This window comes from Apaloderma vittatum, unplaced genomic scaffold (genome assembly GCF_000703405.1).
Source record: "Apaloderma vittatum isolate BGI_N311 unplaced genomic scaffold, ASM70340v1 scaffold8167, whole genome shotgun sequence".
Classification (NCBI taxonomy): domain Eukaryota; kingdom Metazoa; phylum Chordata; class Aves; order Trogoniformes; family Trogonidae; genus Apaloderma; species Apaloderma vittatum.
In genome coordinates, this window is record NW_009727764.1 from 1 (window position 1) to 54,873 (window position 54,873).

At 37.5% G+C, this 54,873-nt stretch overlaps 1 protein-coding gene across 1 annotated transcript; it reads left to right on the forward strand.

The window, feature by feature from the left end:
- Window positions 1-9,064: 9,064 nt before the first annotated feature.
- GPR125 (G protein-coupled receptor 125) lies at window positions 9,065-53,170 on the forward strand (the record flags this gene model as incomplete). Its single annotated transcript, XM_009873800.1, has 18 exons — window positions 9,065-9,136; window positions 16,700-16,771; window positions 18,086-18,157; window positions 18,988-19,059; window positions 20,373-20,533; window positions 22,652-22,865; window positions 23,793-23,957; window positions 30,754-30,955; window positions 33,999-34,148; window positions 36,849-37,010; window positions 37,283-37,486; window positions 38,423-38,636; window positions 38,781-38,989; window positions 43,712-43,836; window positions 44,353-44,476; window positions 47,961-48,106; window positions 51,302-51,397; window positions 51,591-53,170. Coding segments are annotated over 18 exons (3,703 nt in total), but the record flags the coding sequence as incomplete, so codon positions are not given.
- Window positions 53,171-54,873: the final 1,703 nt, after the last annotated feature.

Sequence of the window (54,873 nt, forward strand, 5' to 3'; positions counted from 1 at the left end):
TGGGTGGAGCAGAAGCCTGCATCAAACCAAATGTAATAAATGCAGATTGATTAAACACATTTTAAGAGAAATTAGATAGCTTCTGTGTTTGTTGTACAGTGTGTTCTAGGATCCATCCAGGCAAGTCTCCAGCATTGCAGCTCTAGGTGACTGTGTGCTGCACTACATTCAGGTATTTGGTCTAAGAGTATAATCTGTGTCCTCTGCTAAATTGTAGATCATAGAATCATTAAGGTCGTAAAAGACCTCTAAGGTCATAAAGTCCAACCATCAACGCAGCGCTACCATGACTACTACTAAACCACGTCCTGAAGTGCCGCGTCTACAAGTTTTTTGAACGTCTCTAGGGATAGTGATTCCACCGTGTCTGTGGGCAGTCTGTTCCAATGCTTCACCACTTAGTAAAGAATTTTTCCCTCGTATCTGATCTAAACCTCCCCTGGAGCAACTTGAGCTCCTTTCGTCTTGTCCTGTTGCTTGCTACTTGGGAGAAGAGACTGACCCCCACCTTGCTACAACCTCCTTTCAGGTAGCTGTAGAGAGCAGTGAGGTCTCCTTAGCCTCCTTTTCTCCAGACTAAACAATCCCACTTGTCTTAGCCGTTGCTCGTAAGACTTGTTCTGCAGACCCTGCACCAGATCATGCTCAGCTGTTTATTAATGAGCACCCCCAGGTTGTTTTCTGCCAGGCAGCTTTCCAGCAACTCCTCCACAAGCCTGTAGCATTGCCTGGAGTTGTTGTGACCAAAGTGCAGGACCTGGGAATTCTACCTAGGGAGAAAAAAAATGCTTTGAGGTAGAGGGAGAGAGGTTAGGGTTTAGATGTGGAGTGAAGAAAGGCAGGGAGATTGGATTAAAAGGCAAAAACTACTACTGGGAGTTGGGAGGGGAACATGTCTTTGAGTGGATGTGTTGGTTATGGAGATGGAAAATCATAAGGACTTCAGGGGGAATAAAGGCAGAACAGATAAGGTGCTGAAGGGTGAATGTACTTGGCTTAGCAAGAGTTGGGCAAGAATTCTGGGAAATTCAGCAGCTACCCACAAAGTCAGTAAAGGCAAGATTAATGACTGGATGCAGGTAGAAGAAGATGGATCATATAAGGAAATGGCAGTGGTATAATGCAATCTGGGAAGACTCTGCTGGTATTGTCCACATAATATGCTATTTCCATTTGAGGAGATGAACATAAAGGATTATTTCTGCCCATTTCATTAGCCCATGTTGTTGCAGAATACCTTGAAACTTAGTATCAGGCAGAGTTCACAATTTATGCTCAGATTTCTAAAAACATTCTGTAAGACATCTCAAACAACTGATATTAATACCTCAGACTGTTGCTTTACGGTAACAGCTATGTTAACAAGAGTTTAAACCAGTTCACAAAATTGTGTTGGTGGGCTTGCTAAAGTTTCTGTCGGTTGCAGTGCTCTGCTCTGGAGAAGGGAGGTTCCCTTCTACCCTCTTTTCCTGCTTCTGACACAGGGATGATCAGGAGCAAGGGCAGGGGAAATGAGATCTCTCCTTATTGAGTGTGGAAAGTTAGATCCAGCTACCTGTAAAACTGCAGTCTGAACTGGGGCTGATGTGTTTGTACCTTCACCTCCCAGTCTCTTGCTGTGCGGGTGGTTTTTTTCCCCCCACTCCCTTGCTGCTGTACTAGCATTTACCTGGCTCCTTGCCTAGCCAGTTCAGAGAGCTAACTGTCCAAAAACTATTGACTTCTGTAGGCTTAGGATATAAATTTTTGTGAAAATGTGTCTTTGTGTGGCAACAATTGACAGGAAGGGCTTGCTAACCTGTCTAGGCAAAGCACTTTCTAGAGAGCACATCTACCTGATAGGAAATGTAAATATATGTGAGACTGGGTGTGACAGCATATGCTATAATTAATACTGCTCTGATATGACACACAGAATGTATTTGCCATAACAGCTTAAGTTAGGAGAGTCCGAGCAGCTGTATGTGTGCGGTATTTCCTGTGAAGTGAGTTACTCTCTTGCATGTATGTATGGAGGCTGGAAGGATAAAATAAACTTGCACTAAACTGCACGTCAGTGAGAATCCTGAGAAGTGTACATCTGGTGGATAAGAAGTGACGAAACTCGTGATTAGAGTGGAAGGGAAAGGGCGTAAGATGGGAGGGCTGCTACAAAAAAGTTGATCATCATCTCTTAATGCAGGCGCCACAGAGAAGAGGTGAGGAGAGAGAGCTTGGGGGAAGTTTCTCAGAATGCAGTAGTTAGAAGGGTTACGTTTCCAGTGCATTTCGTTGGCTTTAGAAAAGGTGACTCAGAGTTAGTGTTGGAAGAAATTGGATGTTGTCGCGTCCTCTTAATTTTCTCTTAGGTAGGCTTTCCAACCTGGGATAAGTACTAGAAAGAGAGGTTTGGTTTGTAAGGCCTTAATTTCACAAGAATTTTGTTTGAAATTTCGATTGGAAGAGAGTGACAGAGCACTGGCACAGGCTGCCCAGAGAGGTTGTGGAGTCTCCTTCTCTGAAGACTTTCGAAACCTGCCTGGACGCGTTACTGTGTGGCTGCCCTAGGGGATCCTGCTCTGGAAGGGACGTTGGACTAGATGATCCTTCAAGGTCCCTTCCAACCCCTAATGTTCTATGAATCTGTGATTTTTCAAAAGCATTTCTACTCTCTTGAGTTCTGTTTTGCCCCTCAGTTGTCTTTTTTCTGAGATTATTTTTAGTTAGTATTTTTATATAGAAAATTCGCTGAGGTACACCAGTGATTGCCACTGTATTTCACTAGAAACACGGAATTTCTGTCCTTAAAAATGGTTTGTCTTTAAAGAAAGGCAGTAAATAAAACATGTGGCCACATACTGGATACTAAGAAGAAGATATTTTTAATAGCAGTGCACGAGGTGTGTATTGTTGCTTGAATGATGCCAGTACTGTGTAGAAAAAGTCTGTTGTTACATCATACAAAGTTAGCAAATTCCCAGTTAAAAATGGAGCAATATAGACACAGTTTTAATTCTATAGTTTTATTATTTGAGTGTTGTAGTTTACGGTCTTAATATTGCTTAATGTGCATAATAAGGAAATATCACAGAAAATCTGTCTGTTGTCTTCTGTTTTGCAAATGTTTCATTGCTGAGTTTCCTTGATTCTAATGTTTTTGTTAAATTGGAAAATACTGCCTCCTTTTGTTAGAGGCTTTGGAAAGATTCGTAATTCTTGCTCTATATACAGCTCAGGGAGTGTTTTCATTTCAGGGTTACTTTTAAGCAAATACTGTTCATGTTCTTCTCAGTCTATTACTTCTTTCCCTTTGACACCAGTAACTAGAAGGCAAAATACTAACTGTTGAAAAATACTGGGTTTATATCCTTGTTAAATCACAGCTTCTACAAGATAAACTTTGAAAAAATGTATTTTTTTTTCGTGTTCACAGCTTTCAGCAGAAAGCATTTTTCTTGGTTGTACAGATGGTTATTTTAGTCCAATTTTTGCTGGTGGCTGCTTTCCCAGTCCTTAGAGTATACAGCCATCATCATGAAATGATCTGATTTATTTTCTATTTCCTGCCTCTCTATTTGAGTCTCTTAAAACGTGTTCTGGAAGCTACTTGGAGCATTCAGCTGAAAGTCACACTGTCAGTCTTCATACAGGCTTCTTGGAGGCCATTTTAACTATTTTGTAATAGTGTTAATGGATGTATGTGTATTTTAATAGTATCCTATGAAAGGGTTCATTTGTGAAGCTTGGAGACACCTTCTAAATTCCTGTCTAGGTGACTGTTCTCTTAGTGATGGTTGCTTTCTAGCTGACAAACCAAAATTGTTTCATAGGATAATTTTTTTTCACTTCATGATTTTTCACGTTATTGTAATGGTACAAGCAAATCAAGCCTCAATTTTTCTTTTTTTACCTGCTGTACCAAAAAGCAAAGGATTATTACATCACTTTTTTTAGTATCTGTTGCTAAAACACATTGTAGTAAAAAGGACAGCCTTTGGGTTTGACTGCATAGTTAAATTTTGCATGCTAGCGACTGGGCATCTATTGCTAAAGGTTGTGCCAATAAATTAGAGCCAGAGTTGAGTTTCTTTACAGAGTCTTGCCAAATTCTTTTGCCACTTTATGGAGCAAAATGGAAACGAGGCTTTCAGATCCAAGTTACATTCAACAAAGGAACATTTCAGCAATGTCCTTGGAATGGGAGAAAAGCTTGGGTGGTTTCGGTTTGTTGGTTTTTCGGAGGTTTTTTTTTTTATGGGGGTGATGGTGAGTTGTTTTGGTATTTTTTTTGAGTTGCATGATTTCAAGTCAGCTCTTTGTCTCTGCAACCATTCTGCTCAAAGGAGCGGGAAACCATGTTGCTTTATGGTGGCTGGAGACACCGTACCTAGTTTTCAGCTGCCTTTTCCAAGTTTTTTGTGTTAGTCCCTGTGGCTGTGAGTGTGTTTGCATATGGTTTTTTTCCTAATTTTGTTTTCTGTTATGGAAGGGTTGTTCCAAGTGGGTATTGTTCATCTTTTGAAAGAACAAATAAAAATGTCACCTGGAACAAAAAAAAAAAAGTCACCTGGAGCTCGTAAGACATACAGAGCAACAGTGACATTGGGCTATGGAAACCCCTTAATGAAATCTCCAGGCACATGACTTACGTTGTAAAGTCACTTGTTTAAGAAGAGTTGAACATCGTGGGGATGAGTAGCTCTCTACCATTTTTCAGTTAAACTTCTTAATGATGGAAAAGTTTGCATATTTTCAGGGTTACTTGCCTCTTAGGAAAAGTTACGGTCTTAAACTAGTAACTTAGAATTGTTATTGATCACAATTAATTTTCTATGTCTAAGTGGCACAGAATAGTCCATCATTTTACTGTGGATTAATGCACAGATATTGTGAAAGTGACTATAAAGTGTCCACTTTGAGGTGAATGCTTTATCATGATTTTTCATCTTATGCCACATCTCTTAATACTTCAGATAATGTATAGATGGAATGTATTAATAGCAACTTTTAAACTGCATTTTTTTTAAAGATTACACTTAAAACATTTTTAAGTGTGAGGAAGTGTCTTAGGTTATATGGAGTGTTGTAAAATCTATCAGTTATTGTACTAAACTTTTATGGTTGAGCAACTAACAGCCTCTGCAGAGAAAATACTAAATCAGACTGACTATAATTTGTGCATCACACTCCAGAGAGAAATTTGCCTAGTGCACAGATATTCAAAGGCTTCTACTTTAAGCCTATTATTTTATAGGCAGTGTCAGAAAACTAATTTTTTTATATAGAACTGTAATTTTTATTTAGTTTAAATTTAGTTCAGCCAGTTATAGCTACTTTTGCAGTGGTTTCTGCTCCATTTTGAATAGCTTCTTTTTCTTGGGTAAAATAAAGTACATATAAAATCAATAAATCTTAAAATGAGGTCAATTATTACTAAAATACAGATTATTTATATGCTTCCAAAGATTGTATTTTGATTGCTTGCTTGTGTTAACTTGTGTATTTTCTGAACCTCATGTTTTTACTTTATCAGTAAGTCTAAAATTGGTCTATGTTTTCTCTTGCTGCTGCTGTTACGCTTAATGTTCAGTCTGCATTAACTATTAATGAGGTTTTTTTAGAAACTCTTTCATTCATTTCTTCATATAGTATTATTTTTCTTCCTGTATGTGTTTATGAAACCAGGAAGGATGATGAAATAAAGGTGTACTTTGTTCTAAACAGGTGTGGTTTGCAGCATGAATTTTGTACCTACCATTTCTATAAATAATACCTATTATTTAAGTTGAAACCTTTTTCTCTTTGAGTAGAAATGAAAGTCGTTTCAAAGACTTTAGGATATGTGATTTTCATGCTTCAGTTAAATGTTACTAGTTTTGCAGGCATTCCATGTTTTAGGTGATGATTATTATTGTTATTAACATATTTACCAAATTTGCAGTCTTGAAAATGTGTTGTGGTTTTCTGTTACATGTCAGGCCTCTGTGATGCAAGGATTCTTTGAAATACATGTAGATTTCTGAAGAGTACCTGTTTTTTTGTTTGTTTTATATATATTTTTTTTTTAAAAATACTGTTTCCTTTGTCTGGTGGTCTAAGTTTATCACAGCTGCAGCTAAGGGGCAATTTTCCTTCTTTCTTTCCTGTAAGGCAGCTTAATGTATATGATTCTAGAACTGTATTTTCATGAGAGCACATTTTCTTAGCTGACACTTCAGTGCATGTTGCAGATATAGGCACGTACAACTGAGTTTTGAGTATACTTTTAAGAAATCTTTTTTGTCATATTTCCCACTATTCCTGTGATCCTTCTTCACTGGGGATTAGCTGTGAAATGTACCATGTTGATCGTGCTTTTGCGGTTGACATATAAATTAATCTCTTGGAAGATGCCTTGGGTAAATGTGTAGTTTTAACGTTAGTTGCTTATGGAGCAACGTGAGATGAGCTGCAGAAATACATGGTATGACTGTAAGGGGAGAGGAAGGAATGGAATCAATTCCTTTTAGCATCAGAACTGTTACCTTGGTTGGACGATTTAATCTTAACTTCGAGAATTTTCAAACATTCCATATGTCAGACTGTAAACATGGAAAGATTTTCAAATAATTTGTTCAGCTGTCTTGATTCTGTGTATGTGAGATTGAGAGATATTGACTCAAAGCCAGAGATTTGAGACAAAAAATTGCCTGCCCGTGTTTGTCTAAACCACAGAGGCTTGAGGCAATCTTTGAGAAACCCAGAGAAAACTCCTTAGTGTAATATATGGTTGTGTCAAAATGATGCTCTTTTCTTAGACTGGTATTTCTGTGTTTTAGTTTTATCTTATTCAGAATGTGCTTTGAAGTACTAATCCTTGTCATTAGATAATAAATTTTATGCATTGGAAGAAAGGACGGAGTGTGTTTGGCTTGTAGCTATTGTAAAGGATATCTGAAAGATGCAATAGACTAGAAAGAAATCTCCTAGTGGCAGTTTTAAGTGTGAAAATAATTATCCAGACTGAAGATGTAATTGGTGTAAGTGCAGAAGTGCATGGACATGTTGGATCTGCAGGATGCATTTGACAGAGAGCCTGTCTGAAATTGGAGTGACTGTAGCAGAAGTTGTGGAACAAGCTGACAGAGTGAATAAATTTCGAGGACAAGACCGTGTGCACTGGAGAGCTTTTAGAAGAACTCAGGGATGAAAAAGTCAAATGGTGAATGTCTGAAATCTTGCTTAGAACGAGTTTGATTTTTGACTACTGGAGGGATGGCAAATGTTGCTATTTTAAAGTGCCTCAGGAGTTTCAAGGAGTTATGTGGTTCCAAGTCTGATATTTTGTGTTGAATGAATCAGCGGAATTTATAATAATATATTGGATACGTGGATAGAGAGAGATGTACTCTGGAAAACCTACATCTCCTGTAATGGGAACGTCTTCCCACAGACCTTTGCAGTTCTTCAGAATCAGCAGAATTATTTATGTGGATGATCCAGTTGATATAATAAGACATAGATGCTTTTCCAAAAGGCATCTCGCAGTCTCTTGCCAAAGGCAGTTGAAAATAGTATGTCAGCCTAAAATGGAAAGTCATTGTATAGACAGCTGACTTGCTAAAGGATAGGAAGTGGATGTGGAAATAAATGGTTAGGCTTCTCAGTGGAGAGGAGTCTTAAAGACCTGTAATGCACAAGATTTCTTAATGACCTGTAAAACGGTGCTAGTAGGGAGTTGACAGTTTGGTGAGATGCTTGATGTAATAAGGATGAGGCTAAAGGAAAGAATTTTAGAAGAAGTTTGTGAAATAATAACTGTGCAGTAAAATAGCAGAAGCAGCACACTGTAGAAAAATAGAAAGTATGTTAAGGACAATGACAATGAAAATTTTGTCTTCACATATAAGGTGATGGGCATTGTTGATGAGAAATCTTCCAATTCTTAGCTAAATGCCAATCAGATGTTAGAAATGTCTAGAAAAATGATAGAAAACAAAAGAGAGTGTTGTTATTACGCTATGTAGATTTGTGACTTGTCTCTGTTGAATACTGTTTCGGTTCTGGTGGTCTTACCTCAGAGTTTTTCAGTGTAATAAAGCTGGAAAGCTCAGAAATTAAGGCTATGCAAAATTACTTTCGTGTGAAGAGTAAGTAAAATACGAATCTTCCATCCGGAAAGAGACCATCTACGTTTCTACGTAATTACATGCGATAAGGAGGGTAGGTAGGGATTGCTCTACTGCTTGTTTCAGTACAAGAAGTGGGGAGCGTTGAAGCTAGCGGGAGCTGTATTCAGAACGAAGGAGACGAGGGATTCTTTGTGCGATGGAATTTTGTGCTGTGAAGTCTTTTGTGTTGTGAATACCAAAATTTTACACGGTTCATAAGGAAAATAGGCATTCTTGTGACAGAGAAATACCTAGCTGTATAAAGGCAGGTTCTTCCAAGTAAGGAAGCATATAGCTACACAAGGAATTTCCTCACTTGCTGATAATTTCCATCTGCAAGCAGCTGTGATTGGAAAATAGGGTGCTTGGCTAGATTGCCCTGATCCAGTTACTTGTGTGTAAGAGGAAATTTGCAGTTTTGTGGTCCTTTTAAGAGAAGAAAGAATAGAGAGAAGTAAAGGAGTACTTACTAAGCTTATTTGCAGATGTCTTGAAAAGGTTGGGTTGGGAAGAAGGATGAGTGTGTGAAGAGTGGCTAGGAAAGGTGATACCCTGTGGAAGAAGCGAGTGGCTCAGGGTGGCTGCAGAGGAAAGGGGGAACAGGAAACAGGTGATATGCTGCATGATTTTGAAAACCAAAATTGAGTGTGAAATAACAGTGTTGAATGTGTAGATTGGTTGTTTAATGCTTCCTTTCTATTTTGCCAATTCTAGTGTTTTATTGTGATAAACCTATATGGGTGCACTTTCATATGGTAATTATGTAGGCTTACATGGTGCTTAGGGCACATAAGAGAAAATCCTCTTTTTCTCCTTCAAATATTTAAGCAGTGCTGTTGCGTACAGCGAGGCATTGTAGTTTTTTATAAAAGCTGTTAAACAAATAATTTTGTCACTAAACTTATAATACACTTTTTGTTTGTTTGTATTTACAGGATTCTGAGTAACAATAAAATAACTGAGTTGAAGAATGGTTCCTTCACTGGATTACACCTTCTTGAAAGATTGTAAGCACTTCTTAAAAAGCTATTTTCACTTTGAAAAACAAGTAACTTCTTGGACACCTTTTTGCTTCCTGTTTTCACTTTCCCTTTCAGTTGATACCCCACCTATGGGATAAGAAGCAGCATTGTAACTTCTGTTATAGTCAGCTTTTTTTCTAGCTGATAGAAGGTCAGGATTGGCAGGTTGATCTACCTGGGAGCAAGGAGAGACTTTAGAGATAAGGATTTTTCTAGGCCATTTGACTGGGAAAGTAGCCAGTTTCATAATCATCTCACAACATCTAGGAAGAGTTCCAAATGACTTTTGGCTTCAGGGATTAAAAGTATTTTATTCTGCCTCTAAAACTTGAAGGCTGTAATCCCAGTCACCTAGCCTAAATAAATTCTGACACTTCCACCATTCCGTCCTCCATGTGCCAGAAGATTCATCTTCTGCACTAGCAGGTGAGCTTTATTGTAGAAATAAGTTGTGCCAAAGCAGCAAGGTTATCAGCAGTGATAGCATTCCAGATCTTTATACATTATTTTGGCATCCTTGCTTAGGTAATAAAGGCATCTGCTGACAGTTGTTATTTGTTGTAACTCATTACAGTTTTCAGACAGGAAATACTTGAAACTCTAATTAGTTTGAGATGATCATTTACATTTGCTCTATGAATACAAATTTTAATTTTCTTTAAAATCATAATAACCCAGCTTTCTTCCACTTAACTCTTGTCATTTGAAAGGATATTTTTTTAGGTTATTTTAATATCTCCTTTCATGAAAAGGAAAAGAAAGCAGTAAGGAAGACATCATGTCTTGAACATTTAAAGTGATCTGGGTTAGCAGTGTGTTAGATAGTGTGATGGTCTTATCTGAATGAGATAACATACTTTATGTGCACTGATGCAGAAATCAGAAAATTATTATTAATGGCTGTATGTCTTCACCATAAAGGAAGGAATAACTAGCATGATACACTAGTATCATTAATGGCCCTCTCTTTTATTGTTTTTTTTTTTGTCTTGTGTGCAACACTTATTTAAAAAAAACCAAACCTGTTGAACTACAGTAGAAGTAAAATTTTATGCTTTAAATGCTCTTGTGACCTTGGACTCTTGTAATTAAAATAATTTTTTGAACTTTAATGAATAGTCAGTGGAAATAAAATTGAAAGCCACACAAACTATTTTAAACATTATGTTCAGCAGTTTCAAATTACATTCTTTAATGCTTACTGTGGTAAATTGCATGCCTTTAAAATTGCACTTTTTTGACAGTTTCTTGATTAATTTTATTTTTCTTACTACTAGTACCCCCTCTTTGTTTCCTTATGAGTGTTTTCTTTCTTTGTAGATACTCTCTTTTTCCCACTTCTAATTTAAGAGATGAAAGGGATATAAAAAGAAATAAATTCAATTGGTATTTAAATAGTCAATTCAGCCAATAGCATTGTCACTTAACTGCTTCTTGGGGGATATAGTGTGTGTACATACATGTAATGCTTGTTTGTTCATTCCTTGTAATGTTATACTTCATAGCAAATATTTTTGTTGTTTCTCCTTAATGGTTCTTGGATAGAGTTTTAGATATATTTAACCTAAGTTTTTTAAAAAAATAAACAAACAAATATGTCATCAACATACCTCTGCATAATCATTGTTTTTAATTGCATTTTAATCAATATTTTTTGAATCTTGAAATACAGAGTCACAACTTCATAATTCATCTGTTAACACACTAAGCTTATTATCACCTGTTTGGTTCTTGGACATCTCAATGAAAATTTACATATTTTAAAATTATTTTTGTTACTTTTTTTCAGTTCTTCAGAATAACTTGAGCATATCTGCAGCTGGCAAATTGTTGTCTTTGAGGTTATTGTTTGCTCAAACATGTTATTTTTTTGACCTCATCCTCATCTAACCATTCTTCACTGTTGAAATTGAAAGGGAGAGATCATTTTTTTTGCTGGAGGGTGAAATGTTTGTTATAGTGGAAGATGGCTATGCTGTGTCTACATCTACGCTTAGAGGAAAAATCTCATGCAGTAATAGTAAAATAACAGTAAACAGGTCAAGGATTTGTACTGACAAAAGTACTAATTTAAGTGGCTGTGCAAAAAATCTTAAATATTTTAATCTCTCCTGACTTTTTTAATGCTAAGTTTTGCTATGACTTTTCTCTAGTTTAAGTGCTGAAGTAACTTCTTGCACAACTGGTTTGTGACAGATAGGTTTTCATATCGTAGGTACTTGGCTTAATGTAGCATTAGTCCAACAACTTAGAAGCAAGAAGCTATATTCCATCTGGAAGCTAGCTAATGCTGCCTATTAGTTTTTATGAATATAAGGAAGAGTACTCTATAAAAGCACTGGTTTTTGATTGTACATGAGGAAGAGAGGAGGAAGAGACGGGCGTGGAATTCAGAAAATATTTACATAGCAAAAGAAGGATTTGATATTTATCAAATTGTAAATAATGACAAGGGTTTAACAATGTATTTTTAGGTTATAGAAGTATACCTTTGAAAAGGGAAAACAAGCAGTGTGAAAGGAGTGTTATTTGTAGACAGACTCATATTTTTTTCTCCTGTTTTTACAGCACCAAGCTGCAGATACATGAATGCCTGAAAAATAGGAGCATCTTGTACTTTTTCAGGCAGTAATGATTTCTTATTTCTATTCGTGTTGTGATAGTGCAGCAGAGCACCTAAAAAGATGGACCTAAGTTCTCCCAGTGGTGGACCTGAAACTTTTTTTTTTTTTTTAAGTCTTTAAAAGTGTTTGGAAACTGTCAGTGTATATTATTTGGCTATTACTGAGCAGATAAATAGGTTTATGAACATTGAGGAACTTGAGTTTTTCCTCTAACTTTAGTTCTGATTTTGATTCTGGAACTTTAATCAGTTTATTAGCTATGACTCTTTCAGGAGAGGACAGTGTTAGGCTAACAAAACATTTATTTTCCCCATCCTCACCTGCTTCCAGATAATTTCTTAAATATAAGTGATGATGATGGGGTTTAAATGTTCTTCTAGTCTCTGCTGAATAATCGGTGCTGTGGTGTTGAGTGCTTTGGAGCATTCTGAGCTGTTGGAAGCTGTTGGGACGCACATCCAATAAAGTATTGGGCTTTCAGATATCGACAGTTTTGGTGGCATCCTACATAGTGGATACACTGATGGTGAAATCTCAAATTAGAGCCTGCTGTGTTTAAGGAGAAAGCCTATATATGTATAGAGTAGAATTTAAATCATACGCAGTGAGAGATGAGGAAACATAAAAATTGTTTAATCACTCATAAGAGCCTTGCATAAAATCTGCACCCCATAGAGCTGTGGGAGGGGCAGCATGACTTGATGTAATGTTTAACCTAATTTCTTTGTCCTCTTCTTCCATTTATTTCTTTAAAAGGCAAGGCAAGAGTCCGGTAGCTAATGTGTTTCTTGTCCAACATAAATTTTCAAGTCTGTTCAGGAAAAGAAGATAGTTTGTGTAATAGTAATTGAATGTTGGTGTGCACAAAAAATGCATATATGTATATATATATATATATGATTCAGTGATGTCTATATATGTGTTTTTCGTTTGTTCCTCCAGGATACTTCAGTAATAATTAAGACAATCTTCTTTGTGCTGAGACAGAAAGCAGTAAATTGCAAGAATATAAGTATTTAAGTAGTAAGCAATTCATACATAAGTATTTTTTAAGTATCTATATGTGCACTTTTAAGTCATAGGCAACTGGCCGCTGAAACATTTCATTGTAAGTTCTAATGAAATTAAGGATTTTGGTTTTTACATGGCAAACCACAGTTACCTTTAAGTGTTCTTTCATTAAGATATTTTCTTAAGATAACCTTGGGTGTGGTTGTCAGACTGTTAAAATATTTTTACTTGTTGGCAAGTTGCTATTTGCTCACTCAGAGATTTGAAAAAAGGGCTATTCTAACTGGACACAAGAAAATTTTTCATAATGAGAAGACCCTTCGTAATTGGGTCAAATCAACCCCATGGAATGCTGCAGGCTTGGGCATGAGTGGCTGGGAAAACGCCCACTGCCCAGTAGAAAAGATCCCAGGGGTCCTGGGTCAACAGCTGGCTGAACAGGAGCCAGCGGTGTGCCCACATGGCCCAGAAGGCCAGTGGCATCCTGGCCTTTGTCAGGAATAGTGTGGCCAGCAGGAGCAGGACAGGCTGTCCATCTGTACTGGGCACAGGTGAGGCTGCACCTCGAATCCTGTGTTGTTTTGGGACCCTCACTACAAGAAGTCATTGAGGTGCTGGAGTGTGTCCAAAGAAGAGCAACAAAGCTGGTGGAGGGGCTGGGGAACAAGTCTTATGAGGAGTGGCTGAGGGAACTGGGGGTTTTAGCCTTGAGAAAAGGGGGCTGAGGGGAGACCTTATTGCTCCCTACAACTACCTGAAAGGAGGTTGTGGCGAGATGGTTGTTAGTCTCTTCTCCCAAGTAACAAGTGGTAGGACAAGAGGAAATGGTCTCAAGCTGCACCGGGCGAGGTTTAGATTGGATATTAGGAAGGATTTCTTTACTGAAAGAGCTGTTAAGCATTGAAACAGGCTGCTAAGGGAAGTAGTTGAGTCGCCGTCCCTGTGCAGATGTGGTGCTTAGTGACATGGTTCGGAGGTGGACTTCACAGAGCTAGGTTACCAGTTGGACTTGATCTTAAAGGTCTTTTCCAACTTGAACAATTTTATGATTCTGTGAGAATGTTTAAACACTTAGAGCTGGCTGATAATGAAATCTACATCCTTTGAGGTTTTCAGGGCTGCACTGGATGTAACGGCAAGTCAGTTGACCTGATTTAGTTGTGCTTTGAGCTAGAAGTTGACCTAGATGACCTCAACACATCCATTAAAACCTAAATTTTTTTACCATCCTAATCTCAGCCAGCTTCCCTGGTAAATACAGTGGAATACTCATCACAGTGTTACTTAGATTTAAAAGGTTTTTTTTTTTCTAGGTTTGTTTTTCCTGTAGCCATATTTTTAATTGCTAGATGAAGGATGTACATCCTCTTAAGATAATAGATGTAGTGACAAGCTAGAGCTTGGGGAAGTTGTAATATTACCATAATTGAAACCTTTTTATAAATTATTTCTTTTGAACAGATTTTCTTTTAGTTGGATAAATAAATATCTGTAACTATATCCTGTTAGCTGAATTGTGAAAAGCAAAAAAAAATAAAAATTACTAGAATCAGCAGCCAGGATGAGTAAATTTCTGTTAGTAAAAATCAGTAGTTTATATAAATTTGTAAGTGGTAAAAGCACAAGAACTTTAAAGCCAAACACAACTGTCTAATGAGATTGTCTCACCCACCCCTGTTTTATGTAAGAATACAATCAGTCTGCTGCTTTAACCTCAACTGTCATTTCTTCATTTGGAAACTGCCTGAGATCCTGGAGTCCTGGCACTTGCACCAGCCTGTGTATCAACATCTTTCACTGTTTCTAAAGAGCTGCCAGGCATGTCAGCACTGTGTTAATTTTGAGATCTTTAAATATCTCTGTTTTCACAGTTTTCATCTGCTAATGATAGATGAATACTTAACCAATGCTTACTAGTGACTGCCACTGTGAGGAGAGGAAAAAAACCAACAAACAAACAGAGACTCCCCAACTGTTGTAGTTGCAGATTGAGAAAATGCTAATGCCTTGGGCATTCCATGTGTTTTTAAAAAATTACTTCAGTATGGTGGTTCATTAGTGCTTTCTTTTCTTATTTTCAAGATACAGAATCTACACTGAATGAGTTTTATGAAAACATGAAAAATGTTTGAATTTCTTTTAAAAAATTATTTATAAATTCTAGTGTAATTATCCTTCTGGATCTGATGTTAAGACCTACTAAGGGGCGGGGAAAAAAGAATAACGAGTTTTTTATCAACTACTCTGACAAAATGTGTAAACAGGTTGTGGAAGTAGTAAAACTCTTGCTTTTAATTCTAAAACTACGTGAGTTGTTTTGTTTTTTTTCTCCAAAGCAATTGATTTAATGAAGAAGTATATCAAGGAGTTTACTTTGAATATAGGTAATGAAATTAAAAATCACTGATGATCTAAACTGGTGGATTTCAAAGGTGTGTTGTTGAGATTTTTCTCCTTGAATATTTTTCACAGTGAGATTTTTAAGTGGGAATTTAAAAATGAAATTTAAAATATGAACAGTAAGTATCATTTTTGTTCACTTTCTCAAAGACTATGAATAACATTTAGTATTCTCAGTTTTGTCATGATCTTCGTACTGGGTTTATAAGACTACTCAAAGAGGCCTCAAAGCATTGCAATTCTACAGGCTTCTGCTACTGCTTTGGAAGTGGTTGCTGGTCCCTGCCACCAAACAGTGCAAGAAAATAAAAGTTAACATAGGAGAAGTGTGTATATGTCATAGTTTTATTTAAAATTAATTTACTGCAAGGTAAAGTTATAAAGTATATAAAAGTATTTAAAATGTTTATTAGGTGCATCAATGAAGTGTGATCCGTGTGCCATGGCACTGTCTGTTGTACCATGATCTGTTAATCTGGCTGCATGAAATGCTATTGTGAAATCTTGGGATGAATTTATATTTTTGCTCGTGCATCTCTGTGTGATGGTATATGTAATCCATTGTACTGTTCTCTTTTCAGTAGAATTATTAATATTGTGGTAGATTTAGAAGATTTTTTTTCTACCTGTGCTTACTAAAAAAATTGCTTTTAGTTGAAATTTAGCTGACTTTCTTTTTGAATGCAGAATATTCCCATATTACCAAGGAATGAGAAATATTTCTTGTAGTAAGGTGCCTGTAAAGTTTCAGGCAGTAGTATAGGAAAAATCTTGGATGATCAAGGAAGTAGAACTAATTTTAGCATTCATGCAGTGATAAAATTGGTTCAAAACTGCGTAGATTCTGACAGATGCTTTCTGTGACCTTTCAAATTAAGCTGCATCTGCAAAATATCCAGAGTTTGGAGTTATAACTCCCATATCAATTATGCAATAACTAAAGCAGTTTAATGACATAGTTAGTTTGCATTTCTCCTTACAGTCTCCTATTCTGTAAATTTAAGATTCTGAAATCTGTGCTCTGAGTTTTTTCACCTGCTTTGAGATTCTCAGCCAGGACTTTGCTTTTGTGCCAGTAACATCAGTGGAAACTTTCCGTGTTGTGCCTCTGCTGTATTTTTAGGATCTTGTTTTGCTTCTTGCGGTAGATGTTGGGCACTACTAAAGTAGAATTGGGTAGGCTGAAGACAACAACACTGTGCTAACAGTATTGTACTCTCTGAGCAGCTGTAATCTATTCAGACACTATGCAAAGTATTTTTGACTCTCTACACTTCCATGTGATAGGAACTGGTAGAATATTTAATGGAATACACGTGCTGTTTATATTCCTTTCTAGTTCAAGTGCAGGTCTTCAACTTTTAAAAGATGCTATGTTAGAGAAAGTAGAAGTGTCATATGAGGTTTTTTGGGGCAGCGTTCAAGCAAATTGAGACAAGTGTATCTTTGTGCATGTATATCTGTTTTAAAGGGTAGTCTGTGGCAAAAGTAATGTCTTGATTTTTCTCCACAGGGACCTTAAGAACAACCTTATTAGTACTATAGATCCAGGAGCTTTTCTGGGGCTTTCATCTCTGAAAAGACTGTAAGTAGTCTACCTAGCTGGTCAGTTTAAACAAAACAAAAAACCTCTGAGAGTAGAGCAAGTCTTCAGTTCTGGAAATTTAGACAGCAAAGCTACTATGTATTAAAAGTTGAATACGTATGCTGTCTAAATTTATACACATGCACACATGGATGGATGTATAAGACAAAGTCTGCTTTCAGTCTTGGGCCTGAAGAACATCCACTGCTTGCGGCTTGGCAGTCTCACTTGTTCTTACTGACAGTCTCTTGTATTATTCCTCCCTATTTTTATTTTTGTGGCTTGAAACATCACTTGATGGTATCAAAGTTCTGAATAAACGTTCACCAAGTCTTGCTTTGTTAAATGTTAAACTCCTCATGATTTTATTTTCTTTTTTTTAAAGGTCATAGTGGAACATAGAGTTCCCTGGCTATTAATACCGCACTGAAGTTACAGTGCTGTTAATGCTGCTTTATTGAAGGTTGTGCCAACATTCCCATTAACACATTTTTGGGGGATTTATACCTTGGCTGTAAAAATTCCATCCCAGATGAAACTTGATAAACAAGGCCTCAGCATGATGGCCTTTTTCTTTTTTTTTTTTCTTTTTTTTTTTTTTTTTTTTCAAAAACACTCTTCAGATTTTTGAAATAGCTGGAACAGGTTGTAAGTCTGAGTTATTATTGTTCTCCTCCCCCCAGCTAGTTAGCCAGCATAGAGCTTTCCTTCTTAAATTTATGTAGGAAGTACGTTCATTTGTCACTGATGAGATGATCTGAAAACCTCAAAAATAAAGTTGAAGGAACAATTCTGGACGTTAACTACTTGCAAAGTTAATTTTTATTCCTTTAAGTATTTCTGGCAATTTGCTTTAAGACCTATATTATAAAGTATGTAATAATTAAATATTTATCTAAGTATAAATATAGAAGTGGTCCTATTTATGTACAATAAATGCATTAGTATAGGTCTCTGGCATGCCAGAAAATGAGGTGATTTACCACATGTGATGAATATACCATAGAAATAGGAAAATTTACTTTGTAGTACTGTAAGCCAAGCCGGTTGTAAGGGGGTTTACTAGTAAGGTTAGACTCATCTAACTTTATATGGGCAAACCATTATTACTTTGGAAATGGAATAAGGACTCCACATGTGTGTATGTGTACACCCATATAGCAGTAACTCTTGGGTTTTGCTTGAAGAGATGAAAGGTATGCATGGTACAGTCTGTTACTCATGAATTTTTGTTGAAATACTTTGGTTTGCAGACTGTATGTCACTTGGAAATAAACCAGTTTATTCTGATTTTTTGCTTTTTCCTATTTGTAGAGACTTAACTAATAACAGAATAGGCTGCCTGAATGCAGATATATTTAGAGGACTTGTAAATCTCATTAGACTGTAAGTATAATTTACTGTATATAACTTCACTTCTTAAGTTTTAGCTCTGTGTGTGAAAGATGTGCACTACGGCTACAGTTGCAGTTTGTTACTGAGTAGCAAGTTTAAAAAAAAAAAAGTGGGGGGTGACAAGGGCAACCAAAACCATGCTGTTCAGTGCTCCATCTGCTTTGCAGTTTCTTAGAAGGTATAGCAGGGAGGTGGGTGGGAGTAGCAGACTGTACAAAGTATTTTCCTTAGAAAAATTCTTCAGGGTTATAGGATCTTTTAATATCTATGCCTTCTATCATGGCATCAGCATGGTTGTATTCCGCTGACTTTCTTGCATGTTTTGTAGCTCTCCGATTACTTCAAATAACATGTAAGATTATGGAATGTTACTTTACCCTGCTTGTTACCTTCTCACATGGTGATTTGACTGATGCAGAGAAAGTGAGATGTGTAATAACTATTTAAAAATATTCTGCTAGATCGATCATGGGTCTTATAGCATGATAATAACAACACATCAATTCATGGTGAAAAATGAAGTTAATTTTAAACTTTGAAATGTATGCTCAACGTGTGCTAGTTGGTTTTGCTCTGAGTCCTCGTTCCCAGTCTTAAAATTCTTCAGCTACACAGGTATTGGGGAACAGTTTATTTGGGGATTTTTGCTAGGCTCTCAGACCTGACTGTTATTCTTAAAATCTTCTGAACTATGACAGAGTATCATAATAGTATCTTGTAGGTTTTAAAATAACTTATATTGAAGAGAGGGTTTTTTTATTATTATTTCAAATGTCAGTTGCTTGAGCATGAGTTCAAATCGTGATACTTTTATTTCTTAGGAATCTTTCTGGAAATCTGTTTTCTACACTTACACAGGGAACATTTGATCATCTTGGTTCACTAAAGTCTCTGTAAGTACTTATTGCATCATTTCTTTATATTAAATATATGGTGTTTTACACTTTTTTTATAAAAAAGGAAACAAATACTTTCAAGGGAGATTGTAGAAGAATAGTGTGTAGTTTTGCTACATGTAACAGGTACATACAGGTACATTTCGACCTCATGATACTTTAATTTGGTAAGAATTATAATCTTATGTAAGGATGAAAATAAATGAAAAAAAAAAATTGTCAGTGCTGATGATTAGTTGGCCTTTTTCCCTGGTGGTCATGACAGTTGGCTTGCTGTACTGTGACTTTCTGAAAAGCTCAGACCTCCGGCTTCGATGCTGTTAATTTCTTGTTTATAAAGGAAATGTTTCTCTACCTCCTCCAGTTTCTTTTAATTGTTCATAAGTAGTTGTTCATGGTATTTTAATTGTGTACATAAAAGTTACTGTCTAAGAACATCACAGGTCTGATTAGAGAACCTGGATATAACCATTGATATTAAAAATGCGTGTATCTGGAGGAATTTCTGTGAACAAAGACCAAATGGAGTTTTAAAGGACTGTGGATTTAGTGTTTGAAGTGTTTCCATAGACTCATAAAAGTGTTTTGCCTGTGATGTTGTGTTATACTCTAGACATTTGCAAAAAAAAACAAAACAACAAAAAACTATGTTTTCACTAGAGGTAAAAAACAGTGTAGATATAGCAGTATGTTTGGATACATTTTTATCTGTTTCTAAACAAATAGAATATTGAAGTTCTCTTAATTTAGCTGACTACAACAGACATCTGTGGAGGATTTGGTCTGTCTTTTTAGTAGAAAGTATTAAACAGAGAAGACTTTATGAATCAATGGAAAGCCTTATATGATTGTCATATAAAGCAGAGTAAAACTAACATTAAAATTGTGACTAGTGGTTCTGATAAGAGAAATGAGAGGCTATTTTATATAAAAGTGTTTGATTGCTAAAAGGAAGCAATGAAGTGTGTTCATAAGTTATGGTGATGCATATTCAAGCAATTCCATATTATTACTCACTTAAATAACATGAAGTCCCTCCATGAAAAAAATTACTAGAATTTTTTTTTCATGCACAGCTATTACACGTTCCTCATATCTGTGGAGAGCATTCCTGTGTGTGATTTTGTTCTCAGACCACAGCTTGCAGAGGATTAGAGTATCTTCCAATGCATAGTGGGACGCAACTCTGCTGTATTGTGGGGTTTGCTTGTTGCCTGTGGCAGAGAGGCATCGCACAACTGTTGAGGTCGGGCTTTCAAACCTTTAAGTGTTGGCGTTTTGTCACTGTGAATACCTATTTTGTGTTGCAGAGAATTTCAGACTGATTATCTTCTTTGTGATTGTAACATACTGTGGATGCATCAGTGGTTAAAAGAAAGAAATATAACTGTCCGTGAAACTAAATGTGCCTATCCCAAGTCGCTTCAGTCGCAGACGGTGACTGGTGTTAAGCAGGAGCTTCTGACCTGTGGTAAGCACTCCTGACAACAGACAGTTGTTTTCTAACGCGTTTAATATTCTGTTTATATTAGTCATCAGTCTTTTTTTGCTTTGTTTTGTTTCCCTGAAATTCAGCATTTATACAGTAGTGGTATGGTGGGTTGACCCAAGCTGGACAACCAGGTGGCCACCGAGATACTCCATCACTTCCCCTTGTAAACTGGGCAGGGGATAAGAAATATGATATTCTCACTCCTCCTTCAAGTTCATGGGTTGAGATAAGGACCAGGAGATCACTCAGCAATTACCATCGTGGGCAAAACGGGCATGACTTGGGGAAGTCAGTTTAATTTATTACCAGTCAAGTAATAGAATCATAGAATTGCCAGGGCTGGAAGGGGCCTTAAAGATCATCTAGTTCCAAGCCCCCTGCCATGGGCAGGGACATCCCCCACTAGATCAGGTTGCTCAGAGCCCCATCCAGCCTGACCTTAAACATTTCCAGGGATGGGGCTTCCACCCCCACTCTGGGCAACCTGTGCCAGTGTCTCACCACCCTTATGGTGAAGAACTTCTTCCTAACGTCCAATCTGAACCGATCCATCTCTAGCTTTAATCCATTCCCTCTAGTCCTAACACTACCTGACATCATAAAAAGCCCCTCACCATCTTTCTTGTAGGCCCCCTTAACTCAGAGTAGGATAATTAAAAATACAATCAAATAATAAAAACCCTTCCCTTCTTACTAGGCTTAACTGAGACCTCTTCCCCACCAGTGGCACAGGGGGACAGGGGGTGGGGGTTTGGGTCAGTTCATTGCGTGTTGTTGTTGCCGCTCCTTCCTCCTCAGGAGGAGGACTCCTCACACTCTTCCGCTGCTCCAGTGTGGGACCCTTTCTGTGGGGTGCTCTCCTTCAGGAATAGACTGCTCCAGTGTGAGCTCCTCTCTCCATGGCTTCCCAGGGGACCACAGCTTCCTTTGGGCATTTACCTGCGCCAGCATGAGGTCTTCCACGGGCTATCTGCTGGATAGCCCATGGCTGTCTGCTCCACTCTTAACCCCTGTGGGCTTCAGGGGAACAGCCTGCCTCACAGTGGCCTGCAGGGTGCCTGGAGCACCTCTGTCCCTTCCTTCTTCACTGACCTTGGTGTGTGCAGTTGTTTCTCTCATATTCTCCCTCCTTCCAAGCTGCAATTACTGCTGCACAGTAATTTTGCCTCCTTAAATACGATATCACAGAGGAGCTACCACTGTTGATGGTGCCAGCCTTGGCTGGAGGCAGGTCCATCTAGCACCTGGCTGGCATTGGCTCTGTTGGACATGGGGAAAGCTTCTAGCAGCTTCTCACTGAAGCCACCGCTGTAGCCCCCCTGCCACGAAAACCTGGCCACACAAACCCAATACAAGTAGTAATAGTGCTTCTTTTTCTGAGGCTGATATTTAGTCATGATTCAGTGTTATTTGCTCTTGGAAATAGGTAGTAAGTACATCGGAGATTGTAGATGTTAGTCTGTAGAAACTGAGGATGAGTGGCACTCTGGAGATAAAACTCCTGCTAATTCATGTTTTTCAGGTTTTTTTTTATCGGAACTTCACAAGAGGAGTTGGAAACCCCCTTTCCCTCCCCCCCCCCCAATTCTAGCTATCCAATTTCAGATATGCAAATTACTCCAAGCCCAAATTTCTGAAGTTAAAAGGTCCTTACTTTCCTGCATGGTGATTAGCCTTCTTGTTGTGATGAAATCACAAACAGCTTGCTTAATTTGTTGAATTAGAGTTATTCCATCTGCCAAAATAACAAAACTATGTATTTGTGATTTTGAAATCTTAGTAGTGAGAAAATGTGAAGAAATAAACTGCATAAATAGATTATTCGTTTAGGTTTATACTTTTCACTTTTGGATGTGGGCTAGCAAAAGACCTTTGAAATGTGTGGCATTAAAGGAATACACATTTTGAAAAAAGAATATGATGAGAATTTGTATTTTTTGAGTATCTGATGTATCAGATGTAGTTTTTGTATAAATCTTGCAAGATGCAGCTTTCATGGATCAGTCAATAATTGATAGTGTAATTTTCCTCCTCTTCTGCAAATTACGTATCTAACAGATTCTTGCATTAATTGTGCTTTTATTTCTTGAATTGTAGAACCGCCGCTTGAATTACCATCTTTCTATATGACTCCATCTCACCGTCAGGTTGTCTTTGAAGGAGATAGTCTGCCCTTCCAATGTATGGCTTCTTATATTGATCAAGACATGCAAGTCTTGTGGTATCAGGATGGAAAGATTGTGGAAACTGATGAGTCCCAGGGTATTTTTGTTGAAAAAAACATGATTCATAACTGCTCACTGATTGCAAGGTGAATCTGTAAAGAGGAAATCTATTTGCCATTCCTTATTTTCTGTTCTGATTTAGCGACTCTTTCTGTAACCAGTAAGGCTCTCTTGTATCCTCAGCGAGTAAACAGATGTAGACAGAAACATCCCAAGTAGGGAAGTAGTTTGTGACTTCACCTGTCTCTTAAATTACCTGGGTTTGGTCACTGTTGCTAACTGTCAGGTTTGAGAAGGGATATTATCGTAGAGATTTAATACGTCAAACCCACCTGCTTAAAACAGGGTTTGCTAGAGCAGGTTACCCAGGGCTGTTGCAGTTGGCTTTTAATTGTCTCTAGGATTACGCAGTGCAGTTCCATCTAACTATGTTTGTGACAGGATACATTTGTTCTGTTGGAACACGAAAATTGTGAAAACACGGTGTTTAAGTAAACTACTCATGAGTTCTTTCCTCTTCCTTTTGAGCGCATCACGGTTGGTAATACTGAAGTTCTCCAGCAGAGATCTATAATGTATTGTGCCTGCAGCAGATTTTTGACTCATTCAGCATCTACCGAGCGATTATACATATTGTAATTGTATTAGTAAATTAGGGATCCTAACTCTGTCACAAACTATGTATTTGAGAAGTTATTTTAGTTTGCCATTTCTGGAACAACTATACAAATTTTCATGTGGGAAAGCAATGATAACACTTCAGGAATTTGGATTTCTCTTTTATTTCTGAAGTCCCATGGCCGTTCTTCTTTTCTACCTTGGCAAAAAGAATAGTAAATATTTCTTTGTTAATTGCAGTATATTGTCTCATAGATAACTCTGATTTTGTACTCACAGTTTTATTTAGTTGGTTATTTCTTCCATTGCCGTTTGGTATTTTACTCATCTTTTGGTAAAAGCTTATATAAATTCTGTAGCAAAACTGTTGTTTTTTATTTATTTTGTCTTCCCAGTGCACTAACAATCTCAAACATTCAGGCTGGCTCCACAGGAAACTGGGGCTGCCATGTACAAACCAGACGTGGGAATAACACAAGGACAGTAGACATTGTGGTGTTAGAAAGTTCTGCACAATACTGCCCTCCAGAGAGGGTTGTGAACAATAAAGGAGATTTCAGGTTGGTATCTTCTTTTTTTTTTTTCCCCGGAGAAAAGCAAATTCAGTTTTAACTAAGGTGTATTTTGCTTTAAAGGCAACTGTGTGGATATTCATTTGTAAATAATGTGTAATAGATTAATTGTTCTAAATTAGTATGTCTTGAAAGAAGCACATGCAACTATACTATGCAGCATGTTAACTCACATCTTTGGAAGAGATGAAAAATAAGCTATGATATTTGAAATATATAAATTAAATAATTGGAATAGAGTAAAACTTTTTAGATGATCTGTAAGTTAGAGCTGGACCACATATTGATGAGATCATTTCCACCCGGTTATTATTCTGTTTTTAAACCCCTCCTTCTCCTGTACAACAAATTCACTATGTAAGAAATGTGGTATAGTTGTTGTGGTTTTGGGGTGTTTTCCCCTGTGAGTATTAGAGTAAATAATATGATTGGTGCTTCCTTTTAATAGTTGTTGGGGCTGTAGTCGTAGCGCTGATATTCCGTTATGTTGGGTATTGCAGAGTGTTTTATCTTTTGTTCTTACCTCTTCACCTGTTTTCCCTTTTCTGATCTTTCTGCTGCTGGTCACTAACACCACGTTACTCCTGGAGGTGCCAGCTCTAACAGATAGCTTCTGTATAGATTCTCTGTGTGTAAGGTAATTCCCTTTATAACTGCTTTGTGTTGTACCTCCCTGCAGTAGCTCCTAGTGAGAATTGCTATGCATCATGGCATATGTTTTTGCTACTGTTTGTAGGATTTGTTAATGTTGTAATAACTGCTTTTACCCACTCATTTTCTTTTTTTTTTTTTTTATGCTGCTTGGCTATGTTGATCTTCTGCTTGATCTTTTGTTTACATATATAATTTTTTTTTCCTTTCCCTGTGTGTGTGTTAAGAGTTCAAAGAACATGAGAGCTCTTTGAAGTCTTCTTTCTATGCACTTAATGTAAGACCGTAAATCTTTTATTTTAAGAAATAAAAAGTAAGTTAAAGCATGTTGCTGAGACATAGTTTTTGTGGGGGGAGAAGACAAGCTTTCAAATGCAGAAGGCCTTTTTCAGTTGTAGCAAAAATGCAGGTAAAGTCCTGGCTGAGAGCATTTGTTCTGAGCTCGTCTTCATGTTCCTCAGCTGGACAATTTGAGAGGAAGGGTAGCTGGTGTCTGAGTATGAGAAGCTGTTAGTAAGGGAAGTAGCGTTAAGATCGCTTGCTGCGCAGAGGCAACTGGAACTATGGAAGAGTTTTACTTTGCCATTTTAAGGAATTATTTTTATAAGAAACCTTGTTTATATACTCTCTTTACACTGTGGTGGTTTCAACTGCAGGGTTGAGCTTTACATTAGAAAATGAGAACTTCCTATGTCAGATAAAAGGTGAAGAAAGACAAACAGATGCATGCTATATTCATCAAAGAGCACATCTATTTAAATCACTTACGCATTTTTTTTAATGACACAAGTGTGAATCCTTCTTCTTTGATTTGCCATTAGAGGGGAAAACAGATGGTAAAGGCTTATTTCAAAGTGTTTTCCATTAAATTAACCTGTGCTATTCAGTGACTGTTCAGTGTAATAGGTTTTACCCCCTCTGGAATTCAGTAGAAAGAAATAAGATTTCAAGAAATGTTCAGTTTATCAAAAAGTGCAGTATGTCTGGGTCTACTATAACAGACTTCTACTTGTAGTTTAGGTAGAGTAATAATAAAGAGTAATTTTTCACCTTTGGAACCATATGGAAATAAGGCTTTGACTAGTGAGAAAATGGTTCTGAGCAGATGGCTGTAAATGATCCTAGGTGAATTTGATTTTATAGTTTTTTCAGTTGGAACTGGTTAGTCATTTTAGCTTGGAAGCAGTTTCAAAATTGGCATCTAGATTTTTATCTCAGGGATGGGATAGTGAAGTGTAGCGAAGGAGGATGTTTGTCATCAGTGTCTTTGTCTCAGTAATAGTAGTTTAGCGTGAATTTATAAAGATTGGGCGAAAAGTGTCTTCATCATGGAATATTTTATTTATTTATTTTAAAAAATTATATATTCTTTTAAGTCTTACTCAGGTAATATCCCAGAATATGTTATAATCCATGATTAAACTGAAAGTACAGTTTGCATGTTAAAATATAGCTTGAAAGATTCACTGAAGCAGAAGCATCAACTGTTGTGTTTAGAATAAATTTATGCTGGTAGTGTTCTTTCTTATATTTAAGAATTATCCTTTTGAATACTGGATGTAATTAATCTTACAACTATGATTGTCGTGCTGAATTTAGTGAATTAATAAGATGCAATAAGAAAAATATTAGGCTACCTATAAGCTAATGAAATTATAGTATAAAAACCTCATTGTAACTGAGAGTTACTGTTGATTTAAAGAAATGAATGCTTTCAAAACAGAATTAATACGCATGAAGGAAAAGGACTCTCTTATAATCTCATGGTCTGGCTTTTTTTTCCTGAAATGAAATTACAGTACTTAAATGTAAATGAACCATCTTTTCCCCCACAGCTGTCTACTCTCATGTATATGTGATAAATTTTGAGCACCTAATTATAAACTGTGATGAAATAAGAGTGTTAATACAGTCCAAATTTGCACTTCTGCTAGCAGTTGGGTAAACTGTGAAAGATATTCAAGCTTAGGCTCGCAAGAAATTAAGAATGCAGCCAAACTTATGTAGCCTCTGTTTGGATGATGAGAATTTCATGTCATTAGTTGTCATACAGGTATTGGGAGGAAGCAGTTGATGGCTGAGAATGGCCAAGGTTAAGACTCACTTAGCAAAAACAGGGAGTAAGCGAAGTGTAGTTACAGCTGGAATCCATTCCCCTATCTCATTCACCGCACGACTGCAAAATCTCTTGTACCTGCACAAGAGATATTGTGAGAGGGGAAAGAGGATAAGGGACGCTATTCCCATGAAATTCTCTTAGTTGCGCTGTGCATTTGTGTGGTTTTGTGTATGTGAAATTGTGGCAGAAAACTGGGAGATTTAAATTGCCCACTTGTTATGTCCAGTATAGTGCAAAACTTCTTAAATAATTATAATAATAATTTGTTAGTCTTATTAGTAGGATGTTTCTGTAGATACCTAAATTTGTTGTAAAGGTAGCACAGACTTATAGGACTGTCTGGCATTGCTAGTATTCTTTTGAGAAGATCACGGTAAAAGATAAAATGAGGAATTGAAGAAAAAGTAAATGCAGTAGGAATAAAGGGATAGCAACAAAAGGAAAAGAGATGGATAAAAAATAGGGGAAGGAGAGAGAACAACAAGAAGAGAAGATGAATAATCTTGTGCTAACCTAATAACCATTACAGAAGTTCCAGAAGAAGATATATATAGCTGAGAAGTTATAATTGTGTTTAAAAATATAAGTAGTTAAAAGCTCTCCTGAAGAACTTTTTTTTCATTTAAGTCCTAGTATTTGGATCTGGTTTCTCTTTTTAAAATTCTTTAGTACTAGATGTGAAGAGCAAGAAAAGAAAAGACACATGGCATTTTTCAGTGAAAATATTTGTCTTGGAGATTGTGTCACACAGCATCTGTCAGGACCACAGAGTTTAAATTATCCTAAAGCCATGTGGCACTCAGTCTGTAAGGTGATACATACAGTCAAAACTGGATGGACCACACTTAAGTCCAAGTGCTTTGGAAAAATATGATTTTTAGAAAACTCTCTGTAAAGATACAAAGTGACACCTTTGATGTGGTGTCACAAAGATTTTGGTATTGATAGAATTGTTTTAGAAATGATGTCTTGACACTCTAATGTCAGTGTTTCTGGCAACCTGACTCTGCATTCTGGAAGCTGAGGTTTGCATGTGTTGTGCAAGGTATTTGTGGTCCTGCGTGTTTTGTGGCAGCTGTGCCAGATGACTTCTTAGTTGTCCTTATCTGCTTATTTTCTTCTTCACTTGATTCTCTGAAGGCTCATGTGTCCGTAAGAAGTGGCAGCACAGAAGCATCTCATCTTTGTACTTGTTTTTTCCCAGTCTTTGTTGCTTGAACTTTGTTTTAATTTGTCCATACAAAAATGTCAGTCTTAGTTTACATATGTTGGATCCCCTTATCTCTCCCTCCGCAGCAGATCTGTAACTTGTTCTGTCCATGACCGGAGTTGGCCAGACATGATGCAAAGTGATGCTTTTGTTAGCTTGCTGAAGTGCGTGTAACGTTGTGCTAGGGTCACTACTGAGTTTGCGGCAATTCACAAAGTCTGGTGTGACTTTTTTTTTTTGAAGGAAGATTTTTGGGCTTTATGCTGGCTTTTCTTCTGTGTGGGCAAAAAAAAAGATCGTAAATAATTTACATTACCTTGCAGAATCTATACCAGTTGCTTGAATTAATTTACATTCTCTAAAATACCTGTATATAATTCCTGGCATTTAAAAACTGTGCTCATTCTTTTAATCTTTTTTCCTTTTTTCTGTTAACCACTTCCATTGCCATTGATTCTGGTATAGGTTTTCCTTTCTGATAAAGGTTGAATGGTGACACTTCTGTTAATTTCTTGAAGTGGCTACTGAAGCTCTGAATACAAGCGTGTGCACATTTGCTAGGCTTAATGAATCTCTGCTATGATACTCAAATAATCTTCTGCCTTCTCAAGTATTCATATACTATGGAGATGGTCATAATAATAAATCTCCATTTCTTAATTCAATGATGTTACTACAATATGGAAAACTGATTTGTAATGCCAACACAGTTATAAAAGGTGGTAAAATTTAAGCATTTATTTTCTGGTTTTTTTTCTTGTAATTTTTGTCTAGTCTTTGCCATTAGATTCGTTACTGACTTTGAATTATTTTGTGTCTGTTTCCATGACCTGTGTATTTTAAGGATGCCACCAGCAGCTGTCTTTTTAGTTGCTTCCTGCCCAAAGCTAAGATCTTTGCCAAAATGGCCTGGAGTAAGAGTCTTCCTGAACATGCATAAGTTATTTTCTCATAGCTGATTAGGAGTAACTAGGAATTTGAGATAGGCAAGGCTTTCAGTATACCCCAAAACAATAATCTTTTGCATAATTTAATGTAACTGAGAAGTTACTTCTCTGGACAACCGCAGCTTCTCTGGACAACCTGTTCCAGTGCCCCACCACCTTCCCAGTGAAGAATTTCTTCCTAGTATTTATTCTAAGTGTACCCTTTACCAGTTTGAAACTTAACCCCTCATACCGTCACTACACTCTCTGATCAGGAATCCCTCCCCAGCTTTCCTGTGGGCCCCCTTCAGGTGTTGGAAGGCCACTATGAGGTCTCCCTGAAGCCTTCTCTGCTCCAAACTGAACAACCCCAAGTCTCTCAGCCTGTCCTCGTAGGGTAGGTGCTCCAGCCCCTGATCGTTTTTGTCGACCTCCTCTGGACTTGCTCGAACAGGTCCTTGTCTGTCACTCAGTGCTCCAGGTCTTCAAGGGGTTTCCTCCATCCTCCTGCAAACACAGACTATGTATTTTTTATTTTTTTCCCTCAAATATAGGTATGTTCTGAGCATCTCTTAATTTAGATTATAGTAGCGACTAAATGGTCGTTTACTGAAATGCAGTCCAGATGTAAAAGCAAACTTTAAATCACAGCAAACTCCTAACTAAGTTTTTCATTTGACCTTTTCAATTTGTGGAGACAACTTGCTTTGTGCAAGGCTCTTTGAAATACTTAAAATGGAGAAGTATGTTGGCTTTTAGGGCTGCTCAAGGAGCTTGACTTGATTGTGGTGCAGAAAGACAGAGATGATCAAATTAAGCTCTCCCTTGTTCTCAGTTTTAGTTAAACCTTAGTGTTGGATTGTTGGATTTGAAATAGGTAGCGTTCTGCCATTTATAGGTATGTGTGGATTTTGCTTTTAAACTTTTAAGTGTTAGTATTCTAGATGATAAAATACTATTTATGTGCATCTGAACAGGGGAGAGGCTGGAAGCAGGGGCAGGCAGACCGGCTGGCGTGCCTCATCCCTGTCCTCCTCTCTTCTCAGCAATGCAGTGCTGTGCAGACATGGTTTCTTTCTGTTGATATGTTTCTTTTCAATTGGTTCTATCTCATGAATGATCAGTGCACTAAAGGTGTATTAAAATTTAATTTTATGTATTTTTTCTTCCATTTTGATCTCCATGAGCGCTTGTATGTATAAAATATGCAGTAAAGCTACAGAGGAGAAAGTCCAGACAATGTTAGAAATTTTCTTAAGTGCTTGGTTCCCCATACCTTGAGTACAGGGAATTCTTTTCTACTTTCTTAACACTATGAACATTTTCTCTTCTGATTAGTTTCTATTAGGTGTTATGTTTGGTTGCAAAATTGGTCTGCTGCTGCTTCTGTTTCTTAGTTACTGTACATATAGTCTTCTGTGCATATGCAATTTAGTATTGATAGAATGCAGTCATTTGAAAGTTACATTGATGTGTGTGAACAGGACAAGCAGAAGACTTCTGGGGCTTTATCCTATGCATTTAACTGTTTTTAGCAGGAATTTTAACAGAAGTTTTCATCAAGTAAGTAAGGGGTTTTTAATTAAAAAAAAATGTAAACTATATTTAGTAATTTTATAAGCACCTTTTCCTCTCCACCTGCAACCTCCTGAAAGAATTAAAAAAAAAGCAAGCGAGCATTAGAGCTCATTTTGTTAATAGTACACAAATATGAACAGCTTGAAAATACTGAAGGCGAGCCAAGGTGGCCCTTCAAATAGTTTAGAGATGCTTGGGTTTGAGTATCTTTTTATTTCATGTTGTAGTGCTTGATCCTTTTATTTACTTGTCATGTAAATTTAGACAAATTTTTTTCTTTTTTTGCTTTTGACTCCCTAGGTGGCCTAGAACATTGGCAGGCATCACAGCATACCTGCTGTGCACACGTTATTCTGCTGGCAGTGGGATATATCCTGGCACCTCACAAGATGAGAGAAGAGCCTGGCGCAGATGCGACAGGGGAGGGTACTGGGCTGAAGAGGACTACTCCAGGTGCCAGTATGCAAATGATGTGACTCGAGTTCTTTATATGTTTAATCAGGTAATTTGCGCATTTCTATAAAATCTAATTCTTGAATGAAAATGAAACCTCCTAAGTCTATTTCTCCATGGTTTTTAAGCTCACAATACTAGTGACCTGGGTGAATTGTGATGTAAACATGCCTCTGAGTACGACACTACAACTTTAATGTTTAGATCGGTTTAATATGTATTTTGAGTGCCCCCAGACTGACAGTGCAAGGAAAGTTTTAGTCACTGGTGTACTTGTGTAAAGCATAAGGGAATGACACTTGTCATGATTGCTTTTGTCAGCTGAATGCCATGTCCTGCCCACGTGCTGTAAAGCAGCAAAGCAGGCCGAAGTTGTAATGGAGAACAGCTATTTTCATTACAATAATAGAGATTAGTCAAACTCTGCTCCGTGTCTCTTGCTGTAAACCTCTAATCGACTTGGTGTGACCAATGAGACTTAACAAGTGAAAGCAGTGGGTATTAACTAGGCTTCTCTAATCTGATAGTACTTTCCACGATATAAGAGAATATTCTAGATTTTAAATATAGCTATGAAATGAAATTTTTCAGCTCCAAACTCCTTTTGAGGCTTATCTCTAGTTAATGCACACTGTCACAAGCACTGTTCTGCAGTGATGTACGTGACCTTAGCGTGTACATGCTGTATTGTAAAATACTCCATACAGCTTTGAAACTCTGGTTCCAGTGGCTATTGTCAGATCACTAGTGTCAACGCAACAGGTGAAACTATGGAGATACAGGAGTGTGGTTTTGGTTTTTTGGGGGTTTGTTTTTGTAGGTTTTTTTTTTATTTAAATAATACAGCTCTGCCACCTGAGTTGATGATGTTGATAGCACCGCCCATGCTTAACCGGGAACCTTGGTGCTTGCCTGACCTCGGGTTAGGTTTGCTGTGTGTTCTGTGTGTTCAGTGTTTCAGTGTATGAGCTCACATTGCTCTATATTCAAAGCACCAAAGTGCCTAAGTGGGACAATTGGGATCTAAACTCATAGCTGCCCTTTGGATGTCACTTCTATATGCATAGTGAAGGCTTGATGCCCAGTGGCTTGGGCTAAATCTAGTTTGAGGGAAAAGCATTGAACTGCGTGTTGTGTGAATGGATTGTTGCTGACTTTGTGTTTCTAATGCAGATACAGCTTTTTGTAGTCCTCCTTTGGTTCACTGAGGACAGATGAGCACCAGTGTAAGAAGGCTAGGTAGGAGGGAGAGAAGGAGAATGGACTGCCTGCTCAGGTCCAAGTTAAAATTAGAGGTTGGCATAGCTATTTGTAGCTGCCTGCTTTACAGTCCTAGCCCTAGAGGTGCGTGCTATGGCTTGGTCACAAGAAATATGTCTGAGGATTGAAATGGTGGTGCTTAATGACTGGTTAGCAGGTGAGAGATGGTGCTGTGGATCCCTCTGTGGAACACAACAAGGTTGAATACTTGTTTATTGAGAGCTTTGCTGCTAATTTGCTTTTTCCTCACGTGGGAGTTCACGTTTTCTTACAAGGCCTGTAACAGCTCAACATTACCACTGCCTATGAACTGTAGCCCAACTATAGAGGTGAAACTACTTAAAAGCATAGATTATCTCACCTCCTTTTAACTGCTTTTTGGTTAGCCAGCATTTATTAGCTTGTGGAAGAATGTTGCCAACTTTGTGTTAGAAAAGTTAAAATATGCAGGTCAGATTGGTATCTTCAGAAAAGAAGTGTGATTTCCATATGTGAAGTAGACTACCTGTTTAAAAATATATGTACACAGGTATGCTGCTCTGAAATCGAGGCTTCATCTTCTTTTTTTAAGGGACAAGTGGCATGTTTTGGTTTTAGGATTTGCTTTTACTCATTAGAGTCTTCCTCTTTTTATGTGTAGTAGGTCTGGAAATCCTTTTAACAATATTCTGCACAGAAATTTATTATCTCTTTGAGACTAATATTGAATGTAATAACATTATAAGCATCTTCAGAGCCTTTCAACACAAAGGTAGTTGAGTCATGTTTAACACCAGAACTCTGCCAAGCAATTTAAATCCAGTAGAAGTCTAAGTTTAAAATGGAATGAAACCTTTTTAACATTTATGCAAGAACAGTTATATTTCACTGTTCTTGTTTGTGTATCATACAGGTATAGTTTTAGGTCAAAAGAAATTCATGTTTGAAGTTCAAGGAAATTGTACAGAATATCTGAATTTTAAAGTTGACTTTATTCTGGGTGTGAGATGACTTTGAACTTTATTTATACTTTCAGTGCATGACTTTGAGTGTTTTGGAAAAAAGTGCCTTCCAATAATTACACTTAAATCTATATACAAGTGCCAAGACCAGCAGGGACAAACATATAGTTGTTCTTATGGTGCATATTGTAAATTCAGTAGAACAGACTGGATATTTGTACACCAAAAAACCCGAGAGATGGGACATCTCTAATTTGGGTTATCATGAATGAACAGCATCTGAACGAGAGCTGATAACATTTGCACAGCGTTCCACTGCGCTATGTGAAATTTCCCCTTTTGTTGATGTCGTGTATTTAGTGAAGAATTTTCCAGCATGGTACTTGTTTCAGGAATCAAATCATGAGCTTCATCACAGAGAGGATCTGTCTTGGGTTATTTTGTGGATGTTTCATTCCAAACACTTGCTGTAATTACAGAATCAAGAGTGAATGCCATAGCAGTGATGTATTTGGATTTCTTTTGGCTTCTCTTGCTGTAAAATACCACATTTTAGGAGCTTTGTTTTGTCATGCCCAGGCTCTGGTGCAAAACAAAACAGGCATTTGGCAGTACTGTCTTTTTTGTTTTGCTCCTTTTCTTGGTGCAACACTTCACTCCCTTCTAGGACAACAGGACAAAACCCAGTTTCTGGCTGCAGGTACAAATGCTGATTCTCTGGCTTGTGGGAAGTGTTTTTGCTAACAGATAAGGTGGTAGTCCCTGGCTACTTAAACACAGTGAAAATTGATGTCCTCTTTGGGAAACTGCTTATTTTTTAATTGTTGAAGTATTTTCTCTCTCCTGTACTTAATTTTCACTTTAAGATTCTTATGTTTCTCCTCTGCGTAGATGCCGCTCAACCTTACTAATGCAGTGGCGACAGCAAGGCAGCTCTTGGCTTACACCGTTGAAGCAGCAAATTTTTCTGATAAGATGGATGTTATTTTTGTGGCTGAAATGATAGAGAAATTTGGAAGATTTGCTGAAAAATATAAAGAGGTAACTGGACAATTTGCTGTCACTTTAAAGATAATCGAAGTGTTTGTCCTTAAGTATTCTGAGCAGTGAAACCTTCTCAACGTTAGATGCAGGCACTGAGTTAGTGGATTGTCAGGTTCTATTCCATGTTTTTGTTTGTTTAGTAGGTCCCTGAAGTTGCTGACCCATGGTCACAGACTTTGCATTCGCGCTGAGATGATCCAGCATTCACTGGACCTGTAATGTGAGTAACACCTCTGATCAGCACTGGAGCAGGGAGATAGGTACAGTAAGTCTGTTTTTATTTAATATGGAGTGGGTCACACAGGTTTTCATTGGTATGTTCTTATCTAAAAATACAAATAATGAAAGCCTCAGAGATCCTCTCAATAATGAATAAAACAAGACTTATCTTCTCCCCTCCCACCATGGTAGGATGTCTTTATTCAGTATTGAGCTGTATCTCTAAGGTTTTCGGTATTCCTATGTCTTGCACTATTTAAGACTTTAAAACAAAATCTTAGAGAACGCTCATTGTTGGGGAGAAAAATGCAAGAGGTTGAATAGTCCCACCAGTGGGTAGGAACTCTCTGTTTCACTGCTGAACAGAGGTTATATTGATCTCACTGTACAGTGCATGTTGGGAAGTTGGAGACCACAATGTCTCAGTTTTAAACTTGCGCAAAAAATAAAAAAGAAGCCAAATTTCCCCATCCACCCACAGCAAACCATAAAAGCTGGTTGTAAATTCTATGCAGAACTCCTTGGAGAATTTTCAGGCTAAATCTCCTTTATACAATCATAGCTTGGATATTTTTAAAATTTTAGTGTGTGTATTTTGGAATTGTACAAGCAGTTCATTAAAAGGCTGGTTTTGTACCCAGTGGAAAATAGAAATATGTTTTAGATTGTGGCATAACTTTTTAAATTTTAAGGATTTTTTTTCTCAGCTGCCACTTATGGTCTACGGAATGACACAATCTGGTCTTACTTTGCCATATTTGAAGATAATAGATGATATGAAAAAATCTAAGTTAAATTCGTACATAGTTTTGGTCTTAGATTATGTATTCTTTTTATCTTAAATGGTTTGATTTGAAGTCAACCTTTGATTTGCTGACATATTGAAGGAACATGAGTGCAAATTCCTTTAATTTTTGGTAGCTACTAATCAGAGTTCTTATTAGGTTATATTACCCTACAAACTTTTTCTTAACACTGTATTCACTTATACCATCTTATTGTCAATTCTTTAGTTTGGGTTACAGTGGTTATTCTGAAAGAGAAACACTGTAAATTATAAAAAGATCCATTTAACAGCTTTTTCATGTGAGAAGAAGAAACAAACTGAAGACAAATATTCAGGAAGGTCTCAGCAGATTGTCTTAAGCTAGAATGCAGTTGGAAAAACTACATACCTTGATAAACAGGAAACAATGCCTAGTGGTTTTTTTTAGAATTATGAAATAGGAAACAACTTGAGATCCTTTGGGATCTTAGTACTGATAATTTATTGTACAACCATCACTTGTTGATGTGTAAAACGTTACCAGTTTTCAAGTAGTAATAAGTTGTAATAAGCATCTTCAATTAACTGAACTTTGAATCATTCCTGAAAATTTAATGACAAGGGCTACAGCCTGCAAATGCTGTGTTGGCTGTTAAGAATGTTTACTTCTGTCCCTAACAGAGGCAGTTCTTAAAATGGTAAATCTTTTTCATATTCTTGTTCTTGCCTTTACATTTCAAGATTTTTAAAAAGAAGAGCTAACTACTGTGTTCTCTCCTTATTAGTAATATTCCAAAAAGAGATTAGGAGGACTGGATAGTAAAGGAGATGTGTTCCCAACCATGCCTCTCTTTACACAGAAAATTCCTGTCCCAAAATTTAGTCACTGTGAAGTGTGTTTCACTTAATTCAACTAGAAAAATACAGGCATCTTCATTTTTTGGTGCAGTATTGGTCACTGTTTCTTAAATGTTGTGAAAAACTGGTGTAGGTCAATGTTGTGAAATGTGGCTGCTCAATAGTTTTGGCAGAATTGCAGCCTAAATAAATGAATTACTTTTATTGCTTGTGTTTGTGTGTCTTCCAGAAGACAGGGTAGGGAGCATGAGCATAAACTTAGAACAATGTAAAGTGGTGGTTTGAAAGCAGCTCTGATACCTGTAGTTATTTGCTATCTGTCTCATGTATAACCTGTGACCTAGAACAGTTCATGCAAAATGGAAGGCAAGCAAGGAAGGAATCGGAGAAAAGGCAGACATTATGAAAGGAAGAGAAGCAGAAGGGCTGCATGCTAATTTTTGCCTGTATTACTCTTGTTTATTCTCTTCCCGTGTATATGCAAAGTGTGTTATTGTTGATTTATAGTGGATTTTAGGTTTAAAGTTGATGGATAGTTCTTTTAAACAGTACAGTAGAATGCAGAGTATTACACTTTTTACTTTTAATGAAATCTCCCTATTTCTGAAGGTTTTGCTTTCTAAGTATAATGTCAACAGATAAATTAGTTTGGCATAACAGTTTTCTTGGATGGAGGTAAATGTCTGAGTCAAAGTATTTCAGTATCTCAGTGTGACAAGCAGTGATTAAAATAGGAACAACCAATTTCCTTTTGCTTTTTGTGCTGACAAGTCGCTTTGTATTTTTCTGATAATGATCCTGCTTGATGAACGCTTTCAAAGATATAAAATTGTCTTATTTCTCTTTCCTTTTAGCTTGGTGACGTGATGGTGGATATAGCGAGTAACATTATGTTGGCCGATGAACGTGTTCTCTGGATGGCACAGAGGGAAGCCAAGGCTTGCACTAGAATTGTACAATGTCTACAGAAAATTGCTACGTATCGGCTTGCAAATGGAGCTCAAGTTTATTCTACTGTAAGTATAAATTTATTTATTTAGAAGACATTTTGCTGGCTCTTGAGTTTCAATAGCTTTTTATTTTTCTTAATAGATGGTGGCATTATCTGAAATGCCTGCTATTTCTGTAGGGAGAAGAGAAATACTCTGAACAGATTTATCCCTGCCAGATAAACAGGAATGGTTTTCTGTGTGTGTTTCTCTGTTATGGCAGAGAATCCCTATAAGATTATTTATTATTCTTCTGGTGGTGTGTAAAATTATTTAATGTTTGATTTTTGTTGTCACAGTATTCTCCAAATATTGCTCTTGAGGCTTATGTAATAAAGGCTGCTGGTTTCACTGGGATGACGTGCACCGTATTTCAGAAAGTGGCTACATCAGACCGTACAGGACTCAGTGATTATGGGAGAAGAGATCCAGATGGAAATCTAGATAAACAATTAAGCTTTAAGTGCAATGTTTCAAATACACTTTCAAGTCTGGCTTTAAAGGTTGGATACTTATTGTTTCCCTACTGACTTTGTAGTTAAATATTAAATATGAACCATTTGGAAAGCAAGCTGTTAATTACTACTACTAATAATATATTATGGATTTCTAATGTTAAAGTAGCATTTCTATGTAATTCAGAATGACTGTGACAAAATATAAGAGACAGATGATAATATAGTTGGATTATGGAAGAATTTTCTAATGGATGTGATTTTTAATAAGAAGGTGTGGTTTTCTTTATTAAAACATCTTAAACTGAAAGATGCTTTCATGTGGAAATTGAAATACTCCCTAGGTCATAATAATACTTGGCTTTGTTTTGCTGTATTTTCACCTTTTTTACATAGTAAATCAGATATTCACAGACATCTTAAATATCTGAAGTATTCTTCTCAGAGTGATATTGTAATTAAGCAGGAAGTAGAAAATGTACCTGAAAGGATAACTTCATGTGTGTGTGTATACATACAGAGACATGTGTGGGTGTGTGGGCGTGTGTATAGAATGGAAACACTTGTCTGTATACTGCATTTTATTTTGAATGGTACTAATGCACAATTACAGCATTTCTCTTGTGTTGTTTGCCTTGGTTGCTGCTTAGTTGCCAGTAGTCTAATACAGAAAACTCTTGTAACAGTTTATTGATGTCAGCTTCAATTTTATGCTCTGTAAAAAGTAAAATACAGAATCAAAACTTTGAACATTTTTTTAAAGAAAAAAAACTTCAGTAGCCTTAATGCAACTATTTTTTTCATGGGTTACTTGGAAACACTGTCAAATAAGTTTGTCAGAATGCATAGTCTGCCAAGTGCATTAATCTCTGATGCTGTTCACTTGGAGGAGTTGCTAATTTAATCCCTGTGAAGAATTTCATTTTCTCTTTAAAACTTTATTTCTTTATTTTAAACTTTTTATTTAAATCTCTTTATTTCTAGAACACAATTGTAGAGGCTTCTATCCAGTTGCCAGCTTCCCTTTTCACCCAAAAGCAAAAAAGAGAAATCAGACCAGCGGATGAATCTGTCTACAAGCTTCAGCTCATTGCATTTCGCAACGGAAAGCTTTTTCCAGCAACAGGAAATTCAACAAATCTGGCTGACGATGGGAAACGTCGTACAGTTGTAACACCAGTTATTCTTGCGAAGATAGGTTTGTTTTTATTATTCCTTTTTGATTATCTTTAAAAATAGGAACAATTTTTAACTCCTTTGTTTTGACTGGTCTATATCTTCTGAAAGGCTTTTAGCATTTATGTGTTACATGTTACATGCAAATCCTTCTCTTCTGTAACAGATGGTTTAAACCTCGGCAGCCACCACGTTCCTATAAATGTGACGCTGCGGCGCATTGCGCACGGAGCAGATGCTGTTGCAGCTCAGTGGGACTTTGATCTCCTGAACGGACAAGGAGGATGGAAATCTGATGGTTGTCGCATTCTTCTGTCCGATGAAAATATTACTACGATTCAGTGCTACTCCCTCAGCAACTATGCAGTTTTAATGGTATGGCACACAGAATTACCTGTCTCTTTCTGGTACTTAAAAACATTCCAATGCATTGCTGTTTGGGTTTTTTCTTGCTTTAAAGAAAACGAACGTAAAATGGACAGAAGAAATAAATCTTCAACATGAATGTTTATGTAAGCTGATGTTTAAGTGGAAACCTTTCAAAGTAGAATTAACTGCTGAATATACTTGACAAAGGAATCTTTGAGATATATGTTATAGGAGGCCATTTTAAGAAGCTACTTAATCAAATGGGCTTTTTTGAACTTTAAAATAAAGGAATATAGTCAAAAAAAGCTATGTTCCCTGTGTTACATTAAAATTTTTAGCTTTGCCTGACAGGACTGTTTTTGAGGTTTGTTTGTTTTTATTTTTTTGCCATGATCTGTAACCAGAGGTAGTTATTTCACTGCGAGTTAGCTATTCATTCACTAGTATGTAGGTCTGTTACCACAAGACATTGATTGAGAAGGCAGGGGCAGGGGGAAGGCAAAACACTGAGTTAGTCTTCAAAGTATTTTTGAAACATTGCTTACAAAATGGTATCTGAGCATATTGATATCAATAAAATGGCTAACCAGTTGGAAAATGTGGTGGTAGTTGAAGAAGTAGGGAGCGAGACACTTTCATCTAGTGCTCCACAGTTACTAAGTAGGATTTCTGCTTTGTTGGTTCCCAGAGCTCTTGATTTCAGAATTTGGCCTGGGAAGCTTCTGGGATTTTTCAGATGGTGGCTGCTACCCTTCTTATCAGTCATCACCTGCTAAATGATGAAATTGTCAGATGCTGAACTGTAAAATGTCATACATAAATGGCAGGCTAGTAGGAAGTTGAGTGAAATAGAAGTTTAGTAAGTATTGTTAAGTAAAATTTTCTGTAGGTTTTATTGTAGCTAATGTGCTCTTATAATTAAGCATATATATTTGAGAAGTTGCTGGTTTTCTTTTGCAACTCAAATTTTCAAAAATATTCCTATTGAGAATTAAATAATAGAGTACCAAAATGCTGAGCATAAATAACTTAAGATTTACGTGCAAAGCTCTGTAAAAGAGCTTAAAGAGAACAACTTTTCACTTTAAAACAGTACCTTTGGAGGTAAATTACTTCAAACAGGCGTAATCCCATAGTTCCCTTCTTTAAATATTTGAAAAATATCAGTCCTTTCCTGAAGCATAATAGTGTTCTTTAAAATGGAATTAAACTTCATTTGTATGTGTAGTATGCCTGTAAAGAGAAAATATGCTTTAAATTGGTCACGTTTCTGCCACCTGGAGGAAGAAAAACGAAAGGCATATTCAATCTGCTGCTATAAATGACTTATTTCTAAATTAATATGTGGTAAGATAGTATCAGTATCTTATTGTGAGATATATAGAGAGAACTGTTGACAAACAGAAGTCGAAAGGTTAGAGGAAGAGTCAACTTCCTTCCTTTTCTGCCAGTGGCTTTCATTCTAGGCTTGATCAAAACTGATATTCTTTAAATATTTTGCTATTTCCCAAAATGTTAGGCTGTAGGCACTGGAGAGGCGGGGATAGTGGAGGAGGACAGAATAATGTTTATCTATTAGATGTTCCTTGCACACAGTTAATATGTTGCAAAAGCTCTGCATATCTAAGTAGCTGCTGAAAAAGGTTTTCATAGTGCCTATCTGTATATATTAAGAGAGCCTTAATAGCGTATTTCATTTGTAAACTCTTATCATTGTTGTGAAACTCTGGGTTCTGGTCTCCTGGCTCATGGGAAATTCTTCTAGGTTCAATTTTAGAAGTTTGGCTTTTAATTCAGCAGTAGTCATTAACATCAGATACCTGAACAGCAGTGGCAGGAGGGACCTTAATGCAATATTCTGTCATCCTGGCTGGAGGGCAAATGACTTAGCCAGAGTTATTTGGCACATATATGTGTAGAAGAAAGCAGGTTGTAATGTACTGGCCCATCTTTATATATCTCAGAACATAGTGTAAAGTCCTATCTGATAAAGAAACCCATAAGTGAGTGCCTGGTTTTGTAATCTAGTGATTTAGGAAGATAACAGTTACAACATTTTTTATTTTGTATTTATTTGGAAGTCATTTTAACCACTGTTTAGTAATAGAAAAGATAACCAAGAGGCTGAGCTGAGATTTTGTTGTTACAGGCCTAAAGCAAAGGAAAAAAAACAGCAATGGTGGTTGAGAAGAAACAGAGTTCTACTAGTTGGCTATAAACAGCCCAATATTCTTCTTAATGTTATCTCTTTTGTTGTTTTACTGTACGTTTTTTCCGTAAACTGTTATTTAGGCTTATTTTAGCTCAGAAATAACATTATTAGCTCCTCTCACTCCTTTTAGCAGGTCTGATTAAAAATATCAGTGCAGTCAGAAAGAATTCCATTGATGTAGTATTTCCTTTGCCAGCATGGCTAAGCATACCGAGTTTTAAAACTCAGATATCTTAATGTTGTAAACCTTGCCATTTTGTAGCTTTTCTTCTCGACGTTCACACCACTAAATGCATGACACGTTGTTACCTGTCACCAATCCGGAAGCAGCAACGGGAACTCTCCTGTGTTGTCTCTTCCCCAGCACCCACATGTGTGTGACCATACATTAGCTCACGGTTGTAGCAGCAGCGAGTTTCTGGGGATCTCCAGCCAGGCATCAACCAGCCCAGGGGTAGTGTTGAAATCAGATGACATCGGCTGCCTGAGGCACAATATCTTGAGATGTTTCTCAAAGAGTTTTCTTCCAGGTGCCAAAGAAAACCAAATGTATTAAACTGGCAGTCTAATGAAATTGGCTTGAAGTGAGATAGGTGAGTCAGTTAGAAATAACAGATTTGTATTCTGATGAAAGAATAATTGAAGCAGTGGTGAAGAGACTGCTGACTGTAATTTAATTGTAAGCCTCGATTCAAGAACTCTTCTCCTGTCCATGAAATCAGATTACCCATCTTAACCTTAAAAATGGACTATGTATCAATGTGATTTTTCTCAAAACAGACTGAAGCTTCCTCCTAATGTTCTTCTGTGCTTTGTGAATGCCAAATTTATTCTCTTTTCCCTTAGTGTACTTTTGAATGTTGTCAACTCAAGAGGCTTAAGAGTGATTCTCACTCAGAATTGTAGGTGAGACAGTTTTCTATTATCCTGTCTGGTCTGAAAAATTCTTCTTAATAGATTTTTCTGCTAATCTTAGTTAAGCAAAGTTGTTTTATTTTGTGCTGGAAGAGACTGAAATTTTCCAGATTTTTTCAGTGTTCCCTACCATTATGAAAACAGAATCATAATAAATTGTAATGGCATCCAAACAGAATTCTTTCTTCTTCTGATTCTTGTTAGTAAATGAAAATGTCACTTCTCAGATGTTATTTGAAATGCTGCCATACTTTTAACAGGCCAAGGTTCCATTTCATGCTTACTCCTTGAGTAATATTTTGACAGGTGGGTTCAGAAAACTTCAATGATGCTTAAGGGCTGTTGAATTCTTTCTGAACTATCTATTCCGGTCAAGCAACAATCGTAAAATAACAGTCTGGTAGGAAAATCTGGGTATCATTTGGTCCAATTACCTGCTCGAAGTTTGATCAGCTTCAAAGTCAGATCATATTCCTCCAGGTCATATTCAGTCAAGTTTTGAGTATTTCCAAGGACAGAGATTACACAGTCTCTCTGGGCAGTATGTGACTGCTTTCATCATAATTTTTTTTCTTGTATCTAATCAGAGTTTTCCATGTTGCTGATAGTGTCCATTGCCTCTCACTATTTCATGGTTCATCTCCAAGAAGAGATTGACTCAGTCTTCTTTATACCATTCCAGTAGGTAGTTCAATAACGAGTTTTCTTCCATCTTCCTTTTCTTCTTACAGAGGAACAAACCCAGCTTTTTTCAGTCTTGAACATTGTGTGCTTCAGCCCGCTAGTCGTCCCAGGAATCTGTTAACTTGCTCCATCCAGTGTGGCAGTGCCTTGCTTGTACTGGGGAGCCTCAAACTTGAAGACAGTTCTGCAGAGATGGTCTCAGTGCTGAACAGAGGAGAGTAATCAGTTCATCCACTTGCTGTGGTTTCACAGATGTGGCCTAGGGCTCGAGCCTGCGCTGCTGACTTGTGGTCACTTTTACCTGTCAGTACTCTCAAGTGGGTCTTCAGTTGCTTTCTCTTCGTACAAGTGCCCAGCCTATGTTGTCACATGCATGGGTTATTCCATACCAGATGCAGATCTTTTTCACATTTTTCTTTGCTAAGTTTCATGATGTTTTATCAACTCATCTCTCTGGCTTGCTAGCATCCCTCTGAATATCCTCCAATCTACTGATAGGTCTCCCCAGTCTAGAACATCATCTGCAAATTTGGTCAAGGCACTTTCTGTAATGTTCTTTGTGTTGTTGCAGAAAATGATAATCATAACTGAAACACAGAGTTCTACATACTATATGCATAAATGTTTTAAGAAAATGTTTTAAGAAAATTGTGTGTATCTATAAGCTTCTAACTCTTTTCTGTATATTCAAACATACATGTGGTTTAAGTTGTTCTATAAGATATGTGACTGCATTTATAAAGGTTAGCCAGAATAGCATGCAATTGTGGAAGAAATCCACGAGCATCAAATAAAAAGTAATTGGAGGGTCAGGGGTGTGTTAAGGAAAAGGGCTTTCATCTAGAAGGTTCCCGTTACTTCTTTATTTTGTTTTCTATCAAGAGATAGACTAATGTTAATTTTGTTTTTCTTGTCAGGACTTGACGGGAGCTGAATTATATACACAGCCAGCTGATCTTTTGCATCCAGTAATTTACGCTACTGCCATGGTTTTGCTAATGTGCCTGTTGATGATCATAGTCAGTTACATATACCATCACAGGTATGAGTCAAAATTACTAGACTACAAAAAATAGTTTCATAGTGCTTAGGACTACTTTTTCTTCTAGATAGGAACATGATATAGTAATTGCTTTTTTTTTTTCCTATGAAATTAGTTGATGCAAACCAACAGTTAAGCAAGTAGCTATTTCATGTGTGCTTAAGGATGGCAATTTAGCTTTTATAACCCTGTATCCCTTTCATCATGAAACAGAAATGAAGAAAGAGATGATGGTGGAATTTAACAAATTATTCAGCCTTTTACATTTCTGTTGATTGGAAAGCTTGAAGCCTAAAATTTTTGAATCAGGCCCCAAATAGTTGTATAAAGCTAGTTAATAAGAGGGTGCTTTAATTTCTTGTAATGAAGACCAGAGATACTTGATTACAAAGTATGTGGTAGTCAAACAATCATTAACAGTAATTGTATCTCATTTATCACAAGTGTATCTTGCTAGTTTCTGAAAGACAATAATGCAGCTGTGTTTTATGTTGTCTGATTTGTTTCTTTTAACAGTGTGATCAGGATCAGTGTAAAAAGCTGGCATATGCTAGTTAACCTGAGCTTTCATATTTTCCTGACATGTGTGATGTTTATTGGAGGCGTGACTCAGACCAGTAATGCCAGCATTTGCCAAGCAGTAAGTAAATATGCAAACACTGGAAAAAATTAGTTACCAGTTGCATACTCCTCTATCTGTATACATCTCCCTTGTGTCATGCGGAACAGTAGTACTGTACAAGCATTTTTATCAGAATGTAAAAGTTAGACAAAAATCAATTTCTTTCTTACCTTAAATATTTCTTGTACATTTTTATCCAGCTATGAAGGTAAAACTAGTTCGTTGCTTTGAAAACTGGGACAGTATTTTAGCAGTGCAACAGAATTTTTTCCCAAAATGCCACCACAAACCTCCAAAATTTTACCTGTTTTTTCATACTTATGAAATTGCTTTATAAGCCTGTATGTGGTCTTTACAGACCATGTCAAAACTGATTTCTGTAGGTACTAAAATATTTATTTCCATTTGTTCAGTATAACTTCAAGGGATGGCGAGACAGAATTTTTTCTGGTCAAAGAACCCAGAGCTGAAGACAGAACTTCAGGAAGGGATCTCCCAAGAACAGAGGGGAAGGATCTCCTCCCTTGATCCACTGGCCACGCTTTTTCATGCAGCCCAGGCTGCACGGGCATTCAGGGTGCTGCGTGTGCACAGTGCCAGGTCATGTTGAGCTGCTCTGAAGCCAGTTTTCAGTCCAGCCTATATTTGCACTTGGCATTGCCCTGACTCAGGTGCCGGACCTTGCACTTGGCCTTGTTGAACTTTTTGAGGTTTGCATGGACCCAGCTCTCGAGCCTGTCCAGGTCCCTCTGGATGGCATCCCTTTCCTCCAGTGTGTTGACAGCACCACACAGCTTGGTGTCGTTGGCAAACTTGCAGAGGGTGCTTCTCGAAACCATTGTCCACGTCACCAACAAACATGTTAAACTGCACCAGTCCCAGTACTGACCCTTGACACCCGTCCCAACACCACTCGTCACTCCACTTGGAGATAGAGCCATTGACAACAACTTGCAGAGTGCAACCATCCAGCCAATTGCTTGTACAGCAAGCAGTCCATCCATCAAATCCATGCCTCTCCAATTTAGAGACAAGGATGTTCTGCAGGACAGTGTCAAACTCTCTGCACAAGTCCAAGTAGATGATGTCAGCTGCTCTTCCCTTATTCACCAACTCTGTAGCCGCATCATAGAAGGCCACCAAATTTGTCAGGCACAGTTTGTCCTTAGTGCAGCTGTGTTGGCTGTCACCGATCACCTCATTTTCCCTAGCCTTAGCATAGTTTCCTGGAGGATATTGCTGGACACCCAGGTGAAGCTAACTTGCCTGTAGTTCCCCAGGTTTTCTTTTGCCTGTAGTTCCCCAGGTTTTCTTTTGCCCGTAGTTCCCCAGGTTTTTTTTTTTTGCCTTTTTTTAAAAATGAGGGTTATGTTTCTCCTTTTCCAGTCAGTGAGAACCTCACTGGACTGTCCTGATTTCTTAGATATGATGGATAGTGATTTAGCAACTTCATCCACCAGTTCTGTCAGGATCTGTGGATGCATCTCATGGGACTTGGGCACCTTCAGGTTCATTAGATGGTCTTGAACCTGATTCTTCTACAGGTGGCAGTTCTTCTCCTAGTCCCTGCCTTCGCCTTCTGCAACCTGAGCAGTGTGGCTGGAGCACTTTCTGGTGAAGACTGAGGCAAAAAAGTCATTAAGTACCTCAGCCTTCTCCATGTCCTGGGTAAGCAAGTTTCCTGTTTCATTCCAGAGAGGGCTCACATTTTCCCTAGTCTTCCTTTTATCACCAAAATACATAGAAGTTTTTCTTGTTGCCCTTGATGTCCATGGCCAGATTTATTTCTGTCGCAGCTTTAGCTTTCCTAACCGCATTCCTGGCTGCTCAGACAATTTCTCTGTGTTCTTTCCAGTTTACCTGTCCTTGCTTCCACCCTCTATAGGCTTCCTTTTTGTATTTGAGTTTGTCCAGGAGCTCCTTGTTAATCTGTAGAGGCCTCCTGACGTTTTTGACTATCTCTTTGTAAGGGTGCATTGCTTCTGAGCTTGGAGGGGTGATCCTTTGGTATTATCCAGCCTTCTTAGGGCCCCTTTTCTATCCAGGGCTGTACCCCATGGTCCTCCACCAAGCTGGTCCTTGAAGAAGTCAAAGTCTGCTCTCCTGCATCCCAGGGTAGTGAGCTTGCTGTGTGCCCTCCTCACTGTCCTAAGGATCTTGAACATCCACCATCTCTTGGTCACTGCAGCCATGGCTGCCTTTGAGCTTCACATTCCTCACTAGCCCCTCCTTTTTAGTTTACAATAGTTATTAAGTTGACAGTTCAAAGCGTTGCAATAAAATACATCCCTCGTGTTTCTACTACAAGTGTAAAGTGAATGTTAGTCTCTCTGCATGCGTGTGTGTGTACATGCACACATACATAGAGGTTACAGTTCATCAAACTATGATCAGGCACTGCCCAGGGAAGTGGTGGAGTCACCGTCCCTGGAGGTGTTTAAGGAGAGGCTGGATGTGGTACTTAGTGCCGTGGGCTGGCCAGTGTGATGGTGTTGGGTCACAGGCTGGACTTGATGATCTCAGAGGTCTTTTCCAACCTCAACAATTCTGTGATTCTGTGATCTCTTCAACTCTTTTCTTGCCTTCCTGAGACAGTAATCTTCCAAGAGAATTTCAGTGATATGCATGGGTTGTGTTTTTACTTGCGATTGAAACTTGCGGGGAAAAAACCAAACCTCTCCAGTCATCTTAACAGAAACTTAACGGTCACCTCTTCCATGCACATGTGCTGTCATTTAAGGGGTATATGAAACCTAGTTCTTGCAGTCACTTTGTCCCACTGTTGGCTTGTATGTAAGGAAATACAGGGCAAGGAGATTGTGCTGTTCCTCGACAAAACCCTGGGGACTTGGGAATTCCCAGAACTTCTTTTAAGGAAACAGTGTTGCATTTATAAAATAATACAGATGCAGAAGGATCTGACAGACAACCATTTTCTTAACAGCAGTGCCCAGTCAGTCTGTGAGGCTGACTTTGCCTTAATGTTTGTGCGAGTTAAATATCTAAAGTATAACACTTTTTTTTCCCCATTTTATTGCATTTACTGATGAGCATTATCTATCTTGGTTTTTGCCACCTGCTACATAGTTACCAAAATATCATTAGCTTACTGTTCCTTACTTCAGTTTGAATATCTGTAACACAGCACACTTTAAAGTGTTTCATAAAATACAGTTTCCTAAAGTGTATGGTTCTGTAACCTTAATAATGTTGGCCAGCAAAGTTCTTCCTGCGTTAATGAATTTTCCTTCCGCTGGAAGCAATTGCAGCTTTATGTAGCCTTTCCAGACTCTACTGATAAGATGGCTTTGCATAACTTATTTTACTTTTCTAAACACCACAGTGCCTTGGCATTTAGAGCAGCCCTATTTCAGTCTCTTCAGCTGAGCTTTCGAATATTCAGACTTTATGCAAGTAGTAATGTTAAATGATTTAAATGCTTAACTTCTAGAAAGGAAATGTTTGGGGCTTCATTTTTTCTTTTTTTTTTTTTTTTTTTAAGGTAGGGATAATTCTCCATTATTCCACTCTGGCGACAGTACTGTGGCTGGGAGTGACATCTCGTAATATTTACAAACAAGTAACCAAAAAAGCAAAAAGATGTCAAGATCCTGATGAGCCACCTCCTCCGCCCAGACCAATGCTGAGGTGAGCGTATTGTTTGTTTCAGCCACACATTATTTCCCAGGTTGCTATGCTTATATTCTGACCACAAAGTGTAACAGGTCACTACTGAGTTCTTGGAAGTGCGTTTTGTATAAAATTTTCTTTCTGGGTCTGTTAAGACCTTTCCAGATTTTTCTGTTCATCACCATTATGTTACTGAGAATAAAGTGAAGGATGATTGGTCTTAGCATATTACTTTTGCAATGCTGCGGTCCTGGTTTGTAAATTGAGAAAGTGATAGAGATTCAGATTCACCATTGGGGCTTTGTTTCAGACTTTGGATAGCAACACTTCCCATTAAATTCTCTTAGAAGAGAGAATTTGGAGAACTGTATTATTACACAGTTAACATTAAGGAAGTAGTTTAATATGTTTTCCAAAGATTGTTTACTAACAATTTGAAAAATGTGTCACACGTGACCAAATGAAAATAGTGTCCTTTGTGAAGCAGTCCTCTTGGTATTTTTATTTCTGAAATCAGTGAAATGGGACAAACTGAATTATCTGTGAAAGTCACGCTGTGTGAAATATTTTTAATAGGAAATGTTAGCGTACTTTGTTGCGGCTCACTGAGCTTCTGGATATTAATTAAAAACTGCCAAGCTGACATTCTCCACAAGGTGGCAGAAGTTGATTAACTTACATTACTTACAGGCAAATACAAGGGTTGATTTAAAGTACGGAGACTGCAAAATATCAAAATGCTTTCCTTAATGTCAACTAATGTAAAATCTGTACTATATACAAGCATATAAAAATATTTAATTGAAAAGTTGGAAGGTTAAAGATCAATATTTATACTACTTAAATACTATCTTTACTTTCCTTTACTTTTTTTTTTTTTAAGAAAAAGTAAATCTGTTGTAGTCACTGTAGGATATCATGCCTATCTCAAACTCTGTGCCTTCCAGCAGGATGCTGAGTAGCCTTTCTTACAGCTGTTGTGATATTTTTATTTATTTTTTGTATTTTGTGTAATTTTTCATGGACTTCTTTCTTTGGAAAATGTTACAGTAAAATTACCAGCCTCACAGGCTCAACCCTACTTAGATATAAACATTTAAATACCATTTCATAGCTGGATGTCTCATCTGTAACTCCAGAGACAAGTATCAGTACAAAGCAAACATGCTTCATATTTTTCAGATATTCTCAATGTCAAACTTCTTGCAGATCAGGATTTTCCTCAGTCAGATAGATGTGTTTTTGCATGAAACAGCTATAAAGGTATTTTTAATTATTGTTCATTCAGTTGTCTTTTAAAATTACATTTAAAACAAAATGGTCCATAGTGTGCAAAAGGTTTCTTGCTTGTTTGGAACCGGTCACCTGCTGTTTTCAAGCCCCTTGTTTCTTCACCCAATGAGTTCTTTCCCTGATTCTCTGTTTGCGTCCATGCTGTTTGTGTTCCTCCTCCATATGCCTTTCCAGAATTACAAAAGGGCCTTTAGGAACAGGAAAAAAAAGTCCCGTTGAATGTATGTACGTACATGTTTTTGTCCTTATCTCGATATTTACATTACTCTGCTTTACGTTCTTTGGGTTTAAAGAAGTGCACCTTGCAGATGATAGGTAGACATGATGTTTATGCTGATCTTCTGTTCCTGTAGCTTCCTTCCGCTCTAGCATAGTTATAAGATTTATTTTTTATTTAGGAAAATCCATTGTGTGTAAGATAGTTTTGTTGGTGATGGTGATACTCATTCAGTGGGATCTTGTCACAAATCATGAACGAGGTGGAAAGACTTTGAAATGGATCTGGCGTTCTTCAGAAAGTCGCTGTGGGCATTAGAGGGGAGATTTGTTGTGGCTCACAGTAGCCCTGTTGAGAAAAGAGCACAATGCTTAGCACTGGTCGGTATTTCTTAACTGTATGCCAAGTGCGTTGCATTGCCATGACAGAGAAGAGGGTGTGACAGTAACTGAGGTCCTCAGGTGCTAGTCAGTACAAGGAAATGGAGTTTGTTGTGCAGAAGCAGCATTTTGTTCAGCAGTCTCTAACCAAGACAAAGGAAACAATTTTAAATTTTTGCCTAAAAGCACTGCTTTTACAAAGAACCTTGCTGAAGCTCTTCATGCTTTTTATGATGTATCTCATTAAAGAAAACAAAAATACTAATATTAGTATTTTGTAACTGTGTTTAAAGTAAATGCAGAGACTTGTATTTCTATAATACAAATACTTGTTGAATGTTGTACTGAAAAGCACAGCATTGCAGTTCAGTTATTGTAACACCTTTTGTGTATCCATTTTATTAGCTTTGCTTTTCTCCATTTGATCCAACTTAAGGAAAAGTTTCAGCTTGTACAGTGTTCTGCCCCAAAATTTTAATGCATGTGCATCTCCACTAGCATTCTTTGTGTATGTTTTCTAGTTACTGTTCTGTTCCTACAGCTCCTTGCTGCATGATAGTTTTGGTTTGTAATTTGGGCTTTTAAGAATTGTTGAAGGCTTAGACACAGCTTCACACAAGTAGGTTTCGTTTTTCGTTGGTTTGTTTTTTCTTTGGTTTCAGTACTTGGTATCTTGGTGTGGTTCAAGGCTGATTGTAAATGTGTTCCTTCAACAGAGCAAACTGAACTTTGGATACCAATAATCCACACTGCTTCACTGTCCCAGTAGTGACAATATGCCTTGTATAGAGCCAGCTTCACCTAGCTCTTCATGTGGGAGCAGTGGTGCCTCTTTGGGGCAGTGATGTAGTCATTTTTACTGAAAGAGATGTAAAATCTGCCACAGAGATCTCTTGCATCTGGCCAGCTCCTGATTGCTGCATCAAGATATAGAATAAACCAATGACAGAATCTGATCTTTGTAGGTTTCAGCAACTAAGGAATATATTTAGTGTGTCTAGACTTCCAGGAAAGCCTTAATTTATTTCAGACTGTTAGTTTGTGTCTCAAGTGAAACAGCAGTAAGTTCTGGTGAGTAATGGTGGATAATCTGAAATGCGGTGGAAAGGTCCAGGGCCATCAAAATAAGTGTCTCCTGGTGACAACACAAGCTACCGATTTGTATGTCGCAGAAGTAGTTTTCACTGCATGTGATCCTATTTATTTTCTTAAACAACTTGCTTGTTTCCAGAATCCTGGAAAGCTCTCATTTCCTTCATGTTGACTGAATAAGATCCATTGCCATTAAGCAGTCACTGATAAACTACTGCCTTTACTTTTTAGGTTCTACCTTATTGGTGGAGGAATCCCTATCATAGTTTGTGGTATAACAGCAGCAGCAAACATTCGAAATTATGGCAGCAGACCTAATGCTCCTTAGTAAGTATCATATAACTGAGAGATCTGCCACAAGATTCCATGGATTTTCTAAGTACTCATTACAATTAATTCTGATTATTCCAGAAAACATAACACCGCCAAGATCATTTCAAAGTACCCTCGTGAACTGATAAAGCAGAAGTGACTTGTGAGAAGATGTTAATTTTGATTCTTTGGTTTGTTTCTTTTCCAGTTGCTGGATGACTTGGGAACCTAGCTTAGGAGCATTTTATGGACCAGCTAGTTTTATAATTTTCATAAACTGTATGTATTTTCTCAGCATATTTATACAACTCAAACGTCACCCTGAGCGTAAATACGAACTTAAGGAACCTGTTGAGGAGCAGCAGCGCCTGGCCACCAACGAACACGGGGAGCTGGCTCATCAAGATTCATTGTCGGTGTCACTGATTTCCACATCGGCTTTAGAGAACGAGCACAGTTTTCAAGCCCAGCTGCTGGGAGTGGGCCTTACTTTGCTTTTGTATGTTGCTCTGTGGATCTTTGGAGCTCTGTCTGTTTCCCTGTATTATCCCATGGACCTGATCTTCAGCTGTTTTTTTGGGGTGACATGCTTAAGCCTCAGTGCCTTCCTCATGGTGCACCATTGCATTAACAGGGAAGATGTCAGGCACGCCTGGATAACAACTTGCTGCCCTGGAAGGAGTACATATTCAGTCCAAGTAAATGTTCAGCCCTCCAGTTCCAGTGGAACCAACGGAGAGGCCCCTAAGTGCACCAACAGTAGCGCAGAATCTTCGTGCACAAACAAAAGTGCATCAAGCCTAAAAAATTCTTCTCAAGGTTGTAAACTCACGAACCTACAAGCTGCAGCAGCTCAATGTCACCCTACGTCTCTGTCTCTGAACACAGGACCTCAGCTTGATAACAGTCTTACGGAACATTCGGTGGATAACGATATCAAAATGCATGTGGCCCCCTTAGAAGTACAGTTTCGGACAAACGGCCACCCAAGTCGGCATCACAAGAACAGAAGCAAGGGCCATCGTGCTAGCAGGCTTGCGGTGTTGAGGGAATACGCATACGATGTGCCCACAAGCGTGGAAGGAAGCGTGCAAAACGGCTTACAGAAAAGTCGGCAAAGCAACAGCGAAGGGCATTCGAGGAGCCGAAGAGCCTATCTGGCATACAGAGAACGTCAGTATAACCAGTCCCAGCAGGACAGCAGTGACGCTTGCAGTACGCTTCCAAAAAGTAGCAGAAATACTGAAAAAACAATAGCTACCAACAACAAAAAAGATATCCTGAGGAAACCAATAACGGTAGAACTTGAAAACCAGCAAAAATCTTACGGCTTAAATTTAGCCAGTCAGAATGGACCGCTTAAAAGCAGTGGGCAGGATGGCCCCTTGCTCACTGCAGACAGTACTGGTAATATTAGAACTGGATTGTGGAAGCACGAAACTACTGTGTAGCATTATAATTCATTGCAGGACGAATCCATATGAACTGTGATTCCACATTCCTTGAAGCTATTAACACTTTTAAAGACTGTTTACAAACTCTAGGTACTTTTATGCAGGGAGGGAACAAAGATAATCTGCCAAGCAAAAGATGTATGCTTTATTATCTTTGCTGTTCTTACAGAGATGAACTCTTGGTATTTTGTGAAAATTTTTTTAAGTGTCAGTCTTGAGACATGCAGGACGTAACTTTGTACATTTTTATTTTTTACCTGTAACCCTGCAGATGTGTCCACAACACATTTCAAATTTGTATTTAAATGTAAAATAAATAGTATTTTCCCCAGCAGCCCCATGTTGCACTTTTTTGTTGTTTTTTTTAAACATTATTGAACTGAATGTCATCTTGATTTTACTGCTCCAGTATCTGAAACTTAGGAGGTTCAGTAGGAAAGAAAATACTTGATGTCGGAAATAAACAACGTGGATAGCTAAATTAATTGCATAAGCCCTAGAATTTGTTTGAAATGAAGAAGATACATTTTAAAGAGATTTTCAGTACACAGCCAACTTGTTTATTCTAAAATCATCATCTTTTACTTGCTGCGTTAAGATGGTTATATTTTTGGATGGCTGAGGCATATTTTAATGCATTTGCACAGACTTTTAGTTTACTTGGTAATATTTTTGAATAGTACTCTATTTTGTCCTCATAAATACCTGAGATGGCTTTTTTGATTTGTCTTAATTGTCCATAATTGAGACGGTTGTCAATGTTCACAGACAACCAAGTACTAATTTGTAAAGGTTGTCGTGATGTGTCAGTGAAAACTCATTCAGTCGTGGTAGTGGGGAAGAATATCGGCAAAGGTGTTTTGATCGGTGGTCATCATAGAATGTGTTGGGTTGGAAGAGACCTTTAAAGGCCATCTAGTCCAATTCCCCTGCAGTGAGCAGGGACATCTTTAACTAGATCAGGTTGCTCAGAGCCCCATCAAGGTAATGATGGTACTCTTCACAATCTGTGAAGAGTACAATCAGTTTGTTAAATCCAGGTGTTCAGTTTTAGTGTTGCTATGCAAGCTGACTCTTGAGAGAGCTTTTTGAGTTGTAAGTTCAGTTTTACTCGCCCGTATGTGACAATTTGCAGAATAATCTTTGATACTATTTAGCATCTGTGTTTAAAAAATTTCAGTAGCAAAGCTAATAAGGTTATTAGTTTAAAAAACAAATTACTGCAGTAGAAATAGCTAAAACATGCAATCTTATACAATTATGTAAATCTTGAGAAATAGAAGTTAAACTAATTTACGCTGAAATGTCATATAATTACAAAAATTAGTGTCGTTGTCAAAGTATTATTTTGTAAAATGTAGTATAGAAAAAATTGTCAATTACGAGTATAGCATTCTATACTTAAATTGTTGGTACCTCGATATAAACGAGATATTTTGTGTCATCCTGCTGCTGTGACAAGTTTGAGCTTGTACATAGAGTAATGCTTAGGGTTTTGCCTGTTTCCAGTACTGATATCAATTTTGCTAAAAGCACATGTATTAAGTAGCAAAAAATGCTTCTGTATTGCCTAGTACTGATGTCCCAGATTAACTTTGAAGGAACAAATGGAATTGGATTGTATATACTTGGCTATGTGGTTACCTAATTCAGACTTGTTGCTGTACGGTATTTTAGTTAAATACATCTGTTTGAGTGCACGTACAGGTCTAACATTGTCAGTAATCACATGTTTTGTTAAATAATTTATAATTTGCGGACTTGTTGTGGAATGTTTACTGCACCCTCTACTAATCAGTTCGGTAGTCTCAACTACTCCTGGGTGCAAACCTCTCCAGTAGAACAGTGTTCTTAGGATTTGGGTTCTATTTTTGTTTCTTGTGAGTAGTTGCCGTTTAAGAATTCTTAAAGCAACTTTTTGACAAGTGTATGACTCAGTTGTGATTGTAATTCTATGTTACTGGATTCAAGAGAGGTTTCTTTTAGGTTGTAATCATAGAGTTGTTAGGGTTGGAAGGGGCCTTAAAGATCATCTAG